Here is a 72,089-nt window from a genome sequence, read left to right as displayed (position 1 = left end):
TTAAACTCGAATAAGCCTTCTCGGGTAACAAATGCTGTGTACGGCTTGCTGGCTTCTTCTACGGCCACATGAAAAAATCCGTTCTGTAAGTCCATGGTTGTAAACCATTTGGCACTCTGCAGTTTTTCAAGCACCTCCTCCATTATGGGTACCGGAAAACAATCCATCAGAACCATGGTGTTCAATTTTCTATAGTCCACGCAAACGCGTAGGGTACCATCCTTTTTCTTGACAACGACTATGCGACTGGCAACATTTGATGTAGATTTACGGACGATTGACTGCTCGACCCATTCCTCTACCTGCTTCTTTACAGCTATAGCTTCTTCTTCAGATAGTCGGGTGTGTCCATGGCGAAAGGGTTTAATCACGCCATCAGGAATAATTTTGAGTTCGACTGGACATTGCTTTATCTGCTTGGGTGGTGTTTCGTATGTTCTCTCTATCATGCGTTCAACGTCTTCTCGGTATTGTGGTGCAACTGTAAAAGAAGATTCTTCACAAATATTAACCATTTGGGAATACTCAACCGCTTGTTTTTTATCTGCTTCCAGGTCAAGAAAAGTATAGCCTTCTGCACTACAGATAAGACAAAACTTGCTGATAAAATCGTGTCCCACTATTCCATCGCAACTGAATTTAGAATCGTGGACGACTAAAACGTTGTGGCTTGCTTCCACCTGGTCGGTCTTGATTAATGCTCTGAAGCATCCAATCGGCTGTGTTGAGGCATTTCCCAAACCTCGCAATACTGTTGCAGTGCGGTTTAAATCAACATCTTTCATCTTCTTGAATATAGCTTCTTTAATTATGGTCACATCTGATCCTGTGTCCACCAGACAGTTGATGATAATCCCATTTATGATTACTGGCTTTGTTCGTGCACTATCAACGTGAATGCGCATGCTGTTTACTTTTTCCGGACACTTGCTTGAGATATGGCCCTCTTGATTACAGCTGAAACATTTGGTAGGAAGTGTACAATCCTTTCGTTTGTGTTCCCTCGAACCACAGTTGAAGCAGTGATCTGCTTTTACACCTTGTGTAATTTGCTTTGGTTTTGGTTGAATATTCGGCTTGTCAACAATATTCAGACTCTCGTAGATTTCGAATTCTTGCTTTAATTCCTTAAGAGTTTTACAACGGAGCATAGCACCCTTATACTCCTTTTTAATGTCGAGGCCGTTTACGATATGAGTTATCAAAGCAACTGTTTCAACTTCACCTAAGGCTGCTATTTTCTTCATTTGTAACAAATAGTCGTGTAGAGTTTCCTCCCTCTTCTTCTTCCTGTCTTGCAACTTTTTGTGAATAACGGCGCTATTATAGCTGCCTGAAAATTCTTCAATTAGTAACTCTTTGAGTTCAGTGTATCCACTGACACATTCAGATTCTAAGAAAAGTTCTGCTGATCCAATCATCTTACTTCTGGCTTGAACATATTTTTGTTTCTCCGAAAGTTCATATGCCTCGGCATTTTTCTCAAAAATTTCAAACCATTTTTTAATAGGAATTGATTTGCCATCACAGTCACTTACAACTTTTTCAAATTTTTCTGCAGCGATAATTACTTGCCCCTCTTGTTTAGATTTTGCCAACATGCTCTGGGTTAGAGTATTCATCATTTGTTCAAATTTCTCTTCGACTTTAGCACTAGCGTCTTTATTCTGCTTCTTTGCCTCTGCTTCTCCTACAGGCGCCAACTTTTGATCTTCTTCGTTCATTTTTTCTTTTCTGCTTTCGTCCTCGCTTTCGTTCTCTAGAATTGCTTGTATTTGGTCGGTGTTAAGTTTTTTATTTGTAGGTGGTGTACGTGTGAACATTCCGCGACAAGGCACTAACACCAGCAAACAATGACAATGTTCTAACGGCGCGACGGTAGTCGATTTTGCAGACGGCGCCACCGGTTAAAAGACAAATTTTGATTTTCGTTAGAAACGAATTTCACCACCTTTGCAATTTAATTGTTTTAAATTCCACAACAGCAAAACGACTTGAGTCTGTATGAGTTCAACCGATTTTTTCAACTTTCAATGTAGTAGACGTAGCCATAACTTTACAACTTTAAAGACTAAATCCACGCACACGACAATTTCAACTTTATCAGTTCTCTCTAGCAGCTTTCCCGACTTTTACCGACTTGTGTTCAAACAAAATCTGTACAACTGATTTTTCCAACTTTAAATGCAATAGATATAGCCACAACTTTACAACTTTTAAAGACTATACCCACGCACACAACAATGTCTTTTTTCTTTAAACAACTGCACCTTCATATAACCGATTTAGGACTGGACGAGCCCCCATGTAAGATTGTTTATTATTATTGTTTATTATTAATTTAATTATTAGTTTAATTCTAAATGCGGTAATTATATAAAGTATTCTTAGTTTGTGACCGAACGACTGCTGCTGAGAACTCGACTGACTGCAACGCTGACTTCCACTCCACTCCCTGCTGCCTTGCGATCGTTCCTTCGATGACTGATTGTCGATAACTTCGATTTCCGACAATCATGTTGCTGCTCAACAGCGCTGCCAACCGGGTTGTTGCCAGCCTTCAGCCTTACTCCATGTTACATATATATATATTTTTTGTTTTTTATTTGTTTTTTTTTTTTATTTTATAATTTTTTTTTTTTTATTTGTTTATTTATATTCTTTTTTTGCTTGATGCACTATGTTGGTACAAATGTCGGACCGCCGTGTGATAGTTGTATCATACGCCTCAGTGACCTATTCGAACGAGTTCGTGTTGCGTCCAGCGTGTCGAGCGTCTGCTTGACTTGCTTCAGTGACCTGTTCAACATCGAACCGTTCGCGTCCAGCGTATTGATACAACCAGCGGTTTGTCACATAGCCATGTTGTTAGCTATGTATCAGTATAAATATATATATATGTAAGATTGTTTATTATTATTGTTTATTATTAATTTAATTATTAGTTTAATTCTAAATGCGGTAATTATATAAAGTATTCTTAGTTTGTGACCGAACGACTGCTGCTGAGAACTCGACTGACTGCAACGCTGACTTCCACTCCACTCCCTGCTGCCTTGCGATCGTTCCTTCGATGACTGATTGTCGATAACTTCGATTTCCGACAATCATGTTGCTGCTCAACAGCGCTGCCAACCGGGTTGTTGCCAGCCTTCAGCCTTACTCCATGTTACATATATATATATTTTTTGTTTTTTATTTGTTTTTTTTTTTTATTTTATAATTTTTTTTTTTTTTATTTGTTTATTTATATTCTTTTTTTGCTTGATGCACTATGTTGGTACAAATGTCGGACCGCCGTGATAGTTGTATCATACGCCTCAGTGACCTATTCGAACGAGTTCGTGTTGCGTCCAGCGTGTCGAGCGTCTGCTTGACTTGCTTCAGTGACCTGTTCAACATCGAACCGTTCGCGTCCAGCGTATTGATACAACCAGCGGTTTGTCACATAGCCATGTTGTTAGCTATGTATCAGCCGTTTGCCCCGACACTGTTTGCACGTCAACGTGTTCACGTTGTGAAAGCCGAAAAAAAAGGGGCCGCATCGAACTTGTTGCTCGGTTGCAGCGAGCTGCCAGCGATATGTGGGCGTTTGGCCTGACGCTAAGTTTATTGGCATTATTTTTTTTTTCTGTGGTTTATATCATCGTTGAATATTTAAATAATTATTATTATTTAACTTCTTTTCTTTTTTTTTTTGAAATTTTGATTAATTTATTTAGTTTATTATCATATTTATTTATTTATACGTTGATTTTGATTTTTTTTTTGTACACCATCTTTCACATCACTACACAGCTACTCACAGTATTAGACTTATTATGATTCTCATCCTGGTTGCAGGTGTCCCCTGGGTTGTATCTTGTTCGTAATTCGACTGCGCCAGTTACCAGTGCCTCCTGCAGCTGGTGTGTGAGTGTGTGTGTGTCCTTGTATGTATTTGAATCCAAGTGGTTTAATCCAAGTAGTTTAATCCAAGTAGTTTAATTAAGAAAACAAGCGACTGCTCTGGTTTATGTTTCAAAATAAACTGAACTCTAATTTATTAGTCGAATAAAAACTTAAGCTAATATGTTTACAAGAATGTGCTGTGTTTTCATTGTCCGAAATGCTGCTGCGGCAGTTTTAGTTTTGTTTACCAGAACTGTCGCAATGGACATCCTGTCCACTGCTGCGTCAGCATTGCAACAGTGTTGGAGTTATTGCATTGCAACAGTGTTGGAGCTAGTGGAGCGATGAACTGCTCCTAGGTGGCTTGGCGGGTGGTACCGAATTGTGTATACTCTGTATAGGCGATTCGGTAACTCCTCCCCCCCTGGAATGGAGTGACGGCCACATTGATGGAATGGCCGGAGCGTAATTCAACGGGAGCTCTGTCGATGCGAAAATTATGCTCCTTCTCCTACATGTCAGGATACATGCTGCACATATGGTCAATAAGGCAAATAAAATGTAAATTGTGTAAAGATGGTTTGTTGCTGAGGTTTTCATGACAATTAGGTCGTCTTGGCTGGACAGAGACCGTAGGTGAAGTTTATACAGGTTTATGTCATCGAACGTGTTGTTAATATTAATCTTCTTGAACGACTCTATTGAGAGTTCTGTTTTATGTTCGAATTCCATCAACGTATCGTCATAAGTTAGGCCATTGATATTGACCGTGCAGTTGTTAAATGTTAGTATCACTGACCCATTGATTAAGAAGGGAGGTCGGCAAGAGGATGTGACGTTGGTTCTCACGGTGTTGAATATGAAGATGTGGCGTTGTTCCACTTCCTTGATGATTCCTTGCAGCCCGATGTCTTTAATGTGGCATGTTGCTGTTTGACCTTGGAGTATTCCTTTAATGCAGCTGATGTCGATTAAGTTGGTTTGTGCTCGAGCACTTTCGCATATATAGGTCGTATGTATTTTCGGACACTTTTCTTCGAAGTACGTAACTTGGTCGTTTTGATTATATAAAATGTAGTTAGGTGTGATTAAGAATTTAGTTTGATGTGGTGGCAGAGGGACCACGTGTGCTAATTGGAAAATTTGTGTCTTAGATAAAGGTATTTTGACATGGAATATTATGTATGATTTATCAATATAAGTTTCTAAGGTTAGCAATCTATATAAATGTTCTTCGGATTCTACTATTATGTTCTGATTGGATATAAATTTGTTTATGGATTCGATTTCTGTTTCTGATAATATGAATTTAGGTGTTATATTGAGTTTAGTTAGCAAAATGCTTTCCGCTATGTTATTAATGTGGTTTTGTAAAATATCTATATTAAAGTTAATTCTAGTAATGTATTGGAGTAAGTGTATTTGGTTGTGTTCGTCATTAAGTGTTTTATATATATTGTTGTTGTAATTTTTAATGAAGTTGTTAATAGTTGTTTGTTCTTGGCTTATGTGTTGTGTAATGTTTTCGAATCTTAAGGTAATTTCTTGGTTAAGTATACTTTGTTGGTTAATTTTTTGTGTAATTTGATCTTCGTTTTCCCTAACAACGTTAAACTTATCATTTATTTGTTGGGCGTCTTTAGCGTCCATATTTCCTGTTACAACTTTTATTAAGCTGCCAAGGCCGTTCACCAATCCTCTTTTTTCCCTTCTTGAAGGTAGTAATGCTTTAATTTTGATTTTTAGCTGGTCTACCTTTTCTTTTAAAACGTCAATTATTTCTTCAGAAAATTCTATATGTCTTAAGTCGATTACTGTCGTTTCGAAATTTTCTGTGTTTTCGAGGAGGTCATTTGTATTGATTTTGTGTAGTAAGTGTTTGTAAGATTGTACCAGTCTTGCGTTTCCCAGGTCGATCTTCGCTATCTTGTCGTGTTCCTCCAATTGTTGAATCTTGATAAACTGTGCTGTTACGCAGTATAATCTGAAAAAAATATGACTGTGATTACTATTTGGTTCTTCTCTCTATCTTTGATTTGTGGATCTTTTGATCTTTGTGTGATATAAAGGTTAGCCCCTTGTCCTTTTTAATGATATGTTTCGTAAATCGGGGCGTTAGTTTGTTCCTTCTGTTTTCCTTTCTAAAGACTGTTCTGCCTATCTCAATTGTTTCTGGTTGGTTCCTATTCTCATTACTTTTAGCTATTCGGTCCTTCATTTTATCGTCCATGTTCTTCTTAATGTTTGGGTAGATCGTATTGCGAAATTCGTTCAGTTTTTGCAAGTAGTCGTGTTCGTTGTTTTGGGAGATGTTCTGATTTATACTGTGAGGTCTTCCGTGGAAAATCTCGAAGGGTGTGTATTTCGTTGTCGAGTGAACTGCGTTGTTGTAGGTTGTCATGGTTTCGAAGAAAATGTCTTCGTGGTCACAAGAGAGTTTTTCTGTCTTTCTTTTGTCTAGTATTATTCTGTATATCTCGGTTAGAGACGAATGGAGTCTTTCCACTGGGGAATTACTCGAGGATTGTTGAAATGAAGTAAAGTGTAATTCTATGTTATATTGAGCGCAGAAATCTTTAAAAAGTTTGTTTGAGAATTCCGGGCCTTGATCGCAAATTAGTTTTTTCGGAATTCCGAATGTCGAGAGGAAGTTCCTCATAGATTTTACTGTGTTGAGACTGTCTCTCGATGGAACTCTATACCCTGCCGCAAATTTAGAAAATTTATAAATTATGGTTAGTATTGTTTTTCCGTTGATCGTATAAATGTCTACGTGAATAATTTGCATTGGGGTTAGAGGAGTTTCTGTTTCTCTATATTCGAGTATTTGCGGCTGCCTGTTGTACTTAAGTGTTTGGCAGACATCGCAGTCATTGATAATGTGTGAAATTTTGGTCTTTAGTAGTGGGAAGTATATTGATCTTTTTAAATGGGCCACTGTCTCGTCTATTCCCCTGTGGTTGTTAGCTAAGTGGTATTTACGTATTTCCACTTCTTGTTCGTGTGGGTTGGTTATGGTTCGTGCATCTAATAACCTTGTATAATTTGGTTGGTAAAAAGTATTCTGTCATGGTTTCCTCAATAGTTTTGAAAATTTCGTTGGGTGCAAAGATAGCACACGTTTTGTTGGGTTTAAGTATCTGTTTTAGAATATTAGTCATATTTTCCTTATCGTAATGTGTTTCTGTGTTTTCATTTCATTTTGTTTTTGAAAGGCACGGAAATGGCTCTTTCGGCTTTATCTGCGATCTTGAAGACTTTTTGTAAGTTGAATTCATTTAATGGTTTGCTAGAGATGGAAATTGGATCGGAAGTGTCTTTGTTTTCAGGAGGAGCCATGGAATTGGTGTTAACTTCGGCCGTTACACGGCTAAGAGCGTCTGCTACCACGTTCTGAGATCCTTTCTTGTAAATTACCTCATAGTCATATTCCAGTAATTGTAGTTTCCATCGGACCAGTTTTGAATTTGGCTCTTTGAAATTCATAAGCCAAGTCAATGGCCTATGGACCGTAACGATCTTAAATTTCTGTCCGTACAAGTAGGGGCGAAAGTGTCTTGTTGCCCAGATAATGGCTAACATTTCTTTTTCTACGGTTGAGTAATTTATTTCCGTGTCTGATAGCGTTCTGCTAGCGAAGGACACAGGTCTATCATGGTTGAGCGTGCCTTGGGACAATACTGCCCCAATGGCGAAGTTACTAGCGTCCGTAGTTAATATAAAAGGTTTACTGAAGTCGGGGTATTGAAGGATCGGGTCGTTGCATAGCAGCGTTTTGCAAGTTTCAAAAGTTCTAGTATATTCCTCATCTATTTTGAATGTTGTTTTGCCTTTCAGTTGTTGAGTCAGAGGTTTGGTGATCGCTGCGAAGTCCCTTATGAATTTTCTATAGTAACCGAGTAGTCTCAGGAACGATTTAATTTGTTTTTGGGTTTTTGTTATAGGGAATGCCTTAATGGCGAGTAACTTTTGAGGGTTAGGTTTTATGCCGGAATCGGTAACCACTTGACCCAGATATTCAATTTCTTTTCTGAAAAATTCTGATTTCTCCGGTTGGAGTTTTAGATTTGCTTTACTTAGTTTGTCGAATACTAACTTTTATTTATTTATTTATTATGATAGATAGAATAGTTTAGAAAACTAGACTAACTTAGATAGTATAGCATTAGCTACGGGGCTTACAGCTATATTTATTTACAATGTTATTATATCTTAATTTAGTTAATATCTAATTTGGTAACTAAAAGCTGGCTTGTTATGTACAAATGTCTGTTTTGTTTTTAGATTTTGTGGTATAATTTAGTTTTTTTGAGGAAAAGTATCAGTTTTTGTATGTTATCTCGATTGGGTTTGCTAAGAAGGTCTAGAGGGTTGGTGTTGTTAAATATATCTTGCTTGGCTTGTAGGAGGGATGGGCATGAGTTTAATATGTGGCTTATTGAAATGTCACCTTGGCAAAACGGACAAGTTGGTATTGAATTGGGATATAGGTAGTGTTGGTGGGTTATGTTTGTGTGTCCTAGTCGAAGTCGTATTATTTTTATTTGGTCGAGTCTGGTCCAATTTGGGTGGGATTGTTTAAGGTAATCGCATGTGTGTGAGGTGTTCGTGTTAATAGATTGGTACCATGGACTGCAGTTTATTATGTGTTCTTTCTGTTTTGTCGCAAGGTCGGCTTTAAGGTGTTTTTTTTATATCTGTGGTATTTATGTTTGGCGTGAGGATTAGTGGCATACTGCTTGCTGATTTTGCAGCTTGATCGGCTAGTTCATTTCCTTTTATTCCTGAATGGCCAGGAATCCACATTATTTTAATTTTAGGTGCGTGTTGCGTTATTAGCGATCGTATTCTGCTTGGGTAAAAGTTGTTATTATTTGTGTTTTGAATTGAATCTATTGCTGATAGGGAGTCGGAACAGATAATAAATTTGCCTCTTCGGTTTTTAGTAAGTTCTATGGCTTCTAGGATGGCGATTGTTTCGGAGGTGAGGACGGATGAATATGGGGGCAGTATGCCGTATTTCAAGACGTCTGTCTCCGTTGTAATGGCGAATGATATTGTGTAATTAATTTTTGAACCGTCAGTGAATATGAAATTATGTGTTTTGAGGTTATTCTTTGTGTGTTCGTATAATTTTCTGTATTGGTCTGGAGATGTTTGTTCTTTCTTATGGATTCTAAGTGACGTGTCTATTAGATTGGGGAGGGTCCATGATGGCCTGTGTTTATGGAGTTTTATTGGTTTGTAGGGTAGATTAAGTTCTAGGCTAAGCTTGATTGTTCGGTCTATTGTTGATGTTTTTTTCTTATTAGCTTTTTTAGGCTTCAAGAACTTATGTATTGGTGTATTTTTGGAGAAGATTAGGTTTTTGGATAGTTTGGCTATTTGAAGGTCTCGTTTCATTTCTAAGGGGGGAGTATTCGATTCGTAAAGTAAGTTATTTATTGGGGTAGAACGATAGGCGCCGAGAGCTAGACGGATAGCGGAGTTAAACGGTGTTTTTATTTTGTTTAAAATGCTTTTGGGAGCATGGCCGTACAGAAACAAACCATACTATAGTTTGGCTATAATTGTTGCTTTGGCGACATTAAGTAGTGTATGCGTGTTGCAATTAAATTTAAGACTAGATAAGCATTTTATTATATTTAGCTTGTTGTGTAGTTTGGGTAGAAGTAGGTTTATGTGTGTGTTCCATTTGTATTTGTTGTTTAAGGTCATTCCTAGAATTTTTAAGGAAGTAACGGTAGGAATTTGGATGTTTTTGCAGCTTATCTTGCATGTGCAGTGACGTTTTCTGTATATGTGGAGGTGTTGACATTTGGATAGAGATAGCGATGCCCCTGAGTAGGAGCACCAATTTTTTATATCGTCGAATAGATTGTCTAAGTTGAAATTTGTATTTGTGTTTTTGTTGAAATTTATTATAAGGAAGAAGTCGTCGGCATATGCATTGAATTTAATTTCTTTATGTAGGGATATGATGTTGGATAATTTATTGAATGCTATGAGGAAAAGTATTACGGATATGGGTGAACCTTGGGGGATTCCGTTGAACAGGGGTAATGGGTTTGATGTATGCGGACCGACGCGGACAGTTATTTTTCTGTTGCTCATGAAGTTTTTAATGTATTTTATTATTTTGGGGCCCGTTTTCCATTCCTGCAATTGCTGGATTATGGAGTGCACACCTACTCGATCGAAGGCTCTTGAAAAGTCAAGAGTGACGAGGGAGGTGTGCATTTTTGACTTCGTTATGAGATAGTCTACATAGAGTAGACAATCCGAAGTCGATTTGCCTTTTTTGAATCCGAATTGGTTGACGTTAATTAGATTGTTATATGTCACTAGCCACCAGAGTCTTTTCGCTATTATTTTATCAAGTGTCTTTGCTATACAGCAGTTGAGGGAGATGGGTCGGTATGAAGAAGTTTTCGTTTTATCGGTGTTTGGCTTGAGGATTGGGATGATTAGGCTTGTTTTGTAGGCTTGAGGTATGTGGTTATTGAATATTTCATTGAATAGTTTCGTTATTCTGTTTTTTGTTGTGTGGGAGCTATTTTTGATCATTTCATAAGAGATTCTATTTAGTCCTGGAGCACATCCTTTTAATGTTTGTAGTGCTGAGCTAAGTTCTAGATAAGTTATGTTCTCTTCTATGGTTTGGGCTATTGGAGAGGGGGTGTAGAGATGTAGGTTATTTCTATATTTATTGTTCCGGAACTCCTCTGAAAAGTTCCAGTCGCCGGAAAGGTCAGAAAGGTGTTGTGCGAATATGTTAGCAATTTCGTTGCTAGCCAATGTAGTCTCATTGTTTACTAGGTTTGTGATGGCATGAATTTGTTTTGCTGGGTTAAGTCCGCAGAAGCGTCTTATATTGGCCCATATTTTGGATGAGGGAGTAGTGGGATGGATGGTTGAGGTGAAAGAGCTGGAAGCTTCTTTTTTCCTCTTTTTTAGTTCGTATCTAAATATTGCGTTTTTGCATCTATAGTCTAGAATGTTGTCAACAGTAATTGTGCGGTTTAGTTTTTTCCAGGCAAGTTGTTTTTCTTTTCGTAATTGGTCGAGGTGTTTATTCCACCATGGAACCCTGTATGGATGTGTGTTAGGTGAGGTTTGTGGGATGGAGAGGTTTGCGCTATAAAGAATAATTCTATTGATTAGAGCGGCTTCTTTGTTTACGTTGTGGGAGGTGGGGTATTTCTTGTTGGTTTGGTGGGTAAGTGCGTTGAACTGCTCCCAGTTGGCTTCTTTGAGTTTAAAAAAGGGTCTGTAGAATTTTTGTGGATTGGTTGTTGGGAATAGTGTTGTGATAATAGGGAAATGGTCGCTACCGTGAAGATCGTTTAGTATTTTCCACTTGGCGTGGGGGGGGGGGGGGGCTAGGATTGGAGACCAGAGTGTGAGGTCTATGTGTGTGTATGTATTGTGTGTTGAAAAGTGTGTGGGAGATTTGTCGTTTAACAAGATAAGGTGCTTGTTGTCAATGAATCTTTGAGTTATTTTCCCTCGTTTATTTGTTGTTGGGGAGCCCCAGGATGGGTGCCATCCATTAAAATCTCCCGTAATTAGAGAGGGTGTTTGTTGTATGTTAAATGTGTTATGGAGTGTCTGGTTAGTTATGTTTTTGGTCGGAGAAATGTATGTGGAAAATATGTTTAATTTAAGTTTAGATTCTATATTTATGGCTATTGCTTCTATATCGATTGTTATGTTGAGGACAGTGTGTTGTATTGACTTATGCACTAGTAGTGCTACGCCCCCAAATCTGTTGGTGGCAATATTTGTTAATAGTTTGTAGTTTATTGGGGTTGGAAAGTTATTAGTGTATTGTATATGGGGTTGGAAAGTTATTAGTGTATTGTATATGGGTTTCTTGGAGGGAAATTATGTGAGGGGAGTATTTTTTGATTAGAATAAGGAGTTGGTTGTAGTTGTTTAGATATCCTTTTAGATTCCATTGGATTATAGTTAGTGACATTTGTGAGAAAATTAAAGCTTATAACTTACTTAAAGGTAGTGTTAACAGTTTAAGTTTTGTGTAGAGTTTAAGGTTCTATATAGATTCGCTGTCGCTGTTGTTAGTGTGCTTGTTTTTGTTTAGAGCTTTGGCCTTTAGTTTCGATGCTTAAGGTTTATGGATAGGTTATTGGACTTATCTTTCGGGAAGATTTTTATTTTTAGGTCTTCTGTGAGTTGTGATGATTATGCCGTAGATGGTTTTCTGGTAGGTGTGTAGTCGGTATCCATGTCTTCTAGTTTGTCGTAGCTGTGGTGGTGATGGTGTTGGTGTGGTTGGTTGGATAGTAAGGTTGTTTTGGCTGGTTCAGTTGTTGGTGTCTTAGATGAAGTGTTTTGTGCTGCTGATGTGGGTGTGTGGTGCGGATTTTGGTGTTGTGATTGGGTTGTATTTGTGTGAATATTAGGTGATGTGTTTGTTGTCCTCTGGGTTGTGCCGTTTGTAAGTGTTTTGGCGTAGGTGTTTTTCGTTTGGAAGCCGTGACGTTCGAAATATATGTGTTGGGCAGTTTTATGGTCAACTTTTTGTGTGGTTTTAATTGCTGTTAATTCCTGGTTTTTTATGAACGTAGGGCATTTACGGTCAATTGGGCTGTGTTGATGGTCGATTTCTGGGTTGTTTCGGCAATTTAAGCAGTTTTTTTCGTTTGTGCATTTTTCTCCGTCGTTTGTGTGTTTTGTTTCTGAGCAATTGATGCAAGTTTCTACACTTTTGCATATGGGTGTTGGATGACCGAAGCGGAGGCATTTTTTGCATCGAAGTGGGAGTGGGATATAGTCTCGTACTCGGACTGTTTCGTAACCGATTCGTACTATCTCGGGGAGCTTATGCGATTCAAAGGTTATAATTATTAGTCCAGTTTCAACTAATGTGATGTTGTTGGTGTCGGAGTTAGAGTTGGGGTTTTGCCGTTTCATTATTTTTTTAACTTCAGTTACTTTTTGTGATTTTAGTTCTTGTAGAATTGTGTCTTCGTCGATGTGTCTAAGGTCGTTACAGTAAATAACTCCCTTAGAGAAGTTTAATGTTTTATGTTCACTTGCTGTTACATCCACATCTGCAATTTTTGTTTGTTTTAGGAGTTTTCTGGCTTGTAATTCGTTTTTGGTTTTTATTAGCAGGTTGCCGTCTCTTGTACGTTTGCATCCCTCAACTTCTCCTCCACAGGCAAAGTCCACCGATTTTTTAATGATGAATGGTGAAGTTCTTTCGAAAGAGTTGTTGTCTTTTCTTTTAATAATTATAAATTTGGGTTCGCCTAATTGGGATTGGTATGTTTTTGAAGTAATTTTGTAAATGTTTGGTGGGTCTGTCATGATTGTTGGTTAAGGGCTTGAGCCCGGATAAGCAGTATTGTTGTTTTTGTTGTTAAGTTTTTTATTTTCTCTTTGTGGTTGATATTTGTTTATCAAGATTTTGCTGATAAGAGTTTTGGGCTTACGCGAAGCGAGGCTTTAAACTGAGTGGCACGACTTATCTCTTCGGAGGTTGAAGTGGTACTGATACTAACTTTAGATCGTTGACATGTTCCTGGAGTGATGACGAAAAGACTATGATGTCGTCGAGATAAATTAGACAACATTTGCCGTTAAGGTCTGCTAGTATGTTGTCCATCACTCTTTGGAAGGTTGCTGGGGCGTTGGTGAGGCCGAAAGGCATTCTTAAAAATTCAAAATGTCCGTCTAATGCCGAGAAGGCCGTCTTGTCAATGTCCTTGGGATCCATCTCCACTTGATGGTATCCGCTTGCTAAATCTAGAGCTGTGAAATATTTTGCTCTACATATCCTATCTAGAACATCGGTTATAATGGGCATGGGATATTTGTCTTTGACGGTCTTTTCATTCAGCTTTCTATAGTCGATTACCAATCTCCATTTTTTTTTATTTGGGTTGTCGGTCTTTTTTGACACCAGGAAAATAGGTGCTCCCCAAGGGGAGTGGCTGTGTCTAATGATATCTTGTTCCAGAAGTTTTGTGATTTGTCTTTGTATCTCCTGTCTTTCGACGGGGCTATACCGGAATGGTTTTGAATGTAGTGGAATTTCGTCTGTAGTCTGTATTTGATGTTTAACCAGATTTGTGAAGGTTGGGTTATCTCCCTCGTGGTGAAAGAGTTTCGTAAATTTCTTGCAAAGGTTTTTTAATGCAGTAAACTCCTCGACGTTTAAGTGGGCGGTCCGCAGTTGGGTAAGAATATCGGTCTTGTCTTTGGGTATGTTGTCACTGACCTCAAACATGGCATTTAATTCAATAAAATCGTTCTCGGTGTACTTTTCAACTTGTAACTCTGAGTCGAGGTACAGTTTCTGTTTGTCTCGTGATTTATTGACTACTTCCATGAGACTAAGGTTGTCCCTAGCCTGGTACAATCCTGCTGATATGAGGATGTCTTCGGAAATTTGTGTTGTTTCACACCAGAATGCGCCGTTATCAATGTTAACGGGTAGCTTCACTATATTCTTGGAAATTTCCTCTAGAACGTGGAGTTCTGAGGCTGTATTGTTTTCTATGTGCATTACAGTTTTAAAGTGTTGAGTTTCTAGTACCGATTTTTGAATATTGACTATTGCCTTTACTCTTTGTAAGATGTCCATACCGATTAATCCATCGAATAATTGATGGAATTTGAACAGAATTAGTTTATAAGATGTAGTATCCGAGAATTCTTTGAATAAAGGAACTCTGGTCTTTTGGAAGACTTCGTGCACGTTAAGTGCGGTTTTATTTGAAATTGGGTTTGTTAGGTTAATTCGTTCTGAGTTTAGGACTAATTCAGGGTTAATGAATGACATGGTCGCCCCTGTGTCTATTAGAAATTTTAAAGGGTATCCGGAATTTAGGTGGATAATTATGTATGGTAAGGGCGACCCGGTCTCTCGTTTAATTAAGTACCCTGTTTGTTTCTCGAGGCACTTGGTAGAAAATTTGCGTCCTCGTCTATATTGTGTAGCTGAGTGTTAAGGGTATATTCGTTTGAAGCCTGTTCCATATTATTAATGGTACCCCTGTCCTGTTGGTGTTTGAATTATCGGGTCTATTGTGTTCGTAGTTACGGTTAGTCTGCATATTTTTGGGCATCATTGCCGGTACGTCATTTCTTCTGTATTGGATGTTATCTCTTACGTTCGGGGTGTATTGTTGGTATGTCCTCTTTCTACCGTTGTCTCTTGGTCCGTGGCTATCGATTTGGTTGCCCTGATATCGTCTTTGGTATTCGTTAGAAGACCCGATTTGTCGTCTGTACTCTGTCAGCGTAGTTTCCTGCTTTTTCTTATTTTCTTGGAAATAAATGTCCCTTTCCTTGATAGCCCATTCGAAAGCTTCTTGGAGGTTGGTAAATCTCATGGACCTTACCGTTAGACCGAGTAGGCCTTTGATACCCCTTACGAACGTATTCAGACAGGTGTCAGCGAACAAGTTCTTTGTTCTAATAGATATTGGTTCGTATTCTTTGGTATCGGTTAGTTTGAAAAAAAGTCGTTTTGATTTCGCAAATTTTTTCGAATAGAGCTTGAATTGGAAGCTTAAAATCAGCGAGGCTATGTAGTTCGGTCAAGAAAGTTTGTTCGTCTCGCTTGTCGAAACAATGCAGAATCAAGTGTCTTTAATTTCATCCCAATTAAGACTGGCTCCAAATGTGTGAATCGCATCGTCGGCCTTTCCTTCGATCTTTTGTCTAATTGCCCTTAAGAGCATTTGACCGTAGGGTGTCTTATCGGTTCCTCTGATTAATAGAAGAATTTCTTCTACGTTAATGAAGTCACTAAGTTTTTTGGGGTTGTCGTCATAAGGCGGTAGGTGACGGATTACGTCCAGAATCTTAAGGGACGAAACCAAGTCCATGTTGCTTGGTATAGCCGCTTGATTAAGCTTGCAGACGAATTCATCGACGATGTTGAAGGCAACCTAAAGACGGCCTGGAGTTGTTGTTGTTCGGGTTCTTCCCTAACGTCCGTTAAGCTAGTGCTAGCCCTGATCTTGCTCCTGGTGTTTGGGATAAGCTTTTTGACTTTCCCAATAGTCGACTTCTAATAATTTGTCTTTCTATCTCTAAACTGTGAGTTTGATTGGAGATTCGGTCTATTTAGTTTATCGTTATTCTCTCTAAATTGAACGTTGTCAAAGTATAGTGAAAAATAGTGTAGTTGTTATTTGTGTAATAATCTAATTCTAGATGGCTTATATTATTTGTGTAATAGATTAATTGTAGGTTGCTTATATTATTTCGTGTAGTGTAGTGTAGTGTAGTTGTTATTTGTGTAATAATCTAATTCTAGATTGCTTATATTATTTGTGTAATACATTAATTGTAGGTTGCTTATGTTATTTTGTGTAGTAGACTTCTTCCCTTGTTGTGAGAGTGTTTTTAAATATCTGTAATGTAGTGATATGTTATTCTTTCTTATATCTCTTGTGCAATATAAAGGGTATAGGTATATTTTGTTTTTTTTTTTTTTTGCACTATGTTGGTATAACTGTCGGACCGCCGTGATAATTGTATCATACGCCTCAGTGACCTATTCGAACGAGTTCGTGTTGCGTCCAGCGTGTCGAGCGTCTGCTTGACTTGCTTCAGTGACCTGTTCAACATCGAACCGTTCGCGTCCAGCGTATTGATACAACCAGCGGTTTGTCACATAGCCATGTTGTTAGCTATGTATCAGCCGTTTGCCCCGACACTGTTTGCACGTCAACGTGTTCACGTTGTGAAAGCCGAAAAAGGGGCCGCATCGAACTTGTTGCTCGGTTGCAGCGAGCTGCCAGCGATATGTGGGCGTTTGGCCTGACGCTAAGTTTATTGGCATTATTTTTTTTTTCTGTGGTTTATATCATCGTTGAATATTTAAATAATTATTATTTTAACTTATTTTCTTTTTTTTTTTTGAAATTTCGATTAATTTATTTAGTTTATTATCATATTTATTTATTTATACGTTGATTTTGATTTTTTTTTTGTACACCATCTTTCACATCACTACACAGCTACTCACAGTATTAGACTTATTATGATTCTCATCCTGGTTGCAGGTGTCCCCTGGGTTGTATCTTGTTCGTAATTCGACTGCGCCAGTTACCAGTGCCTCCTGCAGCTGGTGTGTGAGTGTGTGTGTGTCCTTGTATGTATTTGAATCCAAGTGGTTTAATCCAAGTAGTTTAATCCAAGTAGTTTAATTAAGAAAACAAGCGACTGCTCTGGTTTGTGTTTCAAAATAAACTGAACTCTAATTTATTAGTCGAATAAAAACTTAAGCTAATATGTTTACAAGAATGTGCTGTGTTTTCATTGTCCGAAATGCTGCTGCGGCAGTTTTAGTTTTGTTTACCAGAACTGTTGCAATGGACATCCTGTCCACTGCTGCGTCAGCATTGCAACAGTGTTGGAGTTATTGCATTGCAACAGTGTTGGAGCTAGTGGAGCGATGAACTGCTCCTAGGTGGCTTGGCGGGTGGTACCGAATTGTGTATACTCTGTATAGGCGATTCGGTAACTCCTCCCCCCTGGAATGGAGTGACGGCCACATTGATGGAATGGCCGGAGCGTAATTCAACGGGAGCTCTGTCGAGGCGAAAATTATGCTCCTTCTCCTACATGTCAGGATACATGCTGCACATATGGTCAATAAGGCAAATAAAATGTAAATTGTGTAAAGATGGTTTGTTGCTGAGGTTTTCATGACAATTAGGTCGTCTTGGCTGGACAGAGACCTTCACCTACGGTTTATACAGGTTTATGTCATCGAACGTGTTGTTAATATAAATCTTCTTGAATTACTCTATTGAGAGTTCTGTTTTCTGTTCGAATTCCATCAACGTATCGTCATAAGTTAGGCCATTGATATTGACCGTACAGTTGTTAAATGTTAGTATCACTGACCCATTGATTAAGAAGGGAGGTCGGCAAGAGGATGTGACGTTGGTTCTCACGGTGTTGAATATGAAGATGTGGCGTTGTTCCACTTCCTTGATGATTCCTTGCAGCCCGATGTCTTTAATGTCGCATGTTGCTGTTTGACCTTGGAGTATTCCTTTGATGCAGCTGATGTCGATTAAGTTGGTTTGTGCTCGAGCACTTTCGCATATATAGGTCGTATGTATTTTCGGACACTTTTCTTCGAAGTACGTTACTTGGTCGTTTTGATTATATAAAATGTAGTTAGGTGTGATTAAGAATTTAGTTTGATGTGGTGGCAGAGGGACCACGTGTGCTAATTGGAAAATTTATGTCTTAGATATAGGTATTTTGACATGGAATATTATGTATGATTTATCAATATAAGTTTCTAAGGTTAGCAATCTATATAAATGTTCTTCGGATTCTACTATTATGTTCTGATTGGATATAAATTTGTTTATGGATTCGATTTCTGTTTCTGATAATATGAATTTAGGTATTATATTGAGTTTAGTTAGCAAAATGCTTTCCGCTATGTTATTAATGTGGTTTTGTAAAATATCTATATTAAAGTTAATTCTAGTAATGTATTGGAGTAAGTGTATTTGGTTGTGTTCGTCATTAAGTGTTTTATATATATTGATGTTGTAATTTTTAATGAAGTTGTTAATAGTTGTTTGTTCTTGGCTTATGTGTTGTGTAATGTTTTCGAATCTTTAAGTAATTTCTTGGTTAAGTATACTTTGTTGGTTAATTTTTTGTGTAATTTGATCTTCGTTTTCCCTAACAACGTTAAACTTATCATTTATTTGTTGGGCGTCTTTAGCGTCCATATTTCCTGTTACAACTTTTATTAAGCTGCCAAGGCCGTTCACCAATCCTCTTTTTTCCCTTCTTGAAGGTAGTAATGCTTTAATTTTGATTTTTAGCTGGTCTACCTTTTCTTTTAAAACGTCAATTATTTCTTCAGAAAATTCTATATGTCTTAAGTCGATTACTGTCGTTTCGAAATTTTCTGTGTTTTCGAGGAGGTCATTTGTATTGATTTTGTGTAGTAAGTGTTTGTAAGATTGTACCAGTCTTGCGTTTCCCAGGTCGATCTTCGCTATCTTGTCGTGTTCCTCCAATTGTTGAATCTTGATAAACTGTGCTGTTACGCAGTATAATCTGAAAAAAATATGACTGTGATTACTACCATATTTGGTTCTTCTCTCTATCTTTGATTTGTGGATCTTTTGATCTTTGTGTGATATAAAGGTTAGCCCCTTGTCCTTTTTAACGATATGTTTCGTAAATCGGGGTGTTAGTTTGTTCCTTCTGTTTTCCTTTCTAAAGACTGTTCTGCCTATCTCAATTGTTTCTGGTTGGTTCCTATTCTCATTACTTTTAGCTATTCGGTCCTTCATTTTATCGTCCATGTTCTTCTTAATGTTTGGGTAGATCGTATTGCGAAATTCGTTCAGTTTTTGCAAGTAGTCGTGTTCGTTGTTTTGGGAGATGTTCTGATTTATACTGTGAGGTCTTCCGTGGAAAATCTCGAAGGGTGTGTATTTCGTTGTCGAGTGAACTGCGTTGTTGTAGGTTGTCATGGTTTCGAAGAAAATGTCTTCGTGGTCACAAGAGAGTTTTTCTGTCTTTCTTTTGTCTAGTATTATTCTGTATATCTCGGTTAGAGACGAATGGAGTCTTTCCACTGGGGAATTACTCGAGGATTGTTGAAATGAAGTAAAGTGTAATTCTATGTTATATTGAGCGCAGAAATCTTTAAAAAGTTTGTTTGAGAATTCCGGGCCTTGATCGCAAATTAGTTTTTTCGGAATTCCGAATGTCGAGAGGAAGTTCCTCATAGATTTTACTGTGTTGAGACTGTCTCTCGATGGAACTGTATACCCTGCCGCAAATTTAGAAAATTTATCAATTATGGTTAGTATTGTTTTTCCGTTGATCGTATAAATGTCTACGTGAATAATTTGCATTGGGGTTAGAGGAGTTTCTGTTTCTCTATATTCGAGTATTTGCGGCTGCCTGTTGTACTTAAGTGTTTGGCAGACATCGCAGTCATTGATAATGTGTGAAATTTTGGTCTTTAGTAGTGGGAAGTATATTGATCTTTTTAAATGGGCCACTGTCTCGTCTATTCCCCTGTGGTTGTTAGCTAAGTGGTATTTACGTATTTCCGCTTCTTGTTCGTGTGGGTTGGTTATGGTTCGTGCATCTAATAACCTTGTATAATTTGGTTGGTAAAAAGTATTTTGTCATGGTTTCCTCAATAGTTTTGAAAATTTCGTTGGGTGCAAAGATAGCACACGTTTTGTTGGGTTTAAGTATCTGTTTTAGAATATTAGTCATATTTTCCTTATCGTAATGTGTTTCTGTGTTTTCATTTCATTTTGTTTTTAAAAGGCACGGAAATGGCTCTTTCGGCTTTATCTGCGATCTTGAAGACTTTTTGTAAGTTGAATTCATTTAGTGGTTTGCTAGAGATGGAAATTGGATCGGAAGTGTCTTTGTTTTCAGGAGGAGCCATGGAATTGGTATTAACTTCGGCCGTTACACGGCTAAGAGCGTCTGCTACCACGTTCTGAGATCCTTTCTTGTAAATTACCTCATAGTCATATTCCAGTAATTGTAGTTTCCATCGGACCAGTTTTGAATTTGGAAATCTTTGAAATTCATAAGCCAAGTCAATGGCCTATGGTCCGTAACGATCTTAAATTTCTGTCCGTACAAGTAGGTGCGAAAGTGTCTTGTTGCCCAGATAATGGCTAACATTTCTTTTTCTACGGTTGAGTAATTTATTTCCGTGTCTGATAGCGTTCTGCTAGCGAAGGACACAGGTCTATCATGGTTGAGCGTGCCTTGGGACTATACTGCCCCAATGGCGAAGTTACTAGCGTCCGTAGTTAATATAAAAGGTTTTCTGAAGTCGGGGTATTGAAGGATCGGGTCGTTGCATAGCAGCGTTTTGCAAGTTTCAAAAGTTCTAGTACTGTTGTTTTGCCTTTCAGTTGTTGAGTCAGAGGTTTGGTGATCGCTGCGAAGTCCCTTATGAATTTTCTATAGTAACCGAGTAGTCCCAGGAACGATTTAATTTGTTTTTGGGTTTTTGGTATAGGGAATGCCTTAATGGCGAGTAACTTTTGAGGGTTAGGTTTTATGCCGGAATCGGTAACCACATGACCCAGATATTCAATTTCTTTTCTGAAAAATTCTGATTTCTCCGGTTGGAGTTTTAGATTTGCTTTACTTAGTTTGTCGAATACGAATAATGGGCATGGGATATTTGTCTTTGACGGTCTTTTCATTCAGCTTTCTATAGTCGATTACCAATCTCCATTTTTTTTTATTTGGGTTGTCGGTCTTTTTTGACACCAGGAAAATAGGTGCTCCCCAAGGGGAGTGGCTGTGTCTAATGATATCTTGTTCCAGAAGTTTTGTGATTTGTCTTTGTATCTCCTGTCTTTCGACGGGGCTATACCGGAATGGTTTTGAATGTAGTGGGATTTCGTCTGTAGTCTGTATTTGATGTTTAACCAGATTTGTGAAGGTTAGGTTATCTCCCTCGTGGTGAAAGAAATTTCGGAAATTTCTTGCAAAGGTTTTTTAATGCAGTAAACTCCTCGACGTTTAAGTGGTCGGTCCGCAGTTGGGTAAGAATATCGGTCTTGTCTTTGGGAATGTTGTCACTGACCTCAAACATGGCATTTAATTCAATAAAATCGTTCTCGGTGTACTTTTCAACTTGTAACTCTGAGTCGAGGTACAGTTTCTGTTTGTCTCGTGATTTATTGACTACTTCCATGAGACTAAGGTTGTCCCTAGCCTGGTACAATCCTGCTGATATGAGGATGTCTTCGGAAATTTGTGTTGTTTCACACCAGAATGCGCCGTTATCAATGTTAACGGGTAGCTTCACTATATTCTTGGAAGAACGTGGAGTTCTGAGGCTGTATTGTTTTCTATGTGCATTACAGTTTTAAAGTGTTGAGTTTCTAGTACCGATTTTTGAATATTGACTATTGCCTTTACTCTTTGTAAGATGTCCATACCGATTAATCCATCGAATAATTGATGGAATTTGAACAGAATTAGTTTATAAGATGTAGTATCCAAGAATTCTTTGAATAAAGGAACTCTGGTCTTTTGGAAGACTTCGTGCACGTTAAGTGCGGTTTTAATTGAAATTGGGTTTGTTAGGTTAATTCGTTCTGAGTTTAGGACTAATTCAGGGTTAATGAATGACATGGTCGCCCCTGTGTCTATTAGAAATTTTAAAGGGTATCCGGAATTTAGGTGGATAATTATGTATGGTAAGGGCGACCCGGTCTCTCGTTTAATTAAGTACCCTGTTTGTTTCTCGAGGCACTTGGTAGAAAATTTGCGTCCTCGTCTATATTGTGTAGCTGAGTGTTAAGGGTATATTCGTTTGAAGCCTGTTCCATATTATTAATGGTACCCCTGTCCTGTTGGTGTTTGAATTATCGGGTCTATTGTGTTCGTAGTTACGGTTAGTCTGCATATTTTTGGGCATCATTGCCGGTACGTCATTTCTTCTGTATTGGATGTTATCTCTTACGTTCGGGGTGTATTGTTGGTAAGTCCTCTTTCTACCGTAGTCTCTTGGTCTGTGGCTATCGATTTGGTTGCCCTGTACTGTGTCCGCGTAGTTTCCTGCTTTTTCTTATTTTCTTGGAAATAAATGTCCCTTTCCTTGATAGCCCATTCGAAAGCTTCTTGGAGGTTGGTAAATCTCATGGACCTTACCGTTAGACCGAGTGGGCCTTTGATACCCCTTACGATCGTATTCAGACAGGTGTCAGCGAACAATTTCTTCTTTGTTCTAATAGATATTGGTTCGTATTCTTTGGTATCGGTTAGTTTGAAAAAAAGTCGTTTTGATTTCGCTAATTTTTTCGAATAGAGCTTGAATTGGAAGCTTAAAATCAGCGAGGCTATGTAGTTCGGTCAAGAGAGTTTGTTCGTCTCGCTTGTCGGAACAATGCAGAATAAATGCGTCTTTAATTTCATCCCAATTAAGACTGGCTCCAGATGTGTGAATCGCATCGTCGGCCTTTCCTTCGATCTTTTGTCTAATTGCCCTTAAGAGCATTTGACCGTAGAGTGTCTTATCGGTTCCTCTGATTAATAGAAGAATTTCTTCTACGTTAATGAAGTCACTAAGTTTTTTGGGGTTGTCGTCATAAGGCGGTAGGTGACGGATTACGTCCAGAATCTTAAGGGACGAAACCAAGTCCATGTTGCTTGGTATAGCCGCTTGATTAAGTGGCGGAGAGCTTGCAGACGAATTCATCGACGATGTTGAAGGCAACCTAAAGACGGCCTGGAGTTGTTGTTGTTCGGGTTCTTCCCTAACGTCCGTTAAGCTAGTGCTAGCCCTGATCTTGCTCCTGGTGTTTGGGATAAGCTTTTTGACTTTCCCAATAGTCGACTTCTAATAATTTGTCTTTCTATCTCTAAACTGTGAGTTTGATTGGTGATTCCGGTCTATTTAGTTTATCGTTATTCTCTCTAAATTGAACGTTGTCAAGGTATAGTGAAAAGTAGTGTAGTTGTTATTTGTGTAATAATTTAATTCTATATGTCTTATATTATTTGTGTAATAGATTAATTGTAGGTTGCTTATATTATTTCGTGTAGTGTAGTGTAGTGTAGTTGTTATTTGTGTAATAATCTAATTCTAGATTGCTTATATTATTTGTGTAATACATTAATTGTAGGTTGCTTATGTTATTTTGTGTAGTAGACTTCTTCCCTTGTTGTGAGAGTGTTTTTAAATATCTGTAATGTAGTGATATGTTATTCTTTCTTATATCTCTTGTGCAATATAAAGGGTATAGGTATATTTTGTTTTTTTTGCACTGTGTTGGTATAACTGTCGGACCGCCGTGATAATTGTATCATACGCCTCAGTGACCTATTCGAACGAGTTCGTGTTGCGTCCAGCGTGTCGAGCGTCTGCTTGACTTGCTTCAGTGACCTGTTCAACATCGAACCGTTCGCGTCCAGCGTATCGATACAACCAGCGGTTTGTCACATAGCCATGTTGTTGGCTATGTATCAGTATAAATATATATATATATATATATATATATATTTTTTTTTTATTTGTTTTTTTTTTTATTTTATAATTTTTTTTTTTTTTCATATTTGTTTATTTATATTCTTTTTTTGCTTGTTGCACTATGTTGGTACAACTGTCGGACCGCCGTGATAGTTGTATCATACGCCTCAGTGACCTATTCGAACGAGTTCGTGTTGCGTCCAGCGTGTCGAGCGTCTGCTTGACTTGCTTCAGTGACCTGTTCAACATCGAACCGTTCGCGTCCAGCGTATTGATACAACCAGCGGTTTGTCACATAGCCATGTTGTTAGCTATGTATCAGCCGTTTGCCCCGACACTGTTTGCACGTCAACGTGTTCACGTTGTGAAAGCCGAAAAAAAAGGGGCCGCATCGAACTTGTTGCTCGGTTGCAGCGAGCTGCCAGCGATATGTGGGCGTTTGGCCTGACGCTAAGTTTATTGGCATTATTTTTTTTTTCTGTGGTTTATATCATCGTTGAATATTTAAATAATTATTATTATTTAACTTCTTTTCTTTTTTTTTTTGAAATTTTGATTAATTTATTTAGTTTATTATCATATTTATTTATTTATACGTTGATTTTGATTTTTTTTTGTACACCATCTTTCACATCACTACACAGCTACTCACAGTATTAGACTTATTATGATTCTCATCCTGGTTGCAGGTGTCCCCTGGGTTTTATCTTGTTCGTAATTCGACTGCGCCAGTTACCAGTGCCTCCTGCAGCTGGTGTGTGAGTGTGTGTGTGTCCTTGTATGTATTTGAATCCAAGTGGTTTAATCCAAGTAGTTTAATCCAAGTAGTTTAATTAAGAAAACAAGCGACTGCTCTGGTTTGTGTTTCAAAATAAACTGAACTCTAATTTATTAGTCGAATAAAAACTTAAGCTAATATGTTTACAAGAATGTGCTGTGTTTTCATTGTCCGAAATGCTGCTGCGGCAGTTTTAGTTTTGTTTACCAGAACTGTTGCAATGGACATCCTGTCCACTGCTGCGTCAGCATTGCAACAGTGTTGGAGTTATTGCATTGCAACAGTGTTGGAGCTAGTGGAGCGATGAACTGCTCCTAGGTGGCTTGGCGGGTGGTACCGAATTGTGTATACTCTGTATAGGCGATTCGGTAACTCCTCCCCCCCTGGAATGGAGTGACGGCCACATTGATGGAATGGCCGGAGCGTAATTCAACGGGAGCTCTGTCGAGGCGAAAATTATGCTCCTTCTCCTACATGTCAGGATACATGCTGCACATATGGTCAATAAGGCAAATAAAATGTAAATTGTGTAAAGATGGTTTGTTGCTGAGGTTTTCATGACAATTAGGTCGTCTTGGCTGGACAGAGACCTTCACCTACGGTTTATACAGGTTTATGTCATCGAACGTGTTGTTAATATAAATCTTCTTGAATTACTCTATTGAGAGTTCTGTTTTCTGTTCGAATTCCATCAACGTATCGTCATAAGTTAGGCCATTGATATTGACCGTACAGTTGTTAAATGTTAGTATCACTGACCCATTGATTAAGAAGGGAGGTCGGCAAGAGGATGTGACGTTGGTTCTCACGGTGTTGAATATGAAGATGTGGCGTTGTTCCACTTCCTTGATGATTCCTTGCAGCCCGATGTCTTTAATGTCGCATGTTGCTGTTTGACCTTGGAGTATTCCTTTAATGCAGCTGATGTCGATTAAGTTGGTTTGTGCTCGAGCACTTTCGCATATATAGGTCGTATGTATTTTCGGACACTTTTCTTCGAAGTACGTAACTTGGTCGTTTTGATTATATAAAATGTAGTTAGGTGTGATTAAGAATTTAGTTTGATGTGGTGGCAGAGGGACCACGTGTGCTAATTGGAAAATTTGTGTCTTAGATATAGGTATTTTGACATGGAATATTATGTATGATTTATCAATATAAGTTTCTAAGGTTAGCAATCTATATAAATGTTCTTCGGATTCTACTATTATGTTCTGATTGGATATAAATTTGTTTATGGATTCGATTTCTGTTTCTGATAATATGAATTTAGGTATTATATTGAGTTTAGTTAGCAAAATGCTTTCCGCTATGTTATTAATGTGGTTTTGTAAAATATCTATATTAAAGTTAATTGTAGTAATGTATTGGAGTAAGTGTATTTGGTTGTGTTCGTCATTAAGTGTTTTATATATATTGTTGTTGTAATTTTTAATGAAGTTGTTAATAGTTGTTTGTTCTTGGCTTATGTGTTGTGTAATGTTTTCGAGTCTTAAGGTAATTTCTTGGTTAAGTATACTTTGTTGGTTAATTTTTTGTGTAATTTGATCTTCGTTTTCCCTAACAACGTTAAACTTATCATTTATTTGTTGGGCGTCTTTAGCGTCCATATTTCCTGTTACAACTTTTATTAAGCTGCCAAGGCCGTTCACCAATCCTCTTTTTTCCCTTCTTGAAGGTAGTAATGCTTTAATTTTGATTTTTAGCTGGTCTACCTTTTCTTTTAAAACGTCAATTATTTTCTTCTATATGTCTTAAGTCGATTACTGTCGTTTCGAAATTTTCTGTGTTTTCGAGGAGGTCATTTGTATTGATTTTGTGTAGTAAGTGTTTGTAAGATTGTACCAGTCTTGCGTTTCCCAGGTCGATCTTCGCTATCTTGTCGTGTTCCTCCAATTGTTGAATCTTGATAAACTGTGCTGTTACGCAGTATAATCTGAAAAAAATATGACTGTGATTACTATTTGGTTCTTCTCTCTATCTTTGATTTGTGTGATATAAAGGTTAGCCCCTTGTCCTTTTTAACGATATGTTTCGTAAATCGGGGCGTTAGTTTGTTCCTTCTGTTTTCCTTTCTAAAGACTGTTCTGCCTATCTCAATTGTTTCTGGTTGGTTCCTATTCTCATTACTTTTAGCTATTCGGTCCTTCATTTTATCGTCCATGTTCTTCTTAATGTTTGGGTAGATCGTATTGCGAAATTCGTTCAGTTTTTGCAAGTAGTCGTGTTCGTTGTTTTGGGAGATGTTCTGATTTATACTGTGAGGTCTTCCGTGGAAAATCTCGAAGGGTGTGTATTTCGTTGTCGAGTGAACTGCGTTGTTGTAGGTTGTCATGGTTTCGAAGAAAATGTCTTCGTGGTCACAAGAGAGTTTTTCTGTCTTTCTTTTGTCTAGTATTATTCTGTATATCTCGGTTAGAGACGAATGGAGTCTTTCCACTGGGGAATTACTCGAGGATTGTTGAAATGAAGTAAAGTGTAATTCTATGTTATATTGAGCGCAGAAATCTTTAAAAAGTTTGTTTGAGAATTCCGGGCCTTGATCGCAAATTAGTTTTTTCGGAATTCCGAATGTCGAGAGGAAGTTCCTCATAGATTTTACTGTGTTGAGACTGTCTCTCGATGGAACTGTATACCCTGCCGCAAATTTAGAAAATTTATCAATTATGGTTAGTATTGTTTTTCCGTTGATCGTATAAATGTCTACGTGAATAATTTGCATTGGGGTTAGAGGAGTTTCTGTTTCTCTATATTCGAGTATTTGCGGCTGCCTGTTGTACTTAAGTGTTTGGCAGACATCGCAGTCATTGATAATGTGTGAAATTTTGGTCTTTAGTAGTGGGAAGTATATTGATCTTTTTAAATGGGCCACTGTCTCGTCTATTCCCCTGTGGTTGTTAGCTAAGTGGTATTTACGTATTTCCGCTTCTTGTTCGTGTGGGTTGGTTATGGTTCGTGCATCTAATAACCTTGTATAATTTGGTTGGTAAAAAGTATTCTGTCATGGTTTCCTCAATAGTTTTGAAAATTTCGTTGGGTGCAAAGATAGCACACGTTTTGTTGGGTTTAAGTATCTGTTTTAGAATATTAGTCATATTTTCCTTATCGTAATGTGTTTCTGTGTTTTCATTTCATTTTGTTTTTGAAAGGCACGGAAATGGCTCTTTCGGCTTTATCTGCGATCTTGAAGACTTTTTGTAAGTTGAATTCATTTAATGGTTTGCTAGAGATGGAAATTGGATCGGAAGTGTCTTTGTTTTCAGGAGGAGCCATGGAATTGGTGTTAACTTCGGCCGTTACACGGCTAAGAGCGTCTGCTACCACGTTCTGAGATCCTTTCTTGTAAATTACCTCATAGTCATATTCCAGTAATTGTAGTTTCCATCGGACCAGTTTTGAATTTGGCTCTTTGAAATTCATAAGCCAAGTCAATGGCCTATGGACCGTAACGATCTTAAATTTCTGTCCGTACAAGTAGGGGCGAAAGTGTCTTGTTGCCCAGATAATGGCTAACATTTCTTTTTCTACGGTTGAGTAATTTATTTCCGTGTCTGATAGCGTTCTGCTAGCGAAGGACACAGGTCTATCATGGTTGAGCGTGCCTTGGGACTATACTGCCCCAATGGCGAAGTTACTAGCGTCCGTAGTTAATATAAAAGGTTTTCTGAAGTCGGGGTATTGAAGGATCGGGTCGTTGCATAGCAGCGTTTTGCAAGTTTCAAAAGTTCTAGTATATTCCTCATCTATTTTGACTGTTGTTTTGCCTTTCAGTTGTTGAGTCAGAGGTTTGGTGATCGCTGCGAAGTCCCTTATGAATTTTCTATAGTAACACAATACTGCCCCAATGGCGAAGTTACTAGCGTCCGTAGTTAATATAAAAGGTTTTCTGAAGTCGGGGTATTGAAGTATCGGGTCGTTGCATAGCAGCGTTTTGCAAGTTTCAAAAGTTCTAGTATATTCCTCATCTATTTTGACTGTTGTTTTGCCTTTCAGTTGTTGAGTCAGAGGTTTGGTGATCGCTGCGAAGTCCCTTATGAATTTTCTATAGTAACCGAGTAGTCCCAGGAACGATTTAATTTGTTTTTGGGTTTTTGGTATAGGGAATGCCTTAATGGCGAGTAACTTTTGAGGGTTAGGTTTTATGCCGGAATCGGTAACCACATGACCCAGATATTCAATTTCTTTTCTGAAAAATTCTGATTTCTCCGGTTGGAGTTTTAGATTTGCTTTACTTAGTTTGTCGAATACTAACTTTAGATCGTTGACATGTTCCTGGAGTGATGACGAAAAGACTATGATGTCGTCGAGATAAATTAGACAACATTTGCCGTTAAGGTCTGCTAGTATGTTGTCCATCACTCTTTGGAAGGTTGCTGGGGCGTTGGTGAGGCCGAAAGGCATTCTTAAAAATTCAAAATGTCCGTCTAATGCCGAGAAGGCCGTCTTGTCAATGTCCTTGGGATCCATCTCCACTTGATGGTATCCGCTTGCTAAATCTAGAGCTGTGAAATATTTTGCTCTACCTATCCTATCTAGAACATCGGTTATAATGGGCATGGGATATTTGTCTTTGACGGTCTTTTCATTCAGCTTTCTATAGTCGATTACCAATCTCCATTTTTTTTTATTTGGGTTGTCGGTCTTTTTTGACACCAGGAAAATAGGTGCTCCCCAAGGATAGTGGCTGTGTCTAATGATATCTTGTTCCAGAAGTTTTGTGATTTGTCTTTGTATCTCCTGTCTTTCGACGGGGCTATACCGGAATGGTTTTGAATGTAGTGGGATTTCGTCTGTAGTCTGTATTTGATGTTTAACCAGATTTGTGAAGGTTAGGTTATCTCCCTCGTGGTGAAAGAAATTTCGGAAATTTCTTGCAAAGGTTTTTTAATGCAGTAAACTCCTCGACGTTTAAGTGGTCGGTCCGCAGTTGGGTAAGAATATCGGTCTTGTCTTTGGGTATGTTGTCACTGACCTCAAACATAGCATTTAATTCAATAAAATCGTTCTCGGTGTACTTTTCAACTTGTAACTCTGAGTCGAGGTACAGTTTCTGTTTGTCTCGTGATTTATTGACTACTTCCATGAGACTAAGGTTGTCCCTAGCCTGGTACAATCCTGCTGATATGAGGATGTCTTCGGAAATTTGTGTTGTTTCACACCAGAATGCGCCGTTATCAATGTTAACGGGTAGCTTCACTATATTCTTGGAAGTTTCCTCTAGAACGTGGAGTTCTGAGGCTGTATTGTTTTCTATGTGCATTACAGTTTTAAAGTGTTGAGTTTCTAGTACCGATTTTTGAATATTGACTATTGCCTTTACTCTTTGTAAGATGTCCATACCGATTAATCCATCGAATAATTGATGGAATTTGAACAGAACTAGTTTATAAGATGTAGTATCCGAGAATTCTTTGAATAAAGGAACTCTGGTCTTTTGGAAGACTTCGTGCACGTTAAGTGCGGTTTTATTTGAAATTGGGTTTGTTAGGTTAATTCGTTCTGAGTTTAGGACTAATTCAGGGTTAATGAATGACATGGTCGCCCCTGTGTCTATTAGAAATTTTAAAGGGTATCCGGAATTTAGGTGGATAATTATGTATGGTAAGGGCGACCCGGTCTCTCGTTTAATTAAGTACCCTGTTTGTTTCTCGAGGCACTTGGTAGAAAATTTGCGTCCTCGTCTATATTGTGTAGCTGAGTGTTAAGGGTATATTCGTTTGAAGCCTGTTCCATATTATTAATGGTACCCCTGTCCTGTTGGTGTTTGAATTATCGGGTCTATTGTGTTCGTAGTTACGGTTAGTCTGCATATTTTTGGGCATCATTGCCGGTACGTCATTTCTTCTGTATTGGATGTTATCTCTTACGTTCGGGGTGTATTGTTGGTATGTCCTCTTTCTACCGTTGTCTCTTGGTCCGTGGCTATCGATTTGGTTGCCCTGATATCGTCTTTGGTATTCGTTAGAAGACCCGATTTGTCGTCTGTACTCTGTCAGCGTAGTTTCCTGCTTTTTCTTATTTTCTTGGAAATAAATGTCCCTTTCCTTGATAGCCCATTCGAAAGCTTCTTGGAGGTTGGTAAATCTCATGGACCTTACCGTTAGACCGAGTAGGCCTTTGATACCCCTTACGAACGTATTCAGACAGGTGTCAGCGAACAAGTTCTTTGTTCTAATAGATATTGGTTCGTATTCTTTGGTATCGGTTAGTTTGAAAAAAAGTCGTTTTGATTTCGCTAATTTTTTCGAATAGAGCTTGAATTGGAAGCTTAAAATCAGCGAGGCTATGTAGTTCGGTCAAGAGAGTTTGTTCGTCTCGCTTGTCGAAACAATGCAGAATCAATGCGTCTTTAATTTCATCCCAATTAAGACTGGCTCCAGATGTGTGAATCGCATCGTCGGCCTTTCCTTCGATCTTTTGTCTAATTGCCCTTAAGAGACACCCTACGTCTTATCGGTTCCTCTGATTAATAGAAGAATTTCTTCTACGTTAATGAAGTCACTAAGTTTTTTGGGGTTGCCGTCATAAGGCGGTAGGTGACGGATTACGTCCAGAATCTTAAGGGACGAAACCAAGTCCATGTTGCTTGGTATAGCCGCTTGATTAAGTGGCGGAGAGCTTGCTGACGAATTCATCGACGATGTTGAAGGCAACCTAAAGACGGCCTGGAGTTGTTGTTGTTCGGGTTCTTCCCTAACGTCCGTTAAGCTAGTGCTAGCCCTGATCTTGCTCCTGGTGTTTGGGATAAGCTTTTTGACTTTCCCAATAGTCGACTTCTAATAATTTGTCTTTCTATCTCTAATAATGTAATGTAGTGATATGTTATTCTTTCTTATATCTCTTGTGCAATATAAAGGGTATAGGTATATTTTGGTATATTTTGTTTTTTTTGCACTGTGTTGGTATAACTGTCGGACCGCCGTGATAATTGTATCATACGCCTCAGTGACCTATTCGAACGAGTTCGTGTTGCGTCCAGCGTGTCGAGCGTCTGCTTGACTTGCTTCAGTGACCTGTTCAACATCGAACCGTTCGCGTCCAGCGTATTGATACAACCAGCGGTTTGTCACATAGCCATGTTGTTAGCTATGTATCAGTATAAATATATATATATATATATAGTTAAATAGTTTTTTAATCTAGCCGAACAAATGATCCGTATTTAAACTAAGATCAACGCTGAAAGTTAAATGGTTTTTATTTTTCAAGTCGAACAAATGATCCGTATTTAAACTAGGATCAACTCCGAAATAAATTAAACACTGAATAAATTCGGTTTTGGTTTTTATTAAATATCGGTTTTAGACTTATTGAACTTTACGGTATAACTTTCAACTTAAGACTAAAATCAAATGTGAGTGAGATTGAGGAGGGGTCTCTATGGGTTACAGAAATAAAGAATAGGAAAAAAAACGGAATATCTCCCAAGTGAAGTAATAGACGATCGACACGCAGATAACGCAGAAAATAGCTTTAAACGGTAAAATCATGTGATGTTCTTGGATGTTTACGTTAAGGAGAGCTTCAGAGAGAGCAGACGAAACTGCTAGGTCAGGTTTGGGAATCCGTTTACAAGAGCGGCCCAGTTTGGGTGGCGCGAATATTCAATTAACTGAGCGTGATGAGTTGGCGTGAATACGTCACTTCCCTTCCCTTAAAGATAAGCCTATACTTGGGCTGGGATTAATGGATATAGTAAGGGTAGTGGAACTTCTTCCATTCCATTCCATTTTGGTTTTTTCTTAATTTTAGTTTTGTATACATCATTATTCTATATATTTCATTAATTCATTTGTGGGTATTGGCTTAAAATTACAGATTGGATTTAGGTGCTTAATTATATTGGTGACACATTCATTGTTTATGGTATTTCTTTATTTTCATTACTATACACTTTGTTTTCTTTTTCAAAATATAATTGTGAATCTGTGTAGTCTAACTGGTAGCCATTTGAGTCGGGGTACGGGTTTGATTAATTTTCTTTCGTTTTTTGAATTGTGTTTTGTAGTAATGCATAGCTCTGTTTCTATTAGTAATTTTGTAACGGTCAGGGTCTGTTTGTTCTACGTTTTTGGTTGGTTTATATGGGTTGTCCAATTTGCCTTTTTGTAATGGTCCTTTTCTGTATCTTGTGTCGATATCGTGGTCTTCTCTACCTTTGTTTAATTTGTCTATTTTAGTTCTCTTTAGTTCCTGCGTGTTCAAGGCAGGTTGTCCTGCGTATAAGAATATGTGAGCGGGCGTTTGTCCCGTGGTGTCATGTTTTGTTTTGTGATTGTAAGTATAAAGTATAGTTTCTATTTTACTCAGGTCTGTTTCAGTATTTTTCATAGTATCGATTATTCTTATTTTTTCGTTAATGGTCTTATGAAAACGTTCTATATCTGCTACTCCTGTTTTCGTGGTATTTAGCTGTAGTTGTACTCCTTCTGTTTCTAACCATTCTTTTAATGCTAGACTTGAAAATGCACCATCTCTGTCTGTTTTTAATAGCTTCGGTTTTCCCAATTGATTAAATATGCGCATCAGGGCGTTCTTGCATTCTATCCAGTCCTTGGTTTTTATCTGCTCTAGTGTAGCGTATTTTGAATAAGTGTCTATGCAGCTCAAATAGTGTTTGCCTTCGGCTGAATAAATATCTGTAACGAATTTGTCTCTACAGAATTCTATACTTGGCGTGAGTTTAAATGGGACTTTGGTATTTCTATGCTCTGACTTTGCTAGATTACAAACTTGACATTCGTTTATAATGTTTTGGATTTGTAGTTGGCTATTTGGAAAAAAGTAGTTTTCACTAAATAATTTCTTAGTTTTCTGGATTCCTGGGTGCAATAACATTTCATGGGATTGAAGGATTAATTCCTTAAATTCTGCATATGATTTAATGTTTTTTAGTAAAGTTAGGCTTCTAATTACCTTTGTGGTGCTTGGGTTGATAATTTCTTTATGGGCTGCCTGTATTGTTTCAAAATCAGCGTCGCTGTCTATGTATAAAGCGCTGTGGTTGTTTACGAAGTAATCTATCAAATACTGTTTGGCTTTTTTATAAGTGAGTGTTTCGTACGAAATATGAATGATCTTTTTCTTATAATAATTCTCCTGTTTTACTTTTTCTGGTCCCTTAGTGAAAATGACTTGTCTATTGTAATTATTTTCCGTTTTTTCTGTTAGGGAAATTAAATTCTGGTTGTCTTCTTGGGCGCTGTGCTGTGTAGCTTCAGTAAAGAACGCTTCCTCTATAGTAATCCTGGATAGGGCATCTGCTACATGATTTTCTTTGCCTTTGACGTATTTAATATCGAAGTCGTATTCTGCAAGTCTGAATTTCCACTTTGTTAATTTAGCGTTGGGCTCCTTCATCTTGTGCAACCAGCACAACGGTTGGTGATCACTTGCTATTTCAAAATGTCGACCTAGCAAATAGTGTCTAAACGTTTTCGTTGCCCAAACAATAGCTAGTAGTTCTTTTTCAATCGTACTGTAGTTTGTTTCATGGTCGTCAAGTGTTCTGCTAATATAACTTATGGGGTGACCATCTTGAGAAAGTACTGCTCCTAGAGCTACATTACTAGCGTCTGTTGTGAGTACAAATTTTTTCTTGAAGTCTGGTGATCGAAGTATGGGATCGTTAGAAATAAGGAGTTTTAACCTTTTGAATGCCTCAATATATTCCGGGTTTTTACTATCTACTTTTTTGTCCTTTTTAAGACATGTTGTTAGGGGTTTTGCAATCTGTGCGAAATATGGTATGAACTTTCTATAAAAACCTGTGAGTCCTAAAAATGATTTTATCTCCTTCGGCTTAGTAGGAAGGGGGTAATTTTCTATTGCTCGTAGTTTTTCCGGGTTAGGTCTTATACCTTCTGGAGAAACCATATGTCCTAAGAAATATGTGTCGTGTTTTAAAAACTCGCATTTATCTAATTGGAGTTTTAGATTAATGCTTGAAAGACTGCACTAAGGGATTGAAGATGTTCCTCTAAGGAAGCTGAAAATACAATAATGTCGTCCAAGTATACCATACAGATTTTATTTAATAGTGGACGAAGTACATCGTTCATACATCGTTAGAAGGTAGCTGGGTCGTTTTTCAGTCCAAATGGCATACGGGTATACTCGTAATGCCCTGTCTTAGTTGTGAAGGCTGTTTTGGGGATAGACTCGGGGTCCATTTCTATTTATTGAAACCCTTTGATTAAGTCAATTGTAGTAAAATAGTTGCATCCTCCTAACTTGCTTAAGATTTCGTCCATATTTGGTATTGGGTATTTGTCTGCTATTGTTATTTCATTGAGGTTACGGTAGTCTATGGCTATTCTGTATTTCTTCTGTCCGGAGGTGTCTGTTTTCTTGGGTACTACTACAATAGGGCTACAATAAGGGGAATTGCTTTCTCGGATTATTCCCTGATCTAACATTTCTTTTATTTGGTTTTCTACTTCCGTATCTAGTCCGGGTACGTATCCGTAAGGCTTTCTGTATACTGGGTCATTATGGGATGTTCTAATAGTGTGTTTTACGTTATTAGTGAATGTGAGCTGGTCTCCCTTCTTATATTGAAGGTCCTGGAATTCTTTTAGGAGGGTTATCAATTTTGCTTTTTCTTCGGAATTTAAGTGGTCTATCCTAAAGGAATTATTCTGTGTATCTTGAATATGTATTTCTTCTGAAGGAAGGAAGGCATCGATCATTTCGTGCACGTGTCCGTATATTGTAACTGTACGGGGTCCGTAATTTACTGATGTAGTTCCTTCGTCAAGTAATTGTCGTCCTAAAATCAAGTCGTATTTAGTTGAAAAAGGATATATCAAAAAATCGTATGGTTTAGGGAAAAGATTATTTTTTGGTAACGTTACTTTCTTTTGTGCAATGAACTGGCCATTACTTGAGTTTATTTTCTTTGCTATCTCTTGGATTGGTAATTTGAAAAAATTTTGAGTGGCCATATTTACTGTTGAGCCTGTGTCTATTAAGCATTTTAAATTGAGTCCTTTGTGTTTAATAATTATGAATTGGCTTGTTCCGAGGCTTGGGGCCGAAAATTCTCAGCCGTTTCAGCTTCTGTTATTAATTCCATAGGAGGTTCAGTTGGCTCTTCTCTTGCCTCTGCCATCTCTTGTATGCCAACCGGATGTTGTTGTGGGGGGTCGTAAGGCATGTAATAAATCGGGATGTTGTTGGGGGGCGGCCCGTAAGGCATGTAAAGATCGAAAGGATATTGGGGATGATTCCCGTAATGCATGTAAGGATTGAACTGTTGATGGGTTTGGTCTAATTCTTCTTGGTAATGAGCCTCATCAAAACTCATACGTGATTGTCCACTGTCAGACGGTCGTTGTCTCTTTAGTGCTGGTCCACCGGTCGTTATAATTTCTCTTGTATTTAGTGCGTTTGAATAACTAAGTCCTGGTCGGTTCTGGTCAAATGTATGTTGACGATTCAATGGTCTGGGTTGAGCTATAACAGATACGTTAGGTTGAGGGTGAAGTTGACGGTATTGGTATTGGGAAAACGGATTGGGGTTAGTTCTGGATAATTGAGGTGGTATATATGAAATTGGTTGGCGAATTGGTTGATACATGGCGTTGTATGATGGTTGGAATGGTGTTGTATGATTATAGTAGTTAGTTGTTTGTCTGTGAGTTGCATTGTTTGGTGATTTAATGGGATTTGAGACTGGCTTTGTATTGTTCTTGTATGTAGTTGCTATTTCATAAATTCCCTTTTCTTGCAATATATTTATTAATGATCTTAAATTCGGAATTTCGCATTTAACTATTCTTAACTGTATGTGAGTTGGTAATCTTAGAATTAATGTTTCTATACTGGTTCGTATTAGTTGGTTATACAGGGCAGTTTCTGCAGTGTCGCTTTCTAAGTCTAACTTATTTGTTAATATCTGCCGTCTACGTTCGGCTTCTTCTAAAAATTCACGAACGTTACCTCGGAATTGGGTATTCCGGAAATCCTCCAATAGTAGATGATTTGGTCTCTGGGGCTTGTAGTTTAGGATCAGATGAGTCCTGAGTTCCGTCCAGGTGGTGAGGTTCGTAACTCCTAGTGTGCGGATGACCTCTCCCGCGATGTTGCGCTCAATGTGTCCGAAGATGGTGAGCTTCTGCCGTTCGTCGGTCGTTTGATATAGTGCCAGGATGAAATCGATGCGGCTGATGAACGTATACAGGGTCTGTGGGTCCCCGTTGAAGTGTTCGACTCCATTTATTTGTCGTTCAACTTGAATCATGTTCGAGTCGGACAGCATTATTGGGCTTGGTGCTGCTACTGCCATTTTTTTTTTTTTTTATTAGAGTACAAAATTGTTGGTTTCTTTCTTTTTTGTTTTTAAATGTTTATAGTTGCTGATGTTTCGTGAGTAGCGGTTATTTCATAATTTTATTATTGTTAATTTTATTTTTGTATTGTATAGTTTTAGTTTATTTTTAATTTATTCAAACTTTATATCTTCAGTTTTTTGTTTGTCTTCATTTAAATATTATTCACTCTTATTGATTTTTCACTTATGTTACGTTTGAAGTCTATAACTCTCCTCTCTTGAAAACACGTTAAGATTTATTTCTTTTGTTATTTTCCGTTGAGTTTAGATATAGTTTATTTAGATATATATTTTCTTTGAGTGTATATAGTTTTGTTTTATATGCACTTATTTAATAGTTCGTATTAAAGATTTTTTTTTTTTTTTAACTGATTGATTTGGGTTTACTTCCTTATGTTTTGTTTAACTTAGATTTTAATTTTTCACTTATTTGGTAATTCCTTTATATATTTAGTTTTAGGTTCTTTTTTTTTATTTTTTTATTTTCCAGCAATTCACTTGTTCGGAGTAACCAAAAAAAAATTTCTGGATTTATAGCTCCGGTAAATGTTGGAAGTTCACTGTTGTTTAAACAGATGTGTCTCACTGTTCTTTTAAGTGTAGGCGTATTAATGGTCAACACTTCACTTTCACAGTAACACTACGTAAGTTCTTTGGCGAATAACACAGATTACAGGAATTAAAAATTTTATATTTTCGCATCAAGCAATCTTTGAGTTATCCTACCGACTGCGCCAGTTAAATAGTTTTTTAATTGAGCCGAACAAATGATCCGTATTTAAACTAAGATCAACGCTGAAAGTTAAATAGTTTTTATTTTTCAAGTCGAACAAATGATCCGTATTTAAACTAGGATCAACTCCGAAATAAATTAAACACTGAATAAATTCGGCTTTGGTTTTTATTAAATATCGGTTTAAGACTTATTGAACTTTACGGTATAACTTTCAACTTAAGACTGATTTCAAATGTAAGTGAGATTGAGGAGGGGCCTCTATGGGTTACAGAAATAAAGAATAGGAAAAAAACGGAATATCTCCCAAGGTTGTGAAGTGAAGTAATAGACGATCGACACGCAGATAACGCAGAAAATAGCTTTAAACGGTAAAATCATGTGATGTTCTTGGATGTTTACGTTAAGGAGAGCTTCAGAGAGAGCAGACGAAACTGCTAGGTCAGGCTTGGGAATCCGTTTACAAGAGCGGCCCAGTTTGGGTGGCGCGAATATTCAATTAACTGAGCGTGATGAGTTGGCGTGAATACGTCACTATATATATTTTTTTTTTCATTTGTTTTTTTTTTTTATTTTATAATTTTTTTTTTTTTTTTTTTGTTTGTTTATATTCTTTTTTTGCTTGTTGCACTATGTTGGTACAACTGTCGGACCGCCGTGATAGTTGTATCATACGCCTCAGTGACCTATTCGAACGAGTTCGTGTTGCGTCCAGCGTGTCGAGCGTCTGCTTGACTTGCTTCAGTGACCTGTTCAACATCGAACCGTTCGCGTCCAGCGTATTGATACAACCAGCGGTTTGTCACATAGCCATGTTGTTAGCTATGTATCAGCCGTTTGCCCCGACACTGTTTGCACGTCAACGTGTTCACGTTGTGAAAGCCGAAAAAGGGGCCGCATCGAACTTGTTGCTCGGTTGCAGCGAGCTGCCAGCGATATGTGGGCGTTTGGCCTGACGCTAAGTTTATTGGCATTATTTTTTTTTTCTGTGGTTTATATCATCGTTGAATATTTAAATATTTATTATTATTTAACTTCTTTTCTTTTTTTTTTTGAAATTTCGATTAATTTATTTAGTTTATTATCATATTTATTTATTTATACGTTGATTTTGATTTTATTTGTACACCATCTTTCACATCACTACACAGCTACTCACAGTATTAGACTTATTATGATTCTCATCCTGGTTGCAGGTGTCCCCTGGGTTGTATCTTGTTCGTAATTCGACTGCGCCAGTTACCAGTGCCTCCTGCAGCTGGTGTGTGAGTGTGTGTGTGTCCTTGTATGTATTTGAATCCAAGTGGTTTAATCCAAGTAGTTTAATCCAAGTAGTTTAATTAAGAAAACAAGCGACTGCTCTGGTTTGTGTTTCAAAATGAACTGAACTCTAATTTATTAGTCGAATAAAAACTTAAGCTAAAATGTTTACAAGAATGTGCTGTTTTTTTTTTATTGTCCGAAATGCTGCTGCGGCAGTTTTAGTTTTGTTTACCAGAACTGTCGCAATGGACATCCTGTCCACTGCTGCGTCAGCATTGCAACAGTGTTGGAGTTATTGCATTGCAACAGTGTTGGAGCTAGTGGAGCGATGAACTGCTCCTAGGTGGCTTGGCGGGTGGTACCGAATTGTGTATACTCTGTATAGGCGATTGGGTAACTCGCGCCCTGTGGGTGTGTGTTTTTTTTTTTGTATTTTTTTTAATTCGATTATGGAACATAATGAAGATTAATTATTTAACAACGTAACAGTAAGTAGGGCAAATCCAGGACCCCCCGCGGTATGGCCGTGAAGCATTGCTTCGCGAGGACGATCAGGATTTTCTCACTCGTGGACCCTCCTGGCTCTCTCGGCTCTTCTGTGCTCGAAGGTTATCGCTGCGGCGAAGTTGATGACCGCTTGCTATTCCGCCTCCCCCGGCAGCATGAATGGGACTAGGTTATCCGTATTCAGTCTGCTGCCAAGTACGGTTTCCAGAGAGCTCCGTTTCCTTGCGTATTTATTGCACGAGAAATGAACGTGCTCAGCTGTTTCGCTCGGTCCACTTCCGCACCATGGGCAATCGTCCGCCTCCTCATGTCCAAAGCTCTTCAGATAGCTGCGAAAGCAACCGTGCCCACTGATCAGCTGCGTTAGATGGAACGATATTTCGCCATGCTTTCGTTCTAACCACGGCTTGAGGTTGGGAGTCAGCTGCTACGTCCAGCGACCTTAAGCTCGTTGTTCCACCTGTGCTGCCATGTCTCCAGGGTGTGCTGCCTTGCTTCTGCTCGTATTGCCCTCTTGACGCAGGGGGAGAGGCTTCTACCGTGGGTTTGGTTGAAGACCATTTTGTTTTCCTGCGCTAACAGGTATAGAGGCGGTATTCCTGCGATCACCAATGCCGCCGCGTTGTACACTGTTCTGAAGGCGCAGCAGATACGTAGTGCCGACAGTCTGTGGGTAGCATTTAGGCCCTGGGCGTAGCTTTCGGTTCCCAGCGCTTTTGCCCACACCGGGACGGCATATAGCATGGTCGCTCGGGTGACGCTCATCAGTAGCCGTCTACTCGCCTGTTTTGGGGCTCGGGTGTTCAACAATTTGGTTTATAGCGTCCGATTTACTCCTGCTGCTTTCGAGCTAGCGTAGGCTAGGCGTTCACGGAACGAAAGCCTGGTGTCTATCATGACTCCCAGGTACTTAATTTCCCGAGAGGAGGACACCGTGGTACTGCCTACTTCGACAGTGGCCGTCTCCACTGCCTTCCTAGAGCTAATCAGGTCAGCCTCCATCTTCTCCGGCGCCAGCTCTAGCCTCATTGAACTGAGCCATTGTTCAATGGCCCTGATGTTTTGGTTACACTTCTCGTCCGCCTTGCCGGGATGCTTGTCAACAACGAGCAAGGCCACGCGTCCTTTGGCTTAGGGCTATCCTTACCCTTGCTTGGTTCTTCGTGGCTGGATGGGCGCTTAGGGGTTGTCTGTTGGCTAGCATCTGCTCTTGCCGTGCGTGGGTGGGTGTGGGGTGGTGAGCAGGGGAAAAAAAAGCTTTTATTATGTTATCTCCCTCTATTATTAGGGGGATTATTATATTATTATTATATCTCTATTTATGCAATTTTGGTTGAGTATGGTTTTAGGTAAGTTCCAAGTTAATTATATACATAACGACATAACTGATTTCAAAATATAAAACTAGAACTAAAAAAGACAGAAGGGTGAGATTCGGAATACAGAATCTAGAGGCATAGACGCAGCGCAAGATTGTTAGCCCAAGTTGCCAGGTAAAAAACGTCCACACTTTTGAAAAATGTGTTGATATTTATTCATATATCTATTAGACTTTCTAATTTCTATCGATTTGCCGAACCGGTCACGCCCACACTTTGGAACAGTTTGTATATTTTTTCTCATTTTTTCCCCAATATCTATTGAGATCCAAGAAAAATGAACAAATTTCGCGTTCGCATTCACACTAGCAGAGTAAAGAGTATCTGATAGTCGGGAAACTCAACTCACTCTATATTTTTATTTTTTTTGTGATTATTTTTTGAAAAATAATTTAATAAGCAATCACTAATCACGCATTCGGTTGTTTTTTTTTAGCTCACAATTTTTGGTATTATATAAGATATGGGCTAGTGTAACACAATACAAAAAACACAAAATAAATATCTCTCCGTTTGAATTTATTAATTTTGTCCACAAAAAGGTACCATTCAGCCTACAGTTCGTCCCTATGGCCTTAGTTCCGTTTTGAGGGGGAGGAGTTATCGGTGACGGCACAAGCCTGCGTTCACCTCCCCCGAAACACCCACGAGCAGTGACCCAATATATGGAACGTTCGACCCGTACACAGAGCGTAGAGAAGTCATAAACCAGGATTCAGCAGAAACAGACGAAAGCACTGGATGGGGTATCCGGGCAAACCGCAGACGCAGGGGTTTCACAGCTGCAACAAATTGTACACTAGGCTAAGCTAGAAGTATTTTGAGAAATAAAATTCAAAACAAACCCTCAAATAATTACCAGGATTGTAATTGCAATCCCTTGTACGACGTTACTCTCGCGGTTAAGTATTCAATTTTGAAACGCATCCTTATTATTTAAGCTTTATTCCTAATTTCATATACTTTACTTAGCTATATTCTTTCATATTTTTTACTCATATATAAATTATTATAATATTAATTATATAAGTATATCTTTCGATAAAGCTGACAGAAGAGGAATTCGGTAATGAGAGGCGTTGTTATGTTATCTGGAACCGCCCAATCCATGATCACCATCTTCGAGTCTTACTCAGGTGATCCCTTTTGCACCCTTAAAACCACAAAATAATCTGCCGAGTAAATAAGTAGTGTTTACAACTTCTATCCAGCTAAACATTTCTCAGGAATTCTATAAACTTATTAATTCATGACCGCTAGATAATTATAAAAATTTTTAATAAGCTGCTAAATATTTCTTCGTATAATTTGCCAGTTCTCGAAAACTTATAAATTCACAAATTTATATAATTAATAATTTTTGTTTTGTTTCCATTTCTTTTCATTGTACACTTCCTTTCCTTTCTAGAGAGTTTATAATTTTATAGTATTTTAAGCTTAATTAATTTCCCAAAATTTTTCTGTCCTGGTAAACATGCGTTGCGTAGCTCGTATTTACAAAATTTTCGACTCAATTTCGAGGGATCAAGAGGCCAACCTTTCCCATGCGGGATCAAGCACGATTTTCACTCTAACCCCTTTGACGAAATGCGCTGGAACACGAGTTTGAACCTCAAAGCTGCCTTTTGACAACTTTAATAGCAATGGCCGGCTGCACTGTTTGTTTTACTGACTCTTTTTGGCTAGAGGCTGCTACAGATTAATTAAATTCACTCGGGGCTCCTCTGGTCGGAGAAAGTGCCGCTCAATGTCGATTACACTGACGCACCTTCAACCGGTAATACCGGTCCGGTATGCATTAATTTGCATTATATAATTAAAGTGCACACTTTAGGCCGAAATGTATATATATGTCATAACGCTTATGTCGCCGTTACAAAACAAACTAGATGCTCCAGAGAGTTGACACTCACTAACCGCATTTTGTAACAAACTGTTTTCCTTGGTCCACTAGCTTAAGCCAACGCTCGTTCTGAAACTCCCCTGTCACTTCTAACCATACCAAGTCCTTGATTTTCCTGCTCCGAGAATGGATCTTCGCTTGCAGTGCTCGTCATTCCTTCTGTCTCACTGCCCCACACCTCCTCACTGTCTGTTTTCATTAACCGTCACCTTCTCCATGCGTTCTAGCAAATTGTGACCTCCTCCGCCCGTTTTAGCTTACTGCCTTGACGTTTTTCTTGTTGTTTTATTATTTGTCTTTCTAATTTTTATCGACACGCTAAACAGGCCCACTTCATTGCCCACAAGTCAACCACAGCCCTCTCGCACAAACTTTAGAAAATTTTTCGATTGTAGTATTTTCATCGCCAATTTCAATCGACATGCCAAGAGATTTTTTTAAAATTTCTGCTTCGCACTCCAACTAACTGTTTCATTAAATTATTCTTATCCAAGTGTTAGTGCACTGTCGTGTTTCTTAATTTTGTTAATTAATTCAGAATATATCATATTGGTTATCAATTTATAGTGCTTCATGGAGGAGGTTAAGGAACACCCATACGTCTTGGAATGTGAAGCCGCTAAGCCACTGATCGTTGACACCTTTAAATTTATGTACGACCTGGACTTTTTGAATCCTCAGGCAGACGAGGTAATGTTAATTTTGTTTCCCTTTCTACCAATACAACACTATATTTTTATATTTAACCCAAGCTTACCACTCCACCACTGGCAATGCCAAGGCTACCGCACGAAGTCATCTTTGCGATAGGCGGCTGGAGCGGTGGCACCTCTAAAGGTTGCATCGAGACTTATGACACGAGGGCAGACAGATGGGTAACCATTAACGCAGAGGATCCTGCTGGTCCCCGAGCGTATCATGGAACCGCAGTGCTTGGTTTCAAAATATTCTCGATTGGCGGATATGATGGCGTGGAGTATTTCAACACTTGCCGAGTTTTTGACGCGGTTAAAAAAAAATGGAACGAAATCGCACCGATGCATTGCAGGCGCTGCTACGTAAGTGTAACAGAGCTAAATGGTATGATATATGCAATCGGCGGCTACGACGGGCATAACCGACTGAACACTGTGGAGCGGTATAATCCAAGGACCAACCAGTGGTCCGTTATCCCGCCAATGAACATGCAACGCTCTGATGCCAGCGCCTGTACTTTGCAAGAACGCATATATGCTACAGGGGGATTTAACGGCCAGGAATGCCTAGACAGCGCCGAGTATTATGACCCTGTAACCAACATTTGGACTAGAATACCTAACATGAATCATCGTCGGTCTGGAGTGAGCTGCGTGGCCTTTAGAAACCAGCTTTACGTTATCGGCGGCTTTAACGGAACAGCGCGTCTATCTACCGGAGAACGCTTTGATCCGGACACGCAAACTTGGCACTTCATTCGTGAAATGAACCACTCTCGCAGTAACTTCGGGCTTGAGATTATAGACGATATGATTTTCGCTATAGGCGGCTTTAACGGCGTCTCAACGATCTCTCATACGGAATGCTATGTAGCCGAAACAGACGAATGGATGGAAGCCACAGATATGAACATTGTTCGTTCCGCCTTGTCTGCCAATAACATAGCTGGGCTCCCAAACAAGCGAGACTATATACACAAAGAGCGGGATCGCCTAATGGAGGAGCGGCGTCAGCGTCTTATGGCAACCGCCATGGCTCGGGAGAATATAGGACACGGCAATGCCTCGCAGATGTTAGTTGAAAACAATAACAGAGCCATGGATGACTACGAAAGTCCTGATGAAGTAGATGAGACTGATGAGCAAGTGCAATCAGCACGCATAACCCGGACTATACCACCGTCTGTAGGGCTTCTAAACCCAGCAATTGCTGCTGAAACGATACCAGGTCAATCTCAATTGGTGTCCACTGTTCAACTTAATAGAGTAATGGAGGATCGCGGTATCGCGGCCAACAATAGGCGGATTCGTGTGCAACTGCGAAATCAACGTCATGGCTCGCATCATGAAATTCGTCGTCGTACATAGGAGTTGGCGTCAAAATCCGGCTCGGATACCAAAAAAATACACATTTTTCATAAGAGTGCAGATAAAGCGTTAGCGTGTGGCAAGATTTCTTCAGCCTTATAAACCCACGTCCGTTAAACCCATTTTTCGAGACATTTACACGAAGAAAAAAAACAAGGTTATGTATGCTTTTGCCAAATTACCAAATTAAGAATATCAGATTTGGAACTTTGAATTTTAAATTAAATTATCAAGAAATTACACAATCAAGTTTACATCAAAATTTATCGCAATATTTTAAATAAAGCATTACTAATTTGCAGAAAACCAGAATGCACAAAAAAAAATATTTTATTATTTCTCAGTTTCCAACGGTAACCTTCTTAGTAATTTCCGAAATAAAACATTTTGGTTTGAGCCATGAAAAAAAGAAACAAAGGGTTTTTACGAACTGATTTCTTTCATTAGTGGCATGCCGCTAGCTCAGTCTTTTCCCACGGCGGAGTATTTCCCGTGCCACACAGCTCGCAACATAAGCATCGAGAGCTATCGACGCCTTACGGCCGTACATACCTACGATCACTTATAAGCAGACAAACAGAAAAAGGTAAGCAAAAGAATTCATTTTAAACGACGAAAACTGGTGGCCGCAGATGTTTTGACCATGTGCACCCACCCTGCCTAGGATGTTCGGAGGATTTTCCGGACATCATCCATTATCAATACGTAGGCGTCCCTCCAGACGATTATGACTGCTCCATCTTCCCTACAGTGAATACTCATTACTCATTCTGGTGCGTTCTCTTGCTTAAATAAATGTATATAATATTATTTTATATAATTATGGACTAATCTAATATTGATCGTCGCGTGCTTTTGTACAGGTCAAAGTAGAAAGTTTAGGAAGCAATTGTTGGTGCTTAGACTGCACTACATGGGCGTATTTACATACGTATCGCCAATTGTGGCGGTCGACGCCTTTGGAATAGCAAAGGAATCTACGGGAGTCAAGGGAGGTTTACCCAGAAGACTCCTAATCCAACGAAAGTGTCCCCCTGCGCTCGGCTACTTAAATGCTTGGAACTCACCGGCGTTATCGAGATCGCCTCAGAGATGATGGATTGGGATCCTGACTCCGGAATGCCTGGTGGACGGGTAAGTTCCCAAAGCTGGCTCAATTCTGTAGCGGCGAAGTTAAGTGCGAACTTGGTCCAAGTAATATATATATTTAAAAAAAAAAAAAAAAAAAATAAAACTGAAATGAATAGAAATTTCGAATGATTGAGTTTATTTTAGTTGGTTACCGATAGCTGAACATCATTCGGCCTATGTATGGGTTATTACAGCGAATGAATTGAACAGATTAATTAAATTCACTTTGGGCTCCTCTGGTCGGAGAGAGTGCCGCTCAATGTCGATTACACCGACGCATCTTCAACCGGTAATACCGGTCCGGTATATAATTATATAATTGGCATTATATAATTAAAGTGCATACTTTAAGGCCGAAATGTATATATTTGTCATAACGCTTCTGTCGCCGTTACAAAACAAACTCTAGAAGCTCCAGAGAGTTGACACTCACTAACCGCATTTTGTAACAAACTGTTTTCCTTGGTCCACTAGCTTAAGCCAACGCTCGTTCTGAAACTCCCCTGTCACTTCTAACCATACCAAGTCCTTGTTTTTCCTGCTCCGAGGATGGATCTTCGCTTGCAGTGCTCGTCATTCCTTCTGTCTCACTGCCCCACACCTCCTCACTGTCTGTTTTCATTAACCGTCACCTTCTCCATGCGTTCTAGCAAATTGTGACCTCCTCCGCCCGTTTTAGCTTACTGCCTTGACGTTTTTCTTGTTGTTGTTTTATTATTTGTCTTTCTAATTTTTATCGACACGCTAAACAGGCCCACTTCATTGCCCACAAGCCAACCACAGCCCTCTCGCACAAACTTTAGAAAATTTTTCGATTGTAGTATTTTCATCGCCAATTTCAATCGATATGCCAAGAGATTTTCATTAAATTATTCTTATCCAAGTGTTAGTGCACTGTCGTGTTTCTTAATTTTGTTAATTAATTCAGAATATATCATATTGGTTATCAATTTATAGTGCTTCATGGAGGAGGTTAAGGAACACCCATACGTCTTGGAATGTGAAGCCGCTAAGCCACTGATCGTTGACACCTTTAAATTTATGTACGACCTGGACTTTTTGAATCCTCAGGCAGACGAGGTAATGTTAATTTTGTTTCCCTTTCTACCAATACAACACTATATTTTTATATTTAACCCAAGCTTACCACTCCACCACTGGCAATGCCAAGGCTACCGCACGAAGTCATCTTTGCGATAGGCGGCTGGAGCGGTGGCACCTCTAAAGGTTGCATCGAGACTTATGACACGAGGGCAGACAGATGGGTAACCATTAACGCAGAGGATCCTGCTGGTCCCCGAGCGTATCATGGAACCGCAGTGCTTGGCGTGGATGGCGTGGAGTATTTCAACACTTGCCGAGTTTTTGACGCGGTTAAAAAAAAATGGAACGAAATCGCACCGATGCATTGCAGGCGCTGCTACGTAAGTGTAACAGAGCTAAATGGTAACAGCTCGCTTAAAAGTCTTTGATCTTGTGTTTTCGTGCACAGTGGTCTGATTTTAGACAAATGTGGAAACAGTTAATGTTGTCTGCTTTTATAAAAACTGCTGCCAGGTTATAAAACCTGAGCAGCCAAAAATGATTTGTTTGCTATGTAATAGAATAGTGCACACTAAGTGCGCTGGCTTTAATGACCGAACAAGTGAGAACCTAGCAAAGGGTAAAAATCTAAATTACTGTAGTGATGCTTGCGCTGTCATCTAAGAAAGTTCAGCGATCCGACTACCAGAAGGCAGCGGGACCACAGCGCCTACCCAGTGCTCCGCCCCAAGCCACTGCAGCGGGAAGAAAGTCACAAGAACCGCATAGGAGGGAGTCCTGATGCGCTGGTTATCAGCCCATCAGCTGGGTTACCGTACAGCGAAGCGCTGTTGCTGGTCACAAGAGACCAGGACGCCATAGGAGAAAATGGAACCATGGTCAAGAGAACGGCCAAAGGCGAACCGATCCTCGACCTACGCGCCTCTGCCCAAGACTTGACGCAGAAGCTCAAGGTGGACATGGAAGACCGCGCCAGCCTTCGCACGTTAACATAATCAAAAGTATTTTTTGATTCGCGACCTAGACGAGCTAACTACAGAGGATGATCTTAGGAGGGTCCTGGAGTACCAAGCAGATATCCCAGCAGCAGTGGTAGCAATCAAGAGCCTGTCAAAAGACTGTTGAGATAGCAGTTCAAGCAAATCTGGCGGATCCGCTGATCAAGCGTGGCAAACTGAGGGCAGGATGGTCCCAATGCCTGAACAAAGAACCGGAGCCCCGCCAAAGATGCTTCAAATAACTAGAGGAAGGCCACAAAGCGGCCCATTGTAGAAACGCCGTAGACAGAAGCCAATGCTGCTACAGATGAGGGTCTGCTGGACACAATGCCGCAGAGTGCCCCAACGAGTCTTATTGCTTTCTGTGAGCAAGCATAGGAAGCCAAGCGACAAATCACCAAGCAATGTGGGCAAAGGAGCACCAAAGGCACTACAATGATGCGTTTCATTCAGCTCAATCTGAAACACTGCACGGCAGCCGAACCCTTCTAGTAAAGACTTTGCGAGAACGCAGAGTGGAGCTTGCGTTACTTAGCGACAGCACCAGAAAAGCAGCGATCTGGGCTCTGTGGTGAACCTCACCTTCACTAGCGGCTCGTCGTTCAGGCTCTCGAGGTTGAGACTCAGCGAGGACTACACTGGCAGTGATCATTTGGCCATCATTTGTGATCTGGCCCTTCTAGACCCAAGCCCAGCAGCAGCTCAAGCCAGGAAAAAATTGAAAGCGGACACCCTGGACACGCAGTTATTTCGAGAGCAGTTCCTACCCTCGGGTAACCTCTCTCGGTCCCAGTTTGGCTTCAGGAAAGTGCGGTCCATGGTCGACGCAGTCAACAGAGTGGTCGAAGTGGCAGCCCAAGCAATCGAGGGCACCATATGGAAGGGGCTAAGCAAAGAGTACTGCCTCATGGTCACACTGGACATCAGGAACGCCTTCAACACAGCGAGGTGGAACCGGATCCTAGAAGCACTAATTGGCTTCAGGGTGCCAGCCTACCTAGTCAGGATTGTTCGCACCTACTTCTCGAGACGGGTCCTACGCTGCGAGTCGTCTGAAGGAGTCTTCATCCAGCATGTCACCGGTGGAGTCCCGCAAGGCTCGGTTCACCGGTGGAGACCCGCAACGCTCGGTTCTTGGCCGTGTATGACGGGATATTCCGCCTACCGCTGGTTGGTAGGAGCAAGTTCGTAATTTTCGCGGACGACATCGCTTTGCTGGTTGTTGACAAGCATCCCGGTCAGGCTAGGGTAACGTGCAACAGAAACATCAGGGCTATTGAACAGTGAATCAGCTCAATGGGGCTGGCGCCGGAAAAGACGGAGGCTGTACTGATAAGCTCCAGGGAGGTAGTGGTGACGGCCACTGTCGAAGTTGGCAGTACCTCGGTGGCCTCCTCTCGGGCAATTAAGTACTTGGCAGTCATGATAGACACCTAGCCTATGCTAGCTCGAAAGCAACAGAAGTAAATCGGTCATTATTAACAATAATGTAAACCAAGCCCACGGTAGGAGCCTCTCCTCCAGCGGTCAATACGAGCAGAAGCAAAGCAGCGCACACTGGAGACATGGCAGCACAGGTTATTTTTTTCTCATATTTTTATTTTTGCCACGGCTTTTCTAACGCCCTAAGACCGCCATAGACAGCCACGCCCACATTCTTGAAAAATCTGTGGATAATTTTTTCATAAGTTTAATAGTCTTGTATATTTCTATCGATTAGCCAAAAAACTTTTTGTCACGTAGCGCCCTAAACTAACACGCCTACACTTTTGAAAAAGGTTAAGATTTAACTTAGTTAATTAGTTAATTAACTTAGTTAGTTAGTTAGCCACACTGAACACGTATTGAAAATACCGCCGCTTCAGGCTCTAGATCGTGAGATCGGATTGCTGGACTGGACCAGCATGAAGGATATAATTTAAGTTTGTTTTATTTGCTTACGGACGCGAAGCTTTGTAGTGGTACTTTCGTGCCTTTTTACCGCATGATCAGGAAGATGATAAGTCGGAGAATTATGAGTCGATGGAACTACATTCATATGACCCAGATCCATATACTCCTGGATTGCGATGTCATATTGTATTTTTAGGGGAAAGTCTCTTTTTAAAGGATTATCGTTTCTTAGAAACTGAGCTAACGCAATGGACCAGGAATATCCTAAATTGGATCCAGAATTTTCGGGTTCACAGAGCGGGAGCGTCACCTTCCCGCTTGCGTCTTTCATTGTAGTTTGGACGAATTAATAAGATCAGACTCTTTTACCATCTTGACTGGTAGATCCTCGACCTTACAGACTGCTGAGAAGTGTGGCGAGCGGATCAGTGTCGCCACCCGTTTCGGATTACCATTGGAAGAGCGGGCAGATCCTTCAGAGAATTCCGGGGATGGGATAGGAGTGCCTGCTATTTCCAGAATAACGTACGCCGTCTAATTGTAGACCTGGAGTATTCGGTGATCGAGTCCGGCCTCTGGCGATACAATTTAGACATATCTGCTCCTTTTTGGTGTAGTCGGATCGTGCGTTAACTGACATATGGAGAAAGCGCGCATACTATCTTAACGGTTGGTTCTTCTTGGAGCCCAAGTCACACCCGTTCTGTTAAGTGCGGACCTTTGTCTCGAACGATTGAATTTTTTTCTGAACTGCATGAGTCGGGTTCTTATCCTCGATGGCCTCCAATATCCGATTCCTTTCGCTCAGGAAGGTGTTCATTTCTTCTCAATTTTCGGATTTTTACCTTAAGGGCTATTCCCATAAGGAGAAGGTCAGCTTTGGCAGTTTGCTTGAGCACAGGAAAACCAACAGACAATCCCAGTTGTCAGTGGATATGTGAGAATGCACTAGCGCTGAATCGTGAACTGCAGCTCTTTTAGAGCATGACCATATTATTGGGATATCGAATTCAAGTTGAAAAGGAGCTTGAGTTGGGACTTGCCGATTCCCTCACTCATAAGAGGGGATTTTGTGTCAGTCTGGAGATGTCAGCTTGAGGTGGTTAATATAAACTGTCATGAAAAGGTCCCAGAAAGTGGGCCATTGGAGTAGTCTCGAAGACTTCCGTATCGCAAGGAGGCAAGCGGCAACTGGATGAAATTAGTCGCGGAGAGTGATAGTTTTCCGCTAGTGAAGACTCACTAAACGATTTCGTCAATGGTCGAACTGCTCGGTGGAAGGTGCCTTCCTTTGGTATTGAAAATCGCCGTTTTGCCTTTTGGACTAGCGGACTTGGGTGCTTGCTTAGCGCCAGTGGATAACGGAGAGAGTGGGATTAGCTTGGGCTCCTTTATTTTGTGTTCCTCTATGAGAATACTCAGTGATGAACGGAGGAAAAAAAAAACGCAAGGAGGCCTGCACGCCACAAAAAAGTTTGGGAAAAAAAAGAACAACAACCCGGCTCTGGATTGACAAAAGACCAACAAGACAAAAGACAAAAGACAATTAAGTAAAAGTTAAAAAGCACATGCTGTCTGATCAAAGAGAAGATGAGAGAACTTACACTTAGGCAAGCATATGCAATAGTTTGTATGTATATGCAGGCTAGCCAGTAATTGTCGGAGCGCGACTCTTCGCATTCTAGGAATTCTTTCTATGATTTCACATTCTGATGAAATTGTAGTATTGCGGTAAAATTCTGTCCAGCACTGCGGCAACGGCACGGACAGCCTCTGCAGCTGAGTGAGGTCCGATCGGGTTGTTATAAAGAGTGTGTTAGAGAGAGATGACAATGTAATGAACGCCAGTGTGTATAGACATTAGAGAAGATGGGGAAGAAGGGAAAAGTAAGAAAATCCCTTAGCCACAAAAGCCCAGATGTGATCAGTATATGGCTGCGTTGGAAACACAAAACCGTAACCTCATGGAAATAATAAAAACCACAATAATAATGTAGTTATTTCAAGAGGAATTGGTGACAATATAGATAAGACACTTGCAAATAATATGAACAGTACAAATCTCTCAATTGAATTTAGAAATTTTATTGCTGGCTTTAATTAGTCCGATCTTTACTCCTGCAACGTAATGACGGATGCCATTAATATGTTTTATATTACAATTAAATCATTTTTTGACTCTTGTGTTCCGATGTACTATCCGTCAATCTCTAAATCTCCTTGGTTTAATAAAGAGTTGACACACCTAAGAAATGTCAAGTCCAGACTTTATACAAATTGAAAAATTCCGGTTCTCAGTCCGTCCTTTCTAAATATGTAAGCGCTCGGTTAAACTTTACCGTGCTTAATGCTCAGTGCTACAGAAATTATTTAAACCGTTGTAAGTTCCAGTTCGCACAGGATCCGAAACAGTTTTATAATTTCGTTAACACTAAGCGAAAAACAAACAATACCCATCCTCGCTATTTTTTGAAAACACTACGGTAACATCGGATCAGGCAATAGTCGATCTATTCGCCAAGTTTTTTCAAACAACATATTCTACTTTACCTCATTCCGAACAGCCATACTCTTATGCCGTAAGTCGAATCTAATATTCCGGCCCACTATAAACGTAAGCTCACTGCTTAACTATCTTCAGCGTGTTAAACCGGTATATTCGCCAGGTCCCGATGGAATCCCTGGCTGTGTGCTCAGATTCTGTGCGGAAGCCTTGTGCAAGCCTCTACTAAAACTGTTTACCTTATCTTTGGAATCTTCACAATTCCCTCATATATGGAAGGAGTCCTTTGCGATTCCTCTACATAAAAAAGGCAGCAAACTGGATGCACGCAATTACAGAGAAATCTCTAAATTGTCGGATATCCCAAACCTTTTTGAAAATGTTATCACTCCTCATTTGCAGCACCTTTGTAGATCAATCATATCACTGTGTCAGCACGGTGACTTTAGTAAAGCATTTGACTCTGTTAATCATTACCTTCTAATAAAAAAACTTGATCTTATAGGTTTCCCTGTTGATATTCTGAATTGGATTTCAAGCTATCTGAATGGCAGGGCGCAAAATGTCCTCTTTAGAAATTCTCTATCTTGTATTCTCTGAGTCACATCCGGTGTCCCACAAGGGAGCCACCTTGGTCCGCTTCTTTTTACCTTATTCATTAACGACCTCCCCTTAATAATAAAACATTCGCGTGTACTTATGTACGCAGACGATGTTAAATTATGCCTCCAGTACAAGGACACTTCTTGCCATTTGGACCTACAATCCGATCTAGACCGATTTCAAATATGGTGCCGTGATAACATATTAGACTTAAATGGCTCCAAGTGTAAAGTTATGACCTTTTATCGGGTCAACCCAATACGCACGACTTACACTCTAAGTGGGTGCCCTTTGGACAGAATAACACGGGTTGATGATCTTGGTGTTCTTCTGGACCCTAAACTACAATTTTCTGACCATATTTCGACTATTGTCAATAAGGCCAGGGGTGTGCTTGGTTTTATAAAAAGGTGGTCTAAGGAATTTGATGATCCTTCTTCCGTCCGATTCTTGAGTATGGATCACCTGTTTGGAGTCCACAATACGTAGTCCACTCGGACCGCATTGAATCGGTCCATAAAAACTTCTTCCTTTTTGCCTTGCGGCGCCTAAATTGGGATGCAAACCGTATATTACCTTCTTATTCCAGTAGACTACTTTTAATTAATTTACCTACCCTAGCTAACCGTAGAACTATGCTTGGAACAGTCTTTATTTGTAAGCTTATTCGTGGTGATGTTGAGCGTCCCGACTTGATTAGTCGGCATAACTTCTCGGTTCCAAGTAGATTCACTAGAAACTATATACCACTTATCTTAAATCATTGTAGATCTAACTATGAGTTGCATGACCCTTACAGAGTATTATGTTCTGACTATAATAGACTTTATCCTATTATCTGTAATCTTGACTCTCTGCCGCTCTTAAAGCAACCAATTTTAACTTTTTTAGTACATAAGTAGATCCTATTAACACTAATATTTATTAGAGTTATGTTATTATTTTGTTACATTATTTAATATTATTTATTACATTATGTTAATTTCCTCATCTCTGTTCTCTTTTCTATAACGCCTCTATCTAAAATAAAAAAAATGGGAAGCTGTTAGAGAAAAGATAGAACAAATGCTTGAAGCTAATGTAATTCGTCACAGCAGTTCTCCATTTGCAAGTCCAATGTTATTAGTCAAAAAGAAGGACGGTAGTGACAGGTTGTGTATCGATTTTTGTGAGCTTAACTTAAATACGATTTCTGATAAGTTTCCATTGCCACTGATTTCGGATCAAATAGATCGTTTGCGGGGTGGTAAATATTTTTCCATTTTAGACATGGTCAGCGGATTTTATCAAATACCAATTCATCCAGATTCCACAGAAAGAACAGCAACGAGATGAGGGCATAAACAGAGTCTTGACTCGGAAAATTGTATTAAAGCTATAAAGTGAAGTATGTCTTTCTTTGGAGTTCCCAGTCTTATAGTGGATCACAGATCGCTGACTCGTTTCGCAAACTATAAATATGTTCTATTTATGGGCCGAAATAAACATGTCACGGGACAGCATAAGTGGCAACTACAGATAAGTACGATTGCAGAGGCCGAAGTGTCAAGAGATATGACCACGCGGGAGGTGATTAGCGGGCTCATAGGCCTCAGACTTAGATTTAAGAATAAAACTCAGCTGCATTTACCAACGCAGACTGTGGCGTCTTACAAGCGCTGCATTATATAATTAGATGATAAGAACCTATGTAAGAATGAATAAAAGGCGAAGCCCTCGCAGCAGAGAGTCAGTTAGATTCAAACACCCGAATTGAACTCATTAAGTGTACGCACAAGTTTATAGTGTGAACACTATTTGACAACTTGTAATCATTTTTGATCGGGCTCTTAAGTTGTTAATTTCTTGTTATAATCTTGCATTAGATCTGAAAGTGACAACAACAGTCATGCTTTGTCTGCTGTTCAAGAAGATATGGACTTTTCAAGTTCAGTTTTAGAATTAGCCCCTATAAAAAGAGGCAGGAAAAGCTTTTTAACATCCCCAGTTCTTATATCGTTTGATAAATGACAGATTTCCAATAATGGAACTATGCATTTGATTTCTGCGGTTGTTGAAGCTTTGGGTCATTATGTCGACGAATACGCATTCAATACCGACTCTTTGCAGCGTCTGCTAGAAGATAATAAAAAAAAATATCTGAGTCAGCGAAGAAAAGCTGTAAAGACTTGGTAATTACCTTGCAACTCTTTGAATGTTCACATCATTTTGGATAAAGTTGATTTTGGACATTTTAACTGTTAATTTTAGGTCACTGCAGTGGTACATTGGGATGGAAAAATGCTCCCAGAATTGACTCGCCGAGAAAAAGTCGAAAGAATACCAATTATAATATCATATTCTGATGGTGAAGAACTTTTGGGAGTACCAAAAGAAGTTGCATCCAGTGTCGTTGAAATATATCGTGTAACCTTCAACATGCTAACAGAGTGGGGAATTTCGGATAAAATCGTTGATGCAAGTTAATGGCCTGCAATTGATTCTCTAACATCTTGTGGTTCTACATAGTTCTGGGTAAACAAAAGTGCCCAAAATGCTGACCAGAGGTCTGCATAGTCTCCGCTGCCATCAACGCCAACGAACGGTTAAGCGCGACATCAACACTTCTCCGCTGCGCCGCTGCCGACGACTTCACTTGATTGCTAGGGACTTAGGGAAACATTTTGTACGCTAGTTTTAGTTTCAAATGATAAATTGCAATAAACGGTCGCTTGCGATCTTCAAAATCAAATCAATTAACTGTAATTATTAACTGGCGTCCGAACAGAGCAAAATCAAAATTTTGCTAAAAAATATTCGTTGGTTAAATTGTGCCGAAGAAACTCCCGCGAGTTATTAACAAACAAAATTCACGGTCGGCTATAAAATAAAATTGTTTGAAAAAAACAGATTTTCCGGAAGAGGAAAATACTCATCGGCATAGCATTGCCCATTGGTGGATCACATTTTCTGTCAGGCCAGCCCGCAGAAAACCTTCTTTGGAGTGCTGACGTGGATTCCCCAGTAGCCCAGGCAAAAAGGACAACATTCACCCAGCCAGGAGGAGTGACCGCAACAATTTTATGTTAATTAAATGCAAAACGAAGAAGAGCAATTTCATCGAAAAGGAGGGAAAAAGTAGAAGTAGAACGCCGAGAACTAAAGGAACTACAGAAGAGCAACACGGATAACAGTTAACAGTGCAACCCAAAACGACCAAGTCTACATCGCCGTGAAGACGGACGTCTTAAAGTAACGCTGCGCGAAAAATTCGAAATTGTTGAAGTTGTGTCGGCCGGTGAGTGCGGCAAAGTGACAGAACAACACGGTGGAGCCGCGCCACAACGTTGCGCTGCAATCCCGCAAGTTAGTTGCGCGCCTGTTTCAGGTAAATAGGTAAATTTAATTATTAGCTGGCGTTTGTCTGTTGCTGCCAACTCGGCGCAACGGGTGATCTGGAGAGGGCGGCGTTGCCAGATCAACCGTGCGATCAGTGTTGTGTTGCGACAGTAGGGCGCGAAATTCAAAATTAAATTCAAAATTAAACCGTTGAAATTTAATTTAATTGAATTTTGTAACTAGTTACTGGGAGCGCACAAGTCGTTAAGAAAGGGGAAAAGGCACAAAGGTCGCGGTCAGACCAAAAATCATCCTCTCACCGTTCTGGTGCCTAAGCAAAGGCTCTGGTGTCCGAGACGAGGCGGTACAAACCTCCAGCCTAGGTAACCTTAGGCCATCCCCCCAGTTGATGGACAGCTCAGTGGGGGGCAGTCCCCCTGATCGCAACGACCCGTTCAGGAGGAGCTCCCGACTTTCGAGATCACCCACCAGAGGAGTCGGTAACCCGTCCCATGGTGACGGAATCCCAGTCCCGTCGGTGGCGAGGGGTGAGCATGCAGGCTCCCAGCCGCCGTTGTCTAGCGACTGCAGCGATGCTGTAGAGGTGGAGAACTTGGCTCCTACAGCATCTACGACCGCGACAAGTCAGAAGTCGATGGACCACATCGCCGTGCCATCGCAAAAGACGGAAGGGAAGTCCCCAGCTGGTTCCCCTCATCGGTCTTCGGACCTAACCACGGCTCTCCAGAACGAGGACCTGAGGGGCATTCTCACCAGGATGAATGGCAAGATAAACCCTGAAGATATCAGGGGCCTTCGCAGAATGCGGGATGGCACGCAGATAGCCTCAGTGCTGCTGAACGCGAATGTGGCGATACCAGTCCTTAAACAAGGAACCATAATCGTTGGATGGTCAAGATGTCGTTTCACCCAGGACGCCCGACCAACGAGATGCTACAGGTGTTTGGGCTATGGACATCGATCAGTAAACTGCAAGGACACCGACAGGGCAGACTGCTGTCTTAGATGCGGTGAGCGTGGGCACAAGGCAAAGGGGTGCGTTGCAGCACCAAAATGCCTGATCTGTAGCAGCGAGGTGGACAGAAACCACCCGACGGGTAGCTTTGCGTGCCCGACCTACAAAGCGACCCTAAGAGAAGCCAAGAGCCACCTCAATGCACGGCCATATTAGAGTAGTACAGCTCAATGTCAATCATTGCGCAGCAGCTCAGAGCCTCCTGGCCCAGACTGCGGCTGAGCGCAATGTAGACATCATGCTCCTAAGCGAACCCTACGTCTCTGGTAGTGGAGAATCACCCATGATTCTTGACGAGACAGGTAAAGCAGCTATCAAATGCTGCAGCTCTCTCCACGTCCAGGAACTGGCTGCTTTACCTATGCGGGGTATCGCTTATGCGAAGCTAAATCACGTGCACATGTACAGCTGCTACGCTCCGCCGAGCGACACCCCCGATCAGTTCGAGGAGTTTCTGGAGGCGCTCGTGGTCCATGCGAGAGGGCGAAGCCCGAAGGTCGTTGCCGGCGACTTTAATGCCTGGGCAGTGGAATGGGGCAGCAGGACATCCAACGCCAGAGGCCGAGCTGTGATTGACGCCATGGGCATGCTGGACCTTATACTGCTGAACGACGGGCGGAAGCCGACGTTCAACAACGATAGGGGCACGTCCTTTATTGACGTTACCTTTGTCAGCAGAGGGCTAGTGGACATCAACAACTGGATGGTCCATGACGTCATGACGCTGAGCGACCACGCCCTGATCTCTTTCAGTCTCTCCCCGGAGGGCATGCCCAGGAGACGGCAGAGCAGAACAGCCGGGAAAGCATGGGACACCAGGAAGATCGATGAGGCCATGCTGGCCTATCAGATCAATTCCCTGGAAATCCCAAATGGGGACGCAGAGAGTATGGCGGCAGGCCTCATGTTTATGCTCGAAGGAATCTGCGACGCAACCATGCCTAGGAAAAATAAGGCACAGCGCAAACCACCCGTTTACTGGTGGAGTGCCTCCCTAAGCCAACTATGATAAGGTCTGATTGCCTCAGGGCTAGGAGAACGGCGCAACGTGCCAGAGGCAGTACCCACCACGCGGAACTCTTAGAGGCTTTCAGAAGGAAACGTCTAGAGTTCAAGCACGGCATCGCGGCTGCCAAAGCGCGGTCGTTTAAGGAGCTGCAGGATGGCGTAGACAGCGATACCTGGGGCCTCGCCTACAAACTCGTTACCAACAAGCTAAGGAGGAGAGCGGCAGCCCCATCCGACCCGGGGGTCCTGGCTAACATAGTAGGCGAGCTATTCCCAAAGCAAACCACTCTATGGAGGCCAACAGAGGCAGCCCCTGCCCCAGATTTCCAGTGCGTCACAGAACTTGAAGTCGTCGAGGCAGCCAAGCGCATCAAACCGAACAAAGCCCCTGGACTAGACGGTATTCCTGGAGCTGTTATAAAAGCAGTGGCGCTGGGTAGACCTGAAATCTTCAGGGCCACCTTCCAGCAACGGAATCTTCCAAACAAGGTGGAAAAGCCAGAAGCTAGTCCTGTTGCCGAAAGGCAAGGGACCAGCACATGCTGCAAACAGCTACCGCCCTCTATGCCTACTAGATATAGTAGGAAAACTATTCGAACGTATCCTGTATACTAGAATAGAGGCAGTCACCGAGAGCACCAACGGCCTGGGAAGCCATCAATATGGCTTCCGGAAAGGAAAGAGCACACTGGACGCTCTTTCGGCCGTTAGTAACATCGCCAAGACCGCTCTATCTGGTGACAGATGGTTAGGGGGCAGGAAGGAATACTGCGCTATAGTGACTCTGGACGTAAGGAACGCATTTAACACCGCCAGATGGCCCGTAATACTCGCAGCCATGAACCGCATGGGGATCCCGGAGTACCTAAGGATAGTCGTTGGCAGCTACTTTAGGGACCGGGTCCTATGGTACGATACTGAAGATGGCCCAAAAAGATACCGAGTTTCGGCAGGTGTTCCCCAAGGATCGGTACTTGGACCAATCCTATGGAACATTATGTACGATGGGATCTTGGGCATCAACAGGCCCATAGGAGGAGAGCTGCACTGTTTTGCTGACGATGTGGCAATCACAGCTGTCTCTAAAACAATCGCAGGGTTGGAGGACAAATGCAACTCTACGATCGGTGCTGCCATCCTGTGGCTCGAGAAAGCCGGGCTAGCAATAGCGGCTCACAAGACCGAAGCAGTCCTTCTCAGCAGCAGAAAAAAGGTGGAGAACATGCTGGTCTCCGTCAATGGCACACATGTGACCTCTCAAGAGTCCCTAAAGTACCTGGGGGTAATGATAGATCGCAGACTATCGTTCAAGGACCAAGCAAGCTACGCCAGCAAGAAGGCAGCAGTCACAGCCTCTTCGTTGGCTAGGCTTATGCCCAACGTCGGAGGCCCAAGACACCCGGCCAGGAAACTGCTGGTTTCAGTAGCAAAGGCTTCTCTGTTATACGCTGCACCAATCTGGAGCAATGCCACTAGCAGGGGCTCATACCTGAAAGGAGCTCGTTCGGTGCTACGGTCAATGGCCCTCAGGCTCATTCGAGGTTTCAGGACCATATCCGAGGACGGGGCGCTAGCCCTGGCAGGCCTGCCGCCAATTGATCTGGAGATCAAGGCTCTCAGCCTAATGCGAAGTGGCGCTTCCAAGCAAGAGGCACACGAGTGGCTAACAGGTGAATGGCAGAGCAGATGGCAAACTTCGCGACGGGGGAGGTGGACTCATCAGCTCATCCCTGAGTTGACGGTTTGGGCAGAGTGCCAGCACAAATGCTTGGACTACCACCTAACCCAGTTTCTTACGGACCATGGCTGCTTCCGGGCCTACCTACTCCGGTTCCGTCACGTAGAGTCAGCTCGATGCATGTTCTGCGTCGACGGTGAGGAGACAGCAGAACATGTGCTAATGCACTGCTCCAGGTTCACGGCGGAGAGGGAGCAGCTAAAGACGCTGTCAGGTACCCCGTTCAGCCCTAGTGGCTTGTTCGCGGCTATGCTGGCGAACAGCGAGGCTTGGGAGCTGGGACACAGCCTTATCATTAATATGATGAAGCGTGTCCGATCAGACGAGATGGCCAACAGAGCGGATGTCTAAGCCCAAACTGGCGCCCTGGGTGACGGCGGGCGAAGAATTCTACCCCAGAGTTCCCGGCTCGTCGTAATAATCAACTAAAGGGTGGAAGGAGGAGCCTCCATGGACTACACTGAAGGCAGGGAGTGCGACCTGGCCTCACATCCTGCTCACCGAAGTCATACCTTGACTGGCAGTCCCGGTGAGCGAGTAAGGACTGAAGAGCACGCGGAGGTTTTTGTTTTAGTACGTAGGCATAATTCCAATAGGGCTTATGAATCGTGCACGCCACCTACGGACAGTAGGTGGTATCTTTAGAAGATTTTAATTTTCCTACCGTAAGTCGAATAATAAAAAAAAAAAAAAAAAAAGTGCAACCCAAAACGTAACGGCAGAGGTAAAGACGACGAACGGCGGAGAACGGCTGCGTGAACCAAAGCGCAGACAACAAGGAAAAAAAGAACAACAACAGCACAGTCGTAGCAGCAGCAGCAGCCCGCCAAAAAGAACAGGAATAAGAACACGTTGACGACGAAGAAGCTGAAGCTGAAACAACCGAAGAGGAGGCAGAGAGACTACAAGAACCTGGAAAGTACACTGGAAAAAACATCAGCAATTTAAAATTCAGACATCCACCCATAATAAAACATAAGTATAACAAAAAAAAAGTAAAGTATATTATTATTATTATAATAATATTATTAATATTATATTATAATTATTGTATTATTATTATTATATTATTATTATTATTGATATTATTATTAATACTATATTTTCAACCCAGTTCCTAGAGATCTTCTGAAAGGAAAATTTTCCTATTTACTGTTCCTTTCTGGTAGACTGTTCTCAAAGCAAAATAACCGCGGTGAGCTAAATTTTTATTGCATGCAAAAATAAAAAAAAAATAAAAATAAATAAAAACAAAAACAAAAGATAAATAAGCAAACACATACACACGCATTCCATATTTTCTGCCCACAACTTTTGTTAAGTTCAAATTGGTTTAGGCTTGTTTTGTGCAGGTGTTGTCCGAATTAAAAACCAGTATGGCAAACCCTAATAATATAATAAGACCATCAGCTTTTAGTTCAAATGAAAGACCGGTGCCCTCAGAAAGACACGACCTGCCTGAACAGCATCGCGTAGACATGAGTTTTACCTGGACTGATAAAACAAATGAATAACAATACTCTTGACTTTACTGACGTGAGCGACCAGGTCGTCGAGCCCGAATACAGAAATAATTTAGCGGACTTTGACAGGGTGCCTGATATCGTAAAATCGATCAGGGAATTCTCTGGAAACTTTCCAATTCCAAGGACACTCAAAGAACTGAGATCATTCTTCGGATTATCCGGATATTACAGGAGATTTATTCCTAACTACGCTAAGTTAGCAAAACCACTTAGCTCGCTTTTAAGAGGGGAGGATGGTCGAATTTCCAAGACATTATCGTCAAAAAAATCCGTCTCCCTTAATCGCGAAGCAATAGAAGCCTTCAAGAAATTGAAGAGCAGCTTGGTTTCTCCAGACGTAATACTCCACTACCCGGACTTTAAAAAAGAATTTCACCTAACAACGGATGCTTCCAATTTCGCAGTAGGCGCTGTTCTTTCACCAGAGAACAGACCCATCTCATTTTTATCGAGAACACTCTCGAAGGCGGAAGAAAATTATGCCACGAATGAGAAGGAAATGTTAGCCATTATCTGGGCTCTAAAAAAGCTACAAATTTACCTTTACGGTAAAGCAAAGGTGAAAATCTTTACTGACCATCAGCCTTTGACCCATTCTCTCAGTAGTTGGAATGGGAATGCGAGGGTTAAAAGATGGAAAGCATACCTTGAGAAATATGACTACGAAATTTTCTACAAGCCAGGCAGAGAAAATACTGTAGCCGACGCTCTGTCCAGAGGACCGACAGTCGAACAGATTAACACAGTAGCCTCAACAATGCACAGCTCTGACAGTTCGTTCCATGGGCTGATACCTAGCGTTGAAGCCCCGATAAATGCATTCAAGAATCAAATTTTCTTCAGGGAGTCCGAGTCAGAGAATTACTCATTTAGCATTCCATTCACGACATTCCATAGGCATTTAGTAGATCGTAAATTGTTCACACCTGATAGTCTCTTGTCCGATTTGAAGGAATATCTAAACACATCAGTTATTAATGAAATTTTCACATCTGAGGATGTAATGGGGAAAATAAAAATTCTCTACCCCATCCATTTTCAGGGTTTCAAGATTAGATTCTGTCAAACTAAAGTCAAAGACCTTGTTAACGAAGCCGAACAAGAGGAAGAAATACTTAGGACACATAACAGAGAACACAGAAATGCTGTGGAAAATAAAGCCCAGTTGTCCGAAAGAGTATACCTTCCTAAAATGAGGAAACAAGTTTCGGCTATCGTGAGTCAGTGTTTGGTGTGTAAGACTGCTAAATATGACAGACATCCCACGCATCCAGAAATAAAAGAAACTCCCTTGCCAGTATACCCCGGACAAATTATTCATATTGACATCTACTCGACAGAACGATATCTGGTGCTCACGGCGATTGATAAATTTTCCAAACTGGCCATGGGAAGAGTTATCAAATCCAAAGCTGTAGAAGACATTAGGAAAGCCCTAAGAGATATCGTGTTTTATTATGGAGTGCCTAAATTAATAGTAATGGACAATGAAAAGTCCCTCAACTCAGCCTCTATCAAATTCATGTTGACAGACCAGCTGGGTATTGAGCTCTATAAAGCACCTCCGTATAAGAGTACAGTAAATGGACAGATGGAAAGATTTCACTCCACACTCTCTGAAATAATGAGATGTTTGAAAGGAGATGAAACACATAGGGGCTTCGAGGAACTTCTCGATAGAGCCATCTATGAATATAACTACACTGTCCATTCTGTCACAAAAAAACGACCTCTAGAGGTGTTCTTCGGCAGGATAGCTACCGTAGCTCCAGAAAAATATGAACAAGCTAGACTGGACAATATAGACCGACTTAGGCAAAAACAGGAAACTGACATAGAATACCACAACCGGACAAGAAAGCCCATAAAGACCTATATCAAAGGGAAAGAAATTTTCGTTAGGGTTAATACAAGATTAGGTTCTACGTTATCAAGTAGATTTAGGAAGGAACTAGTTAAGGAAGACCGAAGTACCACAATATTAACAGAATCAGGGAAATTAGTACATAAAAGTAACATAAGATCATGATTGCTTTCAGAATAATTACTGTGGCCACATCGATAGACAAGTAGAACATAGAAACATTAAACATACTGATTAACGTAACCACGAGAACACAGAATTAAATTTGAAACGATTCGACTTTGACAGATGATGGCCTATGGCCAGGTTTGCAGAATTAGATTGGGCTCGTGAAAGAAGAGATTGCGTTGTGAATGCGTTTCTGCGGAGCGAGTTTAAATTGAATGAGATCAGTAGCCTACTTGAAAACAATATACCGATTTCTTCCTTGAAGGTCAAATAAATGTTAAAACTTTCACACGTTCTCGCTTTACACAACGGAACTACAATTTGTATGCCATTAAAATCTCCATATTGAATCAGTTAATTCCTTATTTCTTATATTTTAAAACATGATCAGTAAAGGAAACTAATAATAATAAATAAATAATAATTTAATTTTAATAATAATAAAATTTACCAATTAAAGACGAAATGTACGGAATCAATGCCTTCTGCAAAGGTTCCAATGGTCTAAAAATATGTAGATATAAATTCATTAGTAATTTAGTAAAACCAGAATTTTAATAGAAAGCAACCAAGTTGTCAATGCAGAACACATCCGAGTTGCACAAACCTCGAACGCACGCAACAATAAACACCTGGCATTCAATCCATTAATGCGGTGCCCAAACCACCACGAAACGATGCGACTCAACATCCTTATGATGACCACTCGAGGACAAGCGTCAATTAAGAGGGGAGGAGTTATTGCCCTGCAATTGATTCTCTAACATCTTGTGGTTCTACATAGTTCTGGGTAAACACAAGTGCCCAAAATGCTGACCAGAGGTCTGCATAGTCTCCGCTGCCATCAACGCCAACGAACGGTTAAGCGCGACATCAACACTTCTCCGCTGCGCCGCTGCCGACGACTTCACTTGATTGCTAGGGACTTAGGGAAACATTTTGTACGCTAGTTTTTTGCAATAAGCGGTTGCTTGCGATCTTCAAAATCAAATCAATTAACTGTAATTATTAACTTGCATGTTTTGATACAACTGCATCCAATTCAGGAAGATTTAACGGTTCGGCAGTTTTGTTAGAACAGTTATTGGAACGCAGTTTGCTTTATCTCCCATGCGTGCATCATATATGTGAATTATATTTACGAGCTGCTTTTGAATCAAGTGCTGTATCTTCAAGCGTTAGTGTCCCTCTGTTTGAACGATTTTAAATAGCATGGTCCGAAATTGACCAAAAACACTTTAAATTTGGTATACTAAATGAATATATCGTCACACGTATAAACAAAGAAAAGAATCAGATAATTGATTTCTGTAGATGTCAATTGAAAAAAGATAATACACGTAATGACTACCGCGAACTATTAGAGTTAACAATTCTCTCCTAAGCTCCTAATAGAGACTTTCAATTTATTCGGGCTATGTACAACTATAGAAAAGTGGACGAGAGGGTTTCAATGGCAGTGCTCAATAAGATATTTAATCATTTATGGTACCTGGCAGATGAAAATATCACATTGACCCTATTCGATGATAACTTTACTGTCGCAGAAAAACGAGAAATGGCACAGCGCTTATTAGCCTTTGTGGATGATACAGACAAGGATGAACATTCCGTTAAGCGCATTAATTTAAAAGTACGAAATTTGCCAACTTTTGTTTCAAAAAAATTATCTAATTGCATTACATCAAATAGTATTAAGTTTTTCGACCGGTTGAATGTATCGAAGTCTTTTTTAGTCATAGATCCATCGAAGTACATTGTACATACATATAGTAAAATTAGTTGTGATATTTTTGAGTCGAACTAATGTCCCGTCAGTTGACTAAGGACAACGCTAAGAAATAAAAAATTATCGGAGAAATAGTTTTCACGTCTTTATTGTTTTGATCTCAGCTTAAGACTAAAAATCAAATATAAATTCGATTGAGGAGAAGCCTCAGTATTTTGACATAATTTGTATTTCGGGAGATCCTCACTCTTGGATTCTGAAGATTAGGAAAAGATTCAAAGAGAGCAGTCAAATCTGCTTAGGCCAGGCTTTGGGATGTTTACAAGAACGGCTAAGAGCCGCTGCCAAAGAATTCTTGATGCTGCGCAACTGGGATACATTATGGTATAGTTCTTTGAAATAATCAAAGTGCACACTGGGCCAGATTCCCTTTTTTTTGGCATAAAGTCAAAAAATTTTGTAAATTGTATTTTGAATTTAACTATATATTGTGAAAGAACATACATTAGGGACACCAAAACGATATTTAAAAACATTTAAGTTGCAACACTGCATTTTTAATGCGATATCAAATTCATCAGCTGTTTGATCAAGCAAAATTGGCGCGAACTTTTTACTCAACTGTGTGATTCTGTTAAAAATACACCACGCATCCCAATATTGACAAATAAAATGAAACATAGAGGTCAAGGTATAGTAATTATATAGATATAACTTACTGATTTAGAATTATGTGTTCCATGTTGTAATTGTTGTTGTCTTTGTTTACGTCTTAGTTTAGTGAAAATCTAACCAAAGTTTTCGTCTATTGTGGAGTGAGAAATGATTTGTGCAAACCTGTGCACCTGTTTACTCAAAACTGTAATTAAATTGATGTTAGTAACTCATTTTGCCTAAATTTGCCTATGCTCTTTATGTTTTCCATTTAAGATAAGTTTGAGATTAGCCGATCGGTTCTGCTGGATGAATGGATCAAAGGAGATCGAAATGACAAAGCCTTACTTGACTGGGTTGTTGGCGAATTTAAATAAAATGATATTACTATTGAAGAGAAAGCTAAAATCGCTAAGCAAATCAGAAGCTTTCACCTATAATTAAAAAAAAAAAAAAAAAAAAAAAATATATTATATAAAAATCTGGCTAAATGTAACCGTACAATTGAAGCATTCAAAAAAAACATTCCAGTTGGCTTTCATCCACGATGATGGTTGTCGTGGACCAAAACAACAACCAAGGCGCTTCAGACTGTCTAATGGGACGACCTCGATTCTCTTACAGAGATGCAGGATCACGGCTCAAAAAAAATAGCAACGGATCTGGCTAATATTGATGAAAATAATACAAGTCTTCTTGTCCATGCAGCATCAATTTCAGCTAAAAAGTTCTCGTGTTAACAATTTAACGGACGTATTTCACCGATCCATGGATTCTTCGGATTCATTCGGATCACGATGATCCATTTTCTATACATTTAGACGTAGACAATTTTTATTAATATAATAGTATAATTATATGTAAATTAAATAGATACATAAGAAAAATTCAGCTTAAATTTATTATATTAATTAATAAAAAGAAATAGTCGTGCCAAATCCACTCCTTAACTTTATATCCTAACATGGGCGGTATGGGTGGGCGTGGTCCGATTTACTTGAAATTTCACGTACGTATTTTGCACCAATTCTAAAAAAATGTCAAATGAAATAAATGACTTTATGGCAAAAAAGGGAATCTGGCCCAGTGTGAGGTGTCCGGTTTGGACCACCCAAATACGTCACAATATATATGCAAGCTCCCCGTTATTCTGTGCGGAGCGGCATACTCTTACATACCCTCCAATCGAAACAAAATAAATGAAACAATTCCGTAAACAAAAATCTTAAAAACTTTTCAAATAATTATTTAATACTTACCGCCAAATTTGTTAAAAATTTCATGCTTAGAAAGGGTTTCAATATTTTCTGGCTGTTTTAGCGCTTATTTCCTCGATTTGGTCTTATATACTTACCGGTTTCTAAGGATAAAATCCAAGCAACCTAAATAATTTCTCTCCGGAAGTATCCGCTGTTCTAGCTAGTTTTTAATAACTATATTTAGCTATTTTTGCCAACTATTTACTTTTAGCTATATTTTAAAGCGATTTGTTTCAAATTTTCCAATTCCGAGTTTTACTCGAATTCCGACGGGTCTTTTGTCAATCTAGTGCCGGGTGGTTGGGTATTTCCTTTTCGCTTTCACATTTTGCATCGTGCAAGCTTGAGCAGCACTCGCTTACTCTTCAGAATCCAGCGCCTCGATGATAATTTGAACTTTTCCCTTTTCGTCAGAAATGAAAGAAAACCATTTTGGCCTTCGGATTCCGGCCGAACCCAACTGTCTCTCTCTCTCTCTCTCTCTAAGTTTCACTGCCATTCTCCTGGAGCTGACAATCAACTCTGTTGTTGTAATCTTGGACCCGAAGAATTCTTCTACTCCCTCTTTAAGTTCTGGAAACCGAACATAGACGGCGGCCCCAACCCTTCTTACCACCATAGATGACGCTGCCGACACTAGCTGCCACAAGCGCTACAAACAGCCCCCTCTACAAGATCAGACTTGGGAGCCAGACTTCCAACGCTGATACCACCAAGCTTGAGGTAACATATTCTGACGTGCTAGTGGTTGGTTGTGTGACCAGCGAGAAATGCATGTGTCACTGGATTCGTCGACCGTTGACATTGAACACACACCGGCTGGCGAGTGTATGTTTCTCTTCGAGTTTTTTTGACATTTTACACAAGATGACTTGTAGGTATTTGGCTTAAAACAACCATAGCAAATGATTCTACGCTTCTTGATAACGATGACCTTCTTGGTGGCAGTTCCAACAGAGCAAAGCCCGAATCTCTCTTGGAAAATGCTGACGCATAATCGGACAATGGTTCTTCCAGCAGCTCTGATACTTTTTAGGTCTTAAATTCCTACACAGAATTTCGACTGTGTATTTTTCCTCGGCATCTCTAATTCATCCATCAAGGCGACGATAGCGTCGTAGAAAGTGTTCAAACTTTCACGTTTCGCTTCCCTAATGTCGACATCCGTTCTAATGTCGACAACTGCTTTCTCAGAGCCAGACAAAAGAGATTCCACCGTGACTCTGAAGATGTTTTGTGAAATCGCCAGTAAAACTCTCTAGCCTTGCCAACAAACAGCAGACTGGCATTTCCACACAAAACGGCGAAATTTCCTTCTAAGATTTGATGAGTCAACGCTTCCACGCGATAAATAAAATTGTCTACCCTTATACCTTCAGTGCTGCCATTAAAACGAATTTTCCAACTGCTTAGTATATGACCGACTTTATCCGGTCTATTAAACAAATCAGAGCCTATAATGAGAGGAGTTAATTTTGGACTCGCCAGGAACCCAACGAAATCTCGGCTGCTTGGCCTTCCTTGCTCTGTCCAATTCACGTTCGGGTGTTCGGCTTCAGGAACTTAGGTATTCCGAATAGAAAAGGCAGCAATCTTTTTTTCATTCCCTGTTCCGCCTGATTGACCAGATTTCTTACATCCTGTTCGATACGACTACCGGAGTCCTTCCCTCCCGGTGCTGGTGATTTTACATTTGGCTTGCTGCCTGACGGAAGCTGGAAACAGGCGACCCACAGACTGGACACTCTCGGCGTGATCTAGAGTGAGTTGTGATACAGGATTTGTTGAACTCATGCTCACATTTCGTTTTGAAAGTCACGGCATTTATTAAGTCTTTGTCGCACAATGAGCACTTTGCCCGCAGTTCTTCCTCACCTTCCGTCATTTTTGGTAAATATTTATTTATTTGTTTTTTTTTTCAAGGAGTTAAAATTTCTAAATGCAAGCAAGCTATGTAATCCCAAAAAAATTAATAAAATTATAAAATTTAATGTCTAACTCTAACTCTTGTGGTGCCCACAAGGACACCAGTTGAACTCTGGAGTCCAAAGCGATTAATAAATAAAACCAAAACTCTCAAAATGGATTTAACCATAATAAAGATATAGGAAAAAGAAATGTGCAATTGTTGCTTATACAAAGCTAAGTGGCTAAACTTAATTGCCAAGCATAGAATGAAAATCAGCAATTGCAACTTATTTTCGAAAGATGAAATATATATTACGTTGTTAACCGTGGCCAGTTGATCTCTTTATTTTTTACAAAATTCAGCAGTAGTTCCGAGGCGTTTCACGAACGCTATTTCATTCGTTGTTCAAGCCTTCATCTATCGATCCTATTCAACTGATATAGGGTTCGAGCGAGAACCCCAGAAAATGTACTAAATGTTTTGGCAAACGTTGGCTAGAATGCAAAAACACATACTGCTGAATACCATACGAAGAAAAAATAGTTGAACTGTGTGTTTTTGCCTTCCAGAATACGTTTCCACATGTGGTCATGACGATTTTGGACCCACGTTCACCACGTTCACCCACGGGCGCCAGATAATTAAGAATTATTATAATTATTTCTGTAACAATTCACAAGGCTAGGGTGGTGCTATGAGATTTTCTAGGAAGCACGCGCGAAGGTCCAGCTGCTCCTTGTCGGTTATGTGGGGTGGTGGTCTATTCCTGGAATCTCAGCCTAATTTCAATCTACTGATTATTAATGTGATTGCGTGGTACGACAATTAAGAAAAGCGCGGCAAGTCGCCACCCACGAAACAGACAACGGACAGAAAGATTCTTTTACCCTACAAGCTTCCGCTCGATCGGCAGGTGTTGTGGAGTATCGTGTAATACCCGCCCTTCCTTGGCCATTCTTTACCAAAAATTACAATCAGTTGTCATCCTGAATGTCCCCTTTTGGTTGCTTACCGCGGTTCACAGGGAATAAATCCTAGTCAGAGGCAAACAAATTAGGTTTCTAAAACATATATTAGCACAAATAAAATTTCTTACTGCTATCATAGATGCTAATTGAAAATTATAAAATTCAGACCGCCAATAAGAATACTGCAGTTTCCAATTTTGGCATCTCAAGAATTAATTAAAAATTATATAATAATATAATAATATGTGTGTGCGCACGTCCGGATTCTTCCTTTAGAATCCAGCGCCTTGATAATAACTCAAGCTTTTCCCTTTTTGCTGTCCAGAAAAAAACCCGCATCTATCTCACCGCTTCGTCAAACTTTCAGAAATGAAGAAAAAACCATCTTGGCATTTAGATTCCGGTAGAACCAATAGGTTTCTCCATCTCTTTAAGTACCACGACCATTCTCCTGGAACTGCTCTGTTGCCTCTTTCAGTCCGAAATGCCTGACCCGAAGAATCTCCTTCTAGTTGCCACAAGCGCTACACCGCTACCCGGTCGCGCTAAGCACCCAAGTCCGCTAGTCCAAAGGCAAAACAGCGTTTTCCTCTCCCAAAAGAAGGGACCTTCCATGGAGCAGTTCGAAGACAACTCCTATCATTGACGAAAGCGTCTAGCGAGTCTTCACTAGCGGAAAACCCCGAAAATCCGTCTGCATTTGACACTAAATTCCTAAGGGTTACCCGATCTAGGACTATTAAAATGGAATAAACCAGCCATCGGCCACAACCCCAGAGATGAACAAATACATTGCCGTCAGCGATCACATAAGCCTCTTTGAAGCCAAGATCAACACTCCTAGTCCAGTTTCGCCGTCCCTACATACTTTGCAAGTCTGCAACAAGTACACGCCCTGTGCCACAACGTGGAAGGAGAGTATGAAACATGCTCGGATCTCATTGCCATAGAAGAATGCCTCGACACATTGCCTATTCTGCAGGCAAAATGTGACTACTTCCGATGGCCCACTTTCTGGAACCTTTTCACGGCAGCTTATATTAATAACCCTAGGTTGACACCGAAATTGGACACTTCGAGTTCTGGCATATTTTCGACAGTTTCCTTAATCGCTGTCGCAAGTTCTCGATGTCGCCTAATTCACGGCGCACTAGTGAAGAAATCCGAGAGGCAGAAATAACTCTAGTCTCCATTGCACTGCACCGAGCTTACGGTTGATAGCAGAATCATCTGGCAGATAAAAGGCCCCTTCCAGGTTCCTGTCCGTTACTAAATTTGTTTCCATTAATGGACCAACACGGCCGTTTAAGGGTACTGCCTCCAGAGGCCTACATGATGAACGCCATCCAAAAATAATAACGACTGTAGACTGTCTTGCCTTCTCATCAAGTTTGCTAACCAGATTGCTTTTTAGGGCGGAAGTCAATTAATCATACGCCTAATCCGATCAAAGTATTGGATTCCTAAAATCAAGAACCTGGTGGTGAATCCTTGTAAGATTAGCACGATTTACAAAAAGAAACTTTAAACCCAGCTGATGGGCGATTTGTCGACAAATAGAGTCTCCTCTCAAGGGCCTTCACCTACACGGGCATTGACTATGCGGGCCCTTTTGAAATTATAAATTACACGGGGAGAGCGTGTCTCATAAAGAAGTGATGTGTTTGTGTTTTTCCACGAAGGCGATCCACGTGGATCCTACTACTGAGAAATTCCTAGCGCTCTTGTTCGTTTCGCAGCGAGGCGCGGTTATCTTCAGCGGGTCCATTCCGATAATAGGACTTCCTACAAGCCACCCAAGAGTCTGTGACTGATGCATATGGACATGAGGAACTCGTGTGGCGGTTCATCCCACCCGGGGCTCCACATATGGGTGGTCTGTTAAAAAAATGT

At 40.3% G+C, this 72,089-nt stretch overlaps 3 protein-coding genes across 5 annotated transcripts in view; 2 read left to right on the top strand and 1 right to left on the bottom strand.

Annotated features, from left to right (window-relative positions):
- LOC117147645 overlaps positions 1 to 2,040 on the bottom strand; it is a 4,335-nt gene extending 2,295 nt beyond the window's left edge. Inside the window, exon 1 of one of the 3 annotated variants that reach the window (XM_033314627.1) lies at positions 751 to 2,040. In XM_033314627.1, the coding sequence (XP_033170518.1) occupies positions 751 to 1,823 (1,073 nt within the window). In that variant the 5' untranslated portion in view covers positions 1,824 to 2,040. The remainder of the gene's footprint in view (positions 1 to 750) is intronic. The other 2 variants (XM_033314619.1, XM_033314635.1) reach the window with 2 other exon arrangements.
- A 41,286-nt stretch (positions 2,041 to 43,326) lies between these two features.
- Positions 43,327 to 45,159, top strand: LOC117150749 (kelch-like protein 10). Its single transcript, XM_033317783.1, has 2 exons — positions 43,327 to 43,474; positions 43,537 to 45,159. Exons 1-2 carry the CDS (start codon positions 43,358 to 43,360, stop codon positions 44,845 to 44,847), a joined length of 1,428 nt encoding a protein of 475 aa, XP_033173674.1. The 5' UTR covers positions 43,327 to 43,357; the 3' UTR covers positions 44,848 to 45,159.
- Positions 45,160 to 46,910: 1,751 nt separating this feature from the next.
- On the top strand, positions 46,911 to 47,450 carry LOC117137815 (kelch-like protein 10). The gene is made up of 2 exons (XM_033299497.1): positions 46,911 to 47,058; positions 47,121 to 47,450. The coding sequence occupies exons 1-2, from the start codon at positions 46,942 to 46,944 to the stop codon at positions 47,448 to 47,450; spliced, it is 447 nt and encodes a 148-aa protein (XP_033155388.1). The 5' UTR covers positions 46,911 to 46,941.
- The last annotated feature ends 24,639 nt before the right edge of the window (positions 47,451 to 72,089 follow it).

The sequence above is a fragment of the Drosophila mauritiana genome, chromosome 2L (assembly GCF_004382145.1).
Source record: "Drosophila mauritiana strain mau12 chromosome 2L, ASM438214v1, whole genome shotgun sequence".
In the NCBI taxonomy this organism is placed as follows: domain Eukaryota; kingdom Metazoa; phylum Arthropoda; class Insecta; order Diptera; family Drosophilidae; genus Drosophila; species Drosophila mauritiana.
This window is presented reverse-complemented; position numbering and strand designations above follow the sequence as displayed.

Coding starts and splice junctions, on each gene's coding strand:
- LOC117150749 (XM_033317783.1), top strand. CDS start 43,358: ATGGAGGAGGTTAAGGAACACCCATACGTCTTGGAATGTGAAGCCGCT. Junction 43,475..43,536: donor TGAATCCTCAGGCAGACGAG/GTAATGTTAATT, acceptor ATTTAACCCAAG/CTTACCACTCCACCACTGGC.
- LOC117137815 (XM_033299497.1), top strand. CDS start 46,942: ATGGAGGAGGTTAAGGAACACCCATACGTCTTGGAATGTGAAGCCGCT. Junction 47,059..47,120: donor TGAATCCTCAGGCAGACGAG/GTAATGTTAATT, acceptor ATTTAACCCAAG/CTTACCACTCCACCACTGGC.